We start from the raw sequence: 72,089 nt of genomic DNA on the forward strand, positions 1-72,089 counted from the left end.
CAAGCTTTCGCAACAAACTGTTGCCTCATCAGGAAAGAGGGAAGGAGAGGGAAAGACGAAAGGATGTGGGTTTTAAGGGAGAGGGTAAGGAGTCATTCCAATCCCGGGAGCGGAAAGACTTACCTTAGGGGGAAAAAAGGACAGGTATCACTCGCACACACACACATATCCATCCACACATACAGACACAAGCAGACATAATATGTCTGCTTGTGTCTGTATGTGTGGATGGATATGTGTGTGTGTGCGAGTGATACCTGTCCTTTTTTCCCCCTAAGGTAAGTCTTTCCGCTCCCGGGATTGGAATGACTCCTTACCCTCTCCCTTAAAACCCACATCCTTTCGTCTTTCCCTCTCCTTCCCTCTTTCCTGATGAGGCAACAGTTTGTTGCGAAAGCTTGAATTTTGTGTGTATATTTGTGTTTGTTTGTGTGTCTATCGACCTGCCAGCGCTTTTGTTTGGTAAGTCTCATCATCTTTCTTTTTAGATATATTTTTTCCACGTGGAATATTTCCCTCTGTTATATATATATATATATATATATATATATATATATATATATATATATATATATATATCTCACTGTGGTCAGATATTTATCGTCCCAAATATCTGCCTTGTCTGTGGTAATTTTGACTCTTGAAGCAACATTTCTTAATCTTCAGATACTTTTCCATTCACAATTTCCAGTTCCTGTAGTCCCCTCCATCAAACACTGGTATCTTAATGTCAGCCATATCCATTTTCACAAAGCACACATTTTGAGTAACAATCGTCTTTTCAGTTCACGTCTGATCACTACTTTTATGAATAACAATTTTCTTTGTTTTTGTTAACAACTGCAGACTGCTACCATTTTAAAAAATATTTATTAACAAGGAAAATTCAATGTACATCAATCTTTACTTTGTGAACACTCTAACAACATGGCGTGGAACTGACTGACTGTAGAGCTTTACACACATATACACTCATTGTTGACCACCCACTCAACACTGTCAGTACTATCGATAATGCACCACATTACAAAAGCTGTAATACTGTTTATTTCTGAAGGAGGATGAAATAATTTTAATTATGGAGAAGGGGTAATAATTTTAAAAGATTTTATAGGAAAGTTATTCATGTTACTTAAAACTTCTTCAATATCCATGTACACAGCACTTGTACTGGCATATTGTCAAAATGCATCAACTAATCATATAGTTTCACTAATTATATCATGATTTTCATAGAATCTAAAATGCCAGCTGGAGTGCCAACTAGATTTGTGCAGTGTTTGAAAGACTAATAACATTATGCCTACATCTGTGGCATTGAGACATAAGTTTGCTTTGGCATGCATTGTAGATGTTTATTAGAGCAGTGATACTACATGGTGGCAGAAGTTACAGGTGCAAAGCTTTGTTGTTGGCAACAATCTGCTGTTTGCATTAGAGTTTAATAATCATTATGGGCAGAGATCTTGCTATTAGTTCTGATTTCCGCCATCTGTGTCCTCACTTCCAGCTATGTTGCAGATGCCCTCTCCTTAACATTCCTCTACTTTGCTGGTGAAATTAGTAGGAAATTTGAAAAGAATCCTTATCTATGCCAACACCACTTAAGAACAGTTAGTATAGTGTGTTCTGCCATCACAAGCAGAGGGGAAAGAACCTATTTTCCTACACAACACATTGTGATCTCACTTAAGTTATCACACCAAGAAAACGAGGAAGTATTTCCCCTATAGTGCTGGTAGTAGACAAAGCTCCATCAATATAGTTATACCTTTTTGCAACACACACTAATTTCATTCCATGTATGGTATGCTCTGCCCTGTTTATTACATTAGTATTGCTGACATCATCTCCCTCATTGCTATGGTCTTCTAATATTACTCGCACCCACATTTTTAAGCACAAACAAAGGAAATGTAGGGCTATTCATTTTACACTTTTTTGGACAAAACATTTATTTCATTACAAGATTTGTCACATTTCTATTTGGCAATCTTCTCCCATTTCCTTGCAGTCTTATTTGCTTTTCAGCAGCCTTTACAGGATATTTCTTTCAGCAATCTTTACAGTGTATTTAACAACTGTTTGTTGTCCATCATTTTCTGTGCTTTCTTTTGGTGTCCAATTTGCCAGTACACAGAAACTTTTCACTCTGTTCTTCTTTCCTTCTTGTCAAGTGTTACCTACACCAGTCTACACCATCCCTTCTTTTTAACCTATCTCATCAAAATCCCTAGCCCTATACCTCAATAATTACATTCCTTCTGTAAACATGCTTTCACTGTAGCCAAACAACAGTCACACATGCTTTTCCTCTAGTCCTGCTTAAACTTTGGTATTGTTACTATAGGCCTCACACAGATCATTCCCTTCTCTGACTGCAACCCATGTTTCCACCAATCCCTCCTTAAATTCCAGACTGAGCAGTCTTTAGCCCTTCCACAGCACGTCCTTGATTAATAAATTACCTCTCCCAACAGTCAATCCCATCTGTTGTTGCCTCTGTTCAAAATCCTCCACCTTTCAGCTCAGGGATCTACTTGCAGACTCAGTGTAATCCTCCTTTATACCAAACTTCAACAAAATACCCTAGAGTAACTGAAGGAACTCTCCAGCCTGTTGTTCAAATACCTCAAAAGTGGCATCCCTCTCTCCCTCTCACACAATGAGTATCCACAACACACTCTCCGTGCCCACAAGCCCAGCCTAACATCTTACTTGATTTTCCAATCCCAACCCATCTCCCACCCAAGTTCAACCATAGCCAACACAATACCAACCTCCATTCAGTCCTAAGCCCTTCATCTTGATCCCTCTGTGATCCTGAGACACCTCCTTCCAAAGGCCTAGCCTAGCGTCCCATACACAAATTCAGTCGCACTGCCCTAGTCAAAAAGCTCCTCCCATTGAACCATAGCCTTAAATGTAACTATCACTTCACCAGTCAATCCCAACCCACAACCAAGTCATGTATTGATAACTTTCATCCTACTTCTCTTGTACCAATACTTTCAAAAATAGTTGAACATTGCATGTACCAACAAATTTAAAAATATTTCACCTGCAATGGAACGCTAACAAACACTCAGTATGGCTTCAGGGAAAATTCATCTTCACTGGAAGCTGCTGAAAGTGTTCTATCAACAATACTCAGTGCCTCTAAAGCAAAATCACCTGTTAATGCCCTACTGATTGACGTAAGCAAGGCATTTGACTCAGTGAGTCATTGCATAATAGACAAACTGGGTGCTATGGCATTCATGCTACAAAATTCACCCGTATAGAATCATATCTTGACAATAGGAAGCAGAAGCTACATTTTTATGGTACAGGTTCTGGATTCCTAGATTTTTCAAGAAACATGCCTCAGATTTCTGTACTGGGCTCTTATTGCTTATAATCTATATTAGTGACCTACCTAGTATCATGCCATCATCTGAATGCCGATTATACCACTTTCATTGGAAATGGAAATGACATAGAGGTTCTAAAGGAACAGAGCAAAGGCGAACCTGATAATTTCTGGTAACTAGTATAAAGACAATGAATTAACAGTAAAGCAACCAAATATGTAATTTTTAATTCATACAGTACCAACAATAATTGTATGTTGGTTTAACAGCTTGATGTACACTTGGATTCCAAATTAACATGGAACCTCCACATACAGTCTACATGCATTAAATTATTATCAAGAGTAATATAGGCCTACCTGTTACATAAACTTAGAGCATGTGTAAATGCAAACATGATGCAGTTTTTCATAGCCACATGACATACTGTATATTGTTGTGGGGCAGCTCCACTGGGGCAAAATGAGTCTTTATGTGGCAGAAAAAGGCTATGAGGCATGTAACAGGTACTTTAAAAAACAATGTATCTTTTAGGTCACTTTTCAAGAAACTGGGTGTCATGACAGTCCGCTCATTATTTATACTTAGTTGCCTAGTCTACACAAAAGAAAGCAAAGACAGCTAAAGATAAAGGTAATCACCTCATTGTCACAATAATCATCCAAAAACAAAACTGATCAACCCTTTACAAGACTAAGCAAGACTCACAGTAGCTATACATAGCTTGGAGTAAAACTGTTCAGTGAACTGACACCAGAAGCACACACTATCTCATTAAAAACCATCAGAAATGTTCTACAAAACTGGCTTAAAAAGAAGTCTTTCTATGCCACAAAGGGATTTTTTGATTGTGCAAAAGAAGATCTAAAATTTTAACTTACACTCATTTATGTTTGTATGCAAATCTAATGATTTAATTGTTTTCCTTATTATTATATGTAGTAGTGCCTCAAGAATTTTGGGGTAAATTCTAGAGGCACTCATATTTCTACTGACTGAGTGAAAGTGGAACTATGTCTACTGTGCCACGATTATGTGTGTGCAGGACTGGCATGTATCGGATGGTTGATCAGTGCGGGCAGGTATTCGCAATGCTCGCCTCAGTAGTTACACGCCCAGCACAAGGAGCAAATGTGCTGTACTCCATGACAGTGCTACATCAGTCATTATTGAGAACAGTTGAATGTTGTTAAAGAAAAGAAAAGACACTTACTTATTCACTTACTTTTGTGAGGTCCGGATGGTGGACTTGCTAGAGCTTTCTAGATTGCATTTGTTAAAAAGTATGTAAGAGTATCTGTCAGACCGGTAATTGTTGGACTTACAAAAATGAATCATTTATATGGTCTCTTTTTTGTGGAAGTGAAAATATATTGAGATTGATTTAAGAGTATCCTGAGTGTACAGAGTTATTTTAAGAGTATAAAAAATTCCTACGAAACAGCAACTTATCTTTGGAGAAGAAGTTGGGCAGACAATCGCAGCCGGCTAGCCTGAAAAGAAGATTGGTGAAACAACTCCATGTAATCTCAATAATAAAGTGGGAGTGCGAGTCTGGCACACCAGCACCACACTGCTCCCCCTAGTCACCGGAAACCGCCAGAACGTGCCCACCAAAGTGATCAGGACTTGAAAAGGAAGAATTTTTTTTTTCGAATAAATTGAGACATGAAGAAATTGAGAGTTGCCATAGCAACCCTTAATAACAAGATGGAGAAATTGGTTTGTTGGACCGACGCCGATGCCGCAACCAATGTTCGCCGCTACCGGCGCCCATGCTATTCACCAGTGCTGGTTCTACACCTCACCAACGCAGCTTAGAACTCTTTAATGGGTGAGCTAAAGACAATAACTATTTGAATGTAAAGTAGTGTGGTCATTATTCACAGACATGTTTTTGTTTAATGATCACAAGGTCAAAAAAGAATAAAAATATGGAGCAGGAACAACAATCTACAGAAACTTCCGAATCGGGCATGGCCATAAGAATTAGTAGAGAGATCCCAGATTGGACTAAATTATCAAATTTAATAACTGCTCAAATTTCCTCTTTAAGTGAAAAATTAGATGCAGATTTAGCTTCTTTAAGACAAGAACTAAATGCTCAAAATGCTTTGTTAAGGGAAAAAATAGAGGGACAAAGTGTAGTTGCAACTGCTCAAATTGATTCCTTGAGAAATGAAATAAGTACAACTTTAAGTGAAAAACTAGAAGCACAGGGTGAAGCTTTAAATTCTAAATATGAGGTGTTAAATGATAAAATGGAAAATTTATGAGCCGATTTAAAGAATGAATTAAGTAATTCTTTAACTGTACAAATAAATCAAACGTTAATGGACATTAGCCAAAAGCAGGATGATCAATTTCAACTGTTGACCCAGAAATTAGAATTTCATATTAAAGACAAGTGTAACAATATAGAGTCTGAATTTAATGAAAAATTAGGATCACTTCAAAATTTACGTAATGTTACATTCGAAGCAGTGAAACAAAGACGACATACCTTAAAAGATAGCATTGAAAGACAGGATAAACTGATCCCTACTGTCCAATCGCAAATTTCAGGAGTCAACACTTGAGTGGATGATGTGGAGAGAAATTTTAAGCAAAAGCTAGCGACATCAGACACCATAAATATAAGCGGTCTGGAGGAACAGGTAGAGGAGTTGATCGACCAAAAAGTTGCCGAGAGGGTAAGCCCAGACAATGTTCCATCACGTTTAGCTTCAGAACTTGATGATACTAAGAAAGGCATGGCCGATTTGTGGATAGAGTTTAAACTCGTCCAGAATAAGGTAGAGAAAGGGGTGGCTTCATAGAATGTAGTGTTGACTAGTGAAGAAGTGACAGATTTACAACGGGGAGCAAATTCTGGACTCACCAGACAATTTCCCAAATTTAAACCACATGGAGATGTACAACCAACCCATTTCTTGAAACTATTTAATCCAGCCTCACCGAAAAATTGGGAAGACACAAAAAAGATAGAATTCGCTGTAGGTTACCTTCTAGGAGAGACTTTAGAATGGGGCACAGTGAATATAGGGAATTTCTCGTCTTACGCAGACTTTCAGAAAAAGTTTAAGGAGAAATTTTGGTCAATAAGTGACCAAGAGTAGTTAATATCTGATTTATGGGACCCAAAGTATTACAACCATTCATGGGGTACGATGAGAAAATATTTTGACTGGCATTTAACAAGAGCAAAATACTAAGATAAACGAATGGAGGAAGAGGGATTGGTAAGGATTTTGATAAGGCGATTACCCACTTACACTAGAAAAGACATATTATGTAGCGGGTGGAAGACGGTAGAAGAGTTGTTATCTCTTGTAGACGCACTTGCAATAAATAAGGACTGAAATGAGAATGTGCATCAAAATGAGAATCAAAACTACAGAAGGAATAATAATAACAGTAATAATAGTAATTTCAAAAGACATGAGACGAATTTGGCTAGAGTACACCAGGGTAATCAGAATAGTGGTAATGGAAATTATCAAAATACGCATCCACCTTTGAATATAGGCCCAGTAACTACACAGGAGTTTGTACCTGGTAACAATACAGTACAAAATGGAAACATCATACCTAGGTTTGGTAACCAGCTGGTGATTACAAATAATGAGGAAAACATCAGGCGATCTGGATCCAGGGCCGGGGCCCAAGTCGTGGAAATACATTAGAAGGCCTACTTATAATAAGTATGCTTACTTTATACATAAGTACCAAGAAAAGAATAGTTGCTACAAGAAGAACCTGGTGTAGCTACAGTTAATCCACAACTGATTATAGTTGGAAAGATATAAGATTTCGAAGTCGACATATTTATTGATTCTGGTAGTGAAGGTTCACTTACTTCTAGTAAATTCTTTAATACATTAAGAACTAAACATAACTTACCACTATTACCAGTAACCAGAGTATACATAGTAGGTATAACTGGAACTAAAAGTAAGGTTGTAAAATACGAAATCTAAGTAAATTGTAACATCGGTGATATTATGTTCCAGCAAACATTGCTGGTAGTAGAAAATATTAACAGAGAGGTGTTATTTGGCTTAGATTGGCTGTCGCAGTTTAATGTCATATTGAATTTTGAAGAGAGCTGTCTTTATTTTGGATGAGGTGATGATAAATATTGTGTTAAGTTTCTATCAGACAATTATATTGATAAACAAATGACTGAACACCAGCGTTTACGATTAACTGCGACAGCACAATTGTCACCAGAGATGGAAAACGTAAGTCATGCTTCACAACGAGCTGACATACAAAACAAAGTAAATGAATCCCCAATGTTAAACAACGACCAAAAATCAGATTTAGCAGTAATTCTATTAGAATATGAAATGGTATTTTCGGATAGTCCATGTAGTATAAGTGACTATGTATGTAAATTTAAGATCGAAGATGATACTCCATTCTGAAGTGGTTAAGGAGGAGATAAATAAAATAGTAGATAATAAAATAATAGAACGCAGTACGAGCATTATAAATAATCCCTTGGTAGCGGTGAAAAAGGCTGCAGGAGGTGTGCATCTCGTACTGGATGTGTGCACCCTGAACAAATATATAGAAACCGAAAGAGACAGACCTATTAACATCAATGAATTATTAGCCAAATTCGAGAAAGCACAGTATTTTAGCTCAATGGACCTGATTGCTGGGTGTTAGCAGATCCGGTTACATCCAGATTCAAGGAAATATACAGCATTCCTATTTCATGGGAAATCCTATCATTTTAATGTCTTACCATTTGGGCTAAATATCTCGGTATCAGTATTTACACACGCACTGGACAAAGTGATAGGAAGAGAGTTATTAAAGGATTTAATTATATATGTTGATGATATTCTGATAATATCACCCACCTGGAACGAGCATTGCCTAACCTTGAAGAAAACCCTAAAAAGATTTAAAGAAAAGGGTATTACATTAAAGTTGTCTAAATCATGCTTTGCAAGGTAAGATTATGGTATCACTGCAGAACCTTTCTAAGGTGAAGGGGGTACAGAAAGTATAGACCATGTGCCAATAGCTTTTGCTAGCAGGAGTCTCAACAAACATGAATTGAATTATAAGGCAATGGAAAATGAATTATTGGCCACAATATGGGATATACAAAAATTCCAAGCACGTTCATTTTTAATGAACAGCCGATTACTGCATAGTAGATTGATGCGGTGGCTGTTATTTCTTCAAGAATATGACATTAAGATCCAGTATGTAAAGGGTTCAGAGAATATCGTACCTGACGCTTTGTCTCGGATACCAGTAGGCATGAAAGAACCAAAGAGTACAGAAGGGCCTGGCGTAATTTCTGCAATTAATTTTCCAACATTAGAATAAACACGTAACAAGGTACAAGAGATGGCTCAGAAAATAGCGGACAACATCCAATGGGATCCTTATTTTATAGCTATCTTTGCTATGTGTGTTAGGATGGTATTTGTCATAAAGTATGTAAGAGTATCTGTTGGACCAGTAGTTGTTGGGCTTACAAAAAATGACCCCCCCATGAACCATGGACCTTGCCGTTGGTGGGGAGGCTTGCGTGCCTCAGCGATACAGATAGCCGTACCGTAGGTACAACCACAACGGAGGCGTATCTGTTGAGAGGCCAGACAAACGTGTGGTTCCTGAAGAGGGGCAGCAGCCTTTTCAGTAGTTGCAAGGGCAACAGTCTGGATGATTGACTGATCTGGCCTTGTAACAATAACAAAAATGGCCTTGCTGTGCTGGTACTGCGAATGGCTGAAAGCAAGGGGAAACTACGGCCGTAATTTTTCCTGAGGGCATGCAGCTTTACTGTATGATTAAATGATGATGGCGTCCTCTTGGGTAAAATATTCCGGAGGTAAAATAGTCCCCCATTCGGATCTCCGGGCGGGGACTACTCAAGAGGATGTCATTATCAGGAGAAAGAAAACTGGCGTTCTATGGATCGGAGCGTGGAATGTCAGATCCCTTAATCAGGCGGGTAGGTTAGTAAATTTAAAAAGGGAAATGGATAGATTAAAGTTAGATATAGTGGGAATTAGTGAAGTTTGGTGGCAGGAGGAACAAGACTTCTGGTCAGGTGACTACAGGGTTATCAACACAAAGTCAAATAGGGGTAATGCAGAGTAGGCTTAATAATGAATAGGAAAATAGGAATGCGGGTAAGCTACTACAAACAGCATAGTGAATGCATTATTGTGGCCAAGATAGATACGAAACCCACGCCTACTACAGTAGTACAAGTTTATATGCCAACTAGCTCTGCAGATGACGAAGAAATTGAAGAAATGTATGATGAAATAAAAGAAATTATTCAGATAGTGAAGGGAGACGAAAATTTAATAGTCATGGGTGACTGGAATTCGAGTGTAGGAAAAGGGAGAGAAGGAAACGTAGTAGGTGAATATGGATTGGGGCTAAGAAATGAAAGAGGAAGCCGCCTGGTAGAATTTTGCACAGAGCACAACTTAATCATAGCTAACACTTGGTTTAAGAATCATGATAGAAGGTTGTATACATGGAAGAGCTCTGGAGATACTAAAAGGTATCAGATAGATTATATAATGGTAAGACAGAGATTTAGGAACCAGGTTTTAAATTGTAAGACATTTCCAGGGGCAGATGTGGACTCTGACCACAATCTATTGGTTGTGACCTGTAGATTAAAACTGAAGAAACTGCAAAAAGGTGGGAATTTAAGGAGATGGGACCTGGATAAACTGAAAGAACCAGAGGTTGTACAGAGTTTCAGGGAGAGCATAAGGGAACAATTGACAGCAATGGGGGAAAGAAATACAGTAGAAGAGGAATGGGTAGCTTTGAGGGATGAAGTAGTGAAGGCAGCAGAGGATCAAATAGGTAAAAAGACGAGGGCTAGTAGAAATCCTTTGGTAACAGAAGAAATATTGAATTTAATTGATGAAAGGAGAAAATATAAAAATGCAGTAAATGAAGCAGGCAAAAAGGAATACAAACGTCTCAAAAATCAGATCGACAGGAAGTGCAAAATGGCTAAGTAGTGATGGCTAGAGGACAAATGTAAGGATGTAGAGGCTTGTCTCACTAGGGGTAAGATAGATACTGCCTACAGGAAAATTAAAGAGGCCTTTGGAGAGAAGAGAACCACTTGTATGAACATCAAGTGCTCAGATGGAAACCCAGTTCTAAGCAAAGAAGGGAAAGCAGAAAGGTGGAAGGAGTATATAGAGGGTCTATACAAGGGCGATGTACTTCAGGGCAATATTATGGAAATGGAAGAGGATGTAGATGAAGATGAAATGGGAGATATGATACTGCGTAAAGAGTTTGACAGAGCACTGAAAGACCTGAGTCGGAACAAGGCCCCCGGAGTAGACAACATTCCATTGGAACTACTGACAGCCTTGGGAGAGCCAGTCCTGACAAAACTCTACCATCTAGTGAGCAAGATGTATGAAACAGGTGAAATACCCTCAGACTTCAAGAAGAATATAATAATTCCAATCCCAAAGAAAGCAGGTGTTGACAGATGTGAAAATTACCGGACAATCAGTTTAATAAGCCACAGCTGCAAAATACTAACACGAATTCTTTACAGACGAATGGAAAAACTAGTAGAAGCCGGCCTCGGGGAAGATCAGTTTGGATTCCGTAGAAATACTGGAACACGTGAGGCAATACTGACCTTACGACTTATCTTAGAAGAAAGATTAAGGAAAGGCAAACCTACGTTTCTAGCATTTGTAGACTTAGAGAAAGCTTTTGAAAATGTTGACTGGAATACTCTCTTTCAAATTCTAAACGTGGCAGGGGTAAAATACAGGGAGCAAAAGGCTATTTACAATTTGTACAGAAACCAGATGGCAGTTATAAGAGTCGAGGGACATGAAAGGGAAGCAGTGGTTGGGAAGGGAGTAAGACAGGGTTGTAGCCTCTCCCCGATGTTGTTCAATCTGTATATTGAGCAAGCAGTAAAGGAAACAAAAGAAAAATTCAGAGTAGGTATTAAAATCGATGGAGAAGAAATAAAAACTTTGAGGTTCGCCGATGACATTGTAATTCTGTCAGAGACAGCAAAGGACTTGGAAGAGCAGTTGAACGGAATGGATGGTGTCTTGAAGGGAGGATATAAGATGAACATCAACAAAAGCAAAATGAGGATAATGGAATGTAGTCGAATTAAGTTGGGTGATGTTGAGGGTATTAGATTAGGAAATGAGACACTTAAAGTAGTAAAGGAGTTTTGCTATTTGGGGAGCAAAATAACTGATGATGGTCAAAGTAGAGAGGATATAAAATGTAGACTGGCAATGGCAAGGAAAGCGTTTTTGAAGAAGAGAAATTTGTTAACATCGAGTATAGATTTAAGTGTCAGGAAGTCATTTCTGAAAGTATTTGTATGGAGTGTAGCCATGTATGGAAGTGAAACATGGACGGTAAATAGTTTGGACAAGAAGAGAATAGAAGCTTTCGAAATGTGGTGCTACAGAAGAATGCTGAAGATTAGATGGGTAGATCACATAACTAATGAGGAAGTATTGAATAGGATTGGGGAGAAGAGAAGTTTGTGGCAAAACTTGACCAGAAGAAGGGATCGGTTGGTAGGACATGTTCTGAGGCATCAAGGGATCACCAATTTAGTATTGTAGGGTAGCGTGGAGGGTAAAAATCATTGGGGGAGACCAAGAGATGAATACACTAAGCAGATTCAGAAGGATGTAGGTTTCAGTAGGTACTGGGAGATGAAGAAGCTTGCACAGGATAGAGTAGCATGGAGAGCTGCATCAAACCAGTCTCAGGACTGAAGACCACAACAACAACACAAAAAATGAATCATTTATATTGTGTCTTTTTTGTGGAAGTGAAAATATAGTGAGATTGGTTTAAGTGTATCCTGAGTGTACAGAGTTATTTTAAGAGTATAAAAAATTCCTCCTAAACAGCGTCTTATCTTCAGAGAAGAACTTGGGCAGACAATCACAGCCGGCTATCCTGCAAAGAAGATCGGTGAAACAACTCCATGTTAGCTCAATAATAAAGTGGGAGTGGGAGTCTGGCACACCATCACCACACTGCTCACTGGAATCCGCCAGAATGTCGCATTATGCGTTATTCATTTTGTACAAATTATTAACATCAATAGCATGCAAAATGCTTGAAGATGAAATAAATAAATAAAAAGAATAAAACAGTTTGGGCATACAACTCTTTCTAGAACACTTCCAACCCATATCACAGATGTGTCCTCCTCCTTCACCACCACCTCCAAGCATTCCGGGAATTCCTCATTTCCAGCATTGTCTCCCAACCCTTCCTGAAAACTTTATGCATGCTGAATCACAAGCTGGCTGTTAATTTTAGCAACTCCCTGTGGACAATAGCTCCTAAATTGTGGTACTTGACCATGAGGTGTACGCATCAGGCTGACTTCAGCAGTCCGTGCCGAGTGGTGTAGTCGTGCAGTCTGAGACATCTCGCCATGGTTCATGTGGCTCCCTCCGTTGGAGGTTCAAGTCCTCACTCAGGATTGAGTGTGTGTGTTGTCCTTTGCATAAGTTAGATTAAGTAGTGTGCAAGCCTAGGGACTGATGACCTCAGCAGTTTGGTCCCATAGGAACTTACTAAAAATTTCCAAGCAGTCCGTGAACACCTCAACATGTGAAATAACAAAAATGATCAATTTTTGACAATATGATGTAATTGTATAGATAAAAAAAAACCTCACCAAGTGGCAGCAGGAGAACACACATATAATAAAAAGGGCTTTACTTAAGCAAGCTTTCGGAGTCAGGGGCTCCTCCTTGTGACAGAAGAGTTGAGGGGGAAGGAAGAGGGTTAAGAAAAAGGACTAGAGAGGTTTAGGAAAAGGGGAAGAGTTCAGGAAAGCCACCCAGAACCTCAGGTCACGGGAGACTTACCAGAAGGGATGACAAGAAAGACTTCTCATCCTGTCCGGTAAGTCTCCCCTGAGCCAGGGTTCTGGATGACTTTTCTGAACTTTTCTCCTTTTCCTAAATCTCTTTAGTCCTTTTCCTTCATCCTCTTTCCTTTCCCTTCAACCCTTTTGCTAGGAGAAGGAGCCACTGGCTCCAAAAGCTAGCATACGTAAAGCCCTTTTTATTATATGTGTTTTCTCCTGCTGCTGCTTGGTGAGTAGATTCTTTTGTCTACCCAGTTACATTGTATCAACATACAAAAACGTTCATAATGACTCCATATCTTCCGTCCAGAAGAGCTGCAGAATATGATTAAAAACCTAGGCTTCTAATGATAACCCATAGTTATTCCCACAGAACTCCTTATCCTGACCTACACACATCTACCTACTCCTAAAATACACAAAAATAACCATGCTAGCCATTCTGTTCCAGCTGGCTTCATAGCCCCCATCAAATGCATCTCAGGGTTGCTAGATTAGAACTTCTGCTCCATCAACCATAGCCTCCAGCTCAACATCAAATACATTCAGCTGCTTTCTCAAATATCTTAAATCCATTCCGTCCCTCTCCCAGATGGAATCCAACTTTCTACTATCAATGCAACATCACTTTGTACAAACATCCCATATACATGTGATCTCTCAGCTGCATAACACTTCCCCTCCCAGTGCCCACATGAAAGTCTCCCTGAAAGCTCATTTATTGCCACTTAATCCTTAACAATAAGTGCTTTGAGGACAAAATGTACTATCAAATCATGAGGACTTCTTTTGGTGCCAGGCTGGTCCTATTCAATATTAACCTTTTCATAGGCCACACAAGAGAAGCAATCTTCAAGATCCAGAAGCTGGATTCTGTCTTCATGCAGTTTCATTGTCATCTTTGTGGTCTGAACACATGGTGAAGAACAGTTCCTACAGTTCTTGAAAAAGCTTAACTCCTTTTCCCTGACTCAAATTCACCCAGTCCTTTTCCAAATCCCAAGCAACATCCTTGATCTTGACCCTGTAAAAATTCTGTTAGATATTGAATTAATATTTTTTTTCCTCAAAGTTATCAAATATAGTGCAGCCTTTTAAGCCACAAATGAAGGCACAGAGGGATGGGCATCACTAAGGTCAGACAAGAAGTCTGCCATTGGTGGAAAATCAGAGAGACAAATTTAAACAGAGACCTTTTGCGTTATCTATAAACATACACTGTTATATTTATTACAGACTAAGGGTACAATGTTTAATTTTAGATGAAGAAAGTAAATACTAAGTTTTTGTAATATATAGAGCCACACAGGAATCTAAAATTTGAAAGTAAATAACTAGATTAAAAGATGGCCAATGTGAGCATTTCCTTGGACGAGCGGTAGTGATGGAAGAGAGACAAATTTGTCCTTCATGAGATGGATGACAGGAAGTTGTTATACACAGAAGTTTGACAGTGTGCAGGTGAGACATAAGGTGAACAGTGCAGATGCAGGAGTTCTACTATGCAGTGAATAAATATGAGACCCCAACTCCAACTGATGCTACAAATTGGAGGTAGTACTTCCACAGATCCAGAATTATGGATAAAATCAGCTCATAATGTCTAGGTTTCATGATTACTAGTCTCAAAATTAAGTATGGCTGCTCTCTGCTGCATTACATGAAGGAAGGAACAGCCACCATCTTGTGAAACAAGCCCTATAGATTCAAAGAATTGCCAAATAACATTTTATTAACTGACATTAACAAATGTTAACTTCCTTTCCCACTACGAATGTCTCCACCATATCTTAGCACCTAAAAAATTCTAGGATGTCTAACTTACTTTTTCCCCTATACCCAAGTGTTTAAATTTTAGTCCTAAATGCAACCTCCCCTAGACATACATGTCAACCCATCTGTATTTTTCATTTCCACTGTCTCCTCTCTCTTTTGCTCCCACTGATACTACCTCCATCCATTTCTCTTTCTCTTTTACTGCTACTACCTCTGATTAATCATCAATATCTGCTCTTTCCTTGGCTCCCACAGGTGTTGTCTTCATCCACCTCTCTTTCACTACCACTTTCTCTCTCCCACCATCATTGTCTCTCCCAGTGGCACTGTCTCTCTGTTACTCTCTTTCAGCACAAGAAAGCCTGAATATGTTTTCATGTCAAAATATTTGGTGAGGAAAGTGGTATGAGGATTGGAGGTAGTTGGTTCCCCACTTTCCTTTCAGAGTCTTTTGAAGAGGAACATGTTTGCCTTTCTTGTGCTCAAACAGAAGTGTTTTTCCATTGGTTCCCTTCTTTTCCCTGCTACAGCACACTGTGCTGTTTATATAAAACAAATCCTATAGGCCAGTAAAATTTTTACTCTTTATTTATACATTTCTTACATATTTATATACTTTGATGCACATAAACAACAGATAAGTATCCATTATGTAAAACTGACACAAAATCGTTTGCTTTATGTTTTTTCTGGATACTTTGTTTATCGATTGCAGTTCATTAAAAACACCTGGCTTATGATTTGTGTCTTAAAGGCGTAAAAATTTTATTAGAAACATTTTATTGAATTTGTGGTCTTCTCAGCTTTACACAATTTTTTGGCAGGAATTTTAAGACCTTTTAAGGCATGTTAATATCCTTTTTTGCCACTGCAGTACCACTTTGAGCATATTTGTATAGATGTGAAGAGCCCATTAAATGAGGTGCGTGAGAAAAGTAATGAGACTGATTTTTTATCTACCAATTCTTTTATTTTTTTCAAACAACAATATTGTCCCCTGAAAAGTAATTCCCTTTGGCAGCTATACATTGATGGAGTTGTTCTCAATCTTGGTAGCAGTGCTGAAAGGCTAGCACAGTGTGCTGTTTATATATGGTTGGGCCTCTAATGTGCCAGTCACATTCTTTGGAATATTCTCCAGAGTCCGAAAATGATGTCCTTTTAAGACATTTTTCAATTTTGGGAAAAGAAAAAATCTCAAGGACTCAGATCAGTTGAAGAGGGAAACTGTGGAACAACAGGAATGCCGTTTGAGGTCAAAACTTCTGTGATGGAAGTGGGCATGTGACATGGAGCATTGTTACAATACAGTATCCACATGTCTGCAATGTGAAGTCTCTCTTGATTCACCCTTTTCATGGATCTTTCAAGGTTATCTTTGTAAAACAGTTGGTTGACATTTTGTCATGGAGGAACAAATTCCTTATGCATTAAACCCCTACTGTCAAAATATCAAATCAGCATTGTTTTGATCTTTGATTTGTTCATTCAGTCTCTTTTTGTTTGAGGTGATGTCTCTGTGTACCACTCCTCACTTTGTCTCAGGATTGTATTAAAAAACTCGAGGTTCATCACCTATGATCACATGACTGTGTCATTCATGGTCATTGGCAGTCCTCTCTTCAATTGTCCTTCTGCTCGGTAAGGTTTTTTGGCACTATTTTGGCACAAACCTTTGCATGTGCCAATATTTGGTCAAAATTTGATGTACAGTGAAGATGTTGAAGTTTATTAACAGGTCAACCATCATCCTTATTGTTAAATGTCAGTCTGATCTCACAAGACCCTGCACACATCCATAATTTTCTTAGGTTTATGAAGTTGAAAGTCACCCTGAGTGAGGCTAATCTTCAATGTGTTCTTCACATTTCAAAAATGATTTGTGCCTATGGAAAAACTGTGCTCCTGATAAGCAATATTCCCCATAAGCCTTTTCAACTTTTTGAAGGTCACACTCATGGATTCCCCAAATTTAACACAAAACTTGAAGGGATAGCCTTGCTCTAAATTCCACTGTTCCATTTTTGTAACACACAATGAAAATGCAATGGCACTGATTGAGCTCTCTGGCTGTATGGAGTTGAAATTCAGAGTGAGCATCTGGAAATGATGAACACACCAGTCTACATAAGTAGAACAACACAGCATTGCCAGATCACTCACAGTGTTGTCAGACTCATTCCTTTACACAGACATGTCATACAGAGATAGCATGTAATAAAGTTTTACTGTCAAAAAAATTCTGACTAATTTCATGACCTCAGAACACTTATAATGATCCTAGAGCCCTTGCCATGTGTTTGCTACATCAGTTAAAACTACACTCCTGGAAATGGAAAAAAGAACACATTGACACCGGTGTGTCAGACCCACCATACTTGCTCCGGACACTGCGAGAGGGCTGTACAAGCAATGATCACACGCACGGCACAGCGGACACACCAGGAACCGCGGTGTTGGCTGTCGAATGGCGCTAGCTGCGCAGCATTTGTGCACCGCCGCCGTCAGTGTCAGCCAGTTTGCCGTGGCATACGGAGCTCCATCGCAGTCTTTAACACTGGTAGCATGCCGCGACAGCCTGGACGTGAACCGTATGTGCAGTTGACGGACTTTGAGCGAGGGTGTATAGTGGGCATGCGGGAGGCTGGGTGGATGTACCGCCGAATTGCTCAACACGTGGGGCATGAGGTCTCCACAGTACATCGATGTTGTCGCCAGTGGTCGGCGGAAGGTGCACGTGCCCGTCGACCTGGGACCGGACCGCAGCGACGCACGGATGCACGCCAAGACTGTAGGATCCTACGCAGTGCCGTAGGGGACCGCACCGCCACTTCCCAGCAAATTAAGGACACTGTTGCTCCTGGGGTATCGGCGAGGACCATTCGCAACCGTCTCCATGAAGCTGGGCTACGGTCCCGCACACCGTTAGGCCGTCTTCCGCTCACGCCCCAACATCGTGCAGCCCGCCTCCAGTGGTGTCGCGACAGGCGTGAATGGAGGGACGAATGGAGACGTGTCGTCTTCAGTGATGAGAGTCACTTCTGCCTTGGTGCCAATGATGGTCGTATGTGTGTTTGGCGCCGTGCAGGTGAGCGCCACAATCAGGACTGCATACGACCGAGGCACACAGGGCCAACACCCGGCATCATGGTGTGGGAAGCGATCTCCTACACTGGCCGTACACCACTGGTGATCATCGAGGGGACACTGAATAGTGCACGGTACATCCAAACCGTCATCGAACCCATCGTTCTACCATTCCTAGACCGGCAAGGGAACTTGCTGTTCCAACAGGACAATGCACATCCGCATGTACCCCGTGCCACCCAACGTGTTCTAGAAGGTGTAAGTCAACCACCCTGGCCAGCAAGATCTCCGGATCTGTCCCCCATTGAGCATGTTTGGGACTGGATGAAGCGTCGTCTCACGCGGTCTGCACGTCCAGCACGAACGCTGGTCCAACTGAGGCGCCAGGTGGAAATGGCATGGCAAGCCGTTCCACAGGACTACATCCAGCATCTCTACGATCGTCTCCATGGGAGAATAGCAGCCTGCATTGCTGCGAAAGGTGGATATACACTGTACTAGTGCCGACATTGTGCATGCTCTGTTGCCTGTGTCTATGTGCCTGTGGTTCTGTCAGTGTGATCATGTGATGTATCTGACCCCAGGAATGTGTCAATAAAGTTTCCCCTTCCTGGGACAATGAATTCACGGTGTTCTTATTTCAATTTCCAGGAGTGTACATTGAGACCTCAGACCACATATTACACGCAAATTTTTCATTCATAAGTATGGTAATTTTGAGCTTCTAGATCTCAGTAAAAGATAATATCAAAAAAAGTATCAGAATACCCTTCAAATATCATCTTAATAATATATGGTATTTCATTAATCTACCATGGATAGAAATTATATACAAGTGGCCATCCCCACAGTCAGTCCTTTTCATACTAAAAAATCATGGTTTTTTGGGGTTTTTTCAAGGACCACCAATGAACAAATGTTGCTTTTATAAGCCCCTAGAGCCCATCCTAGACCACATGTAACTTGAAAGAACCAATCCAGTACTTACATAGCTCTCTGTTCCACCACTATACCCAGTCGTTTTACTTCTCTCCTTTTCTGCTAAACCCTCCCCCCTCTGTCCCCCTCCCACCGTCTAACCTCCCGATTGCAGCTAGCTGCCCCACTCTCCACCTCATCACTGCATGCTCCCAGCAGCACTTTACCTATCCTGCTATCTGCCTCCCTCCCTGCCCCATCCTCCTCCTTACCCCCACCCTGTTGCCTCTCCCATAATGCCCTGCTGCTTGCAGTCTGGCTCCAGCTGCCAGAGACTGTCATGTACGTGTGAGTTGCATTTGTGTGTGTGTGTGTGTGTGTGTGTGTGTGTGTGTGTGTGTGTGTGTGTGTGTGTGTGTTGTCTAATTTTGACAAGAGCCTTGTTGGCCAATACCTAATTATGTGACAGTCTTTTAGTGGTGCCTTTCTGTGAGGACTCGCATCTCACTATATAGTGAGTAGTAACTATCCTTTTTGTTATATTGTTAAAGTTTGATGCTGTACTGTAAGGCTGGTGCAGTATGCCATTTCTTCTAATAGGTATACAAATGGTCACCAGGTCAAATGCTATCCAAAACACATGAGCCCTTACCTCTATGGCCGATAGAACCAGAGATATGAGCCCCTAAAAAATCCCATTTTCATGTGTGCCTTTTCAGACGATATTGGTACTATGCACTGTTGTGCATGGGCCAGTATTTGAACCAGTGATTTGTTTTTCCCCCTAAACCATTGTAGATTACTGGCTCTGTTCATTATAAGCTTTCTACCAAAATATTGTGGGGAATGATATCAGAGCAAGTAAGGAGCCATCTGATACTGACATACTGGAATTAGTTCTATGGAGATTTCAGAAGTAAGTAAACTTTCCAACAACCTAGAGGTGTGAACAGAACTTAATCACCTTAAACACCTTTTACTTGCTTAATTCTGTCACTGTTGTAGCTTGCTGATTGAGCCATAAAGGATAATTTCTTTCAGTAGTATTTCAGCAGTAAAAAGGAAAGTGGAGAAGCTTTTAGCCTGACCATCACCAGCGGCAGAGATTTTTTGCTACAAAGTTTACAACCCCCAGTGCAGTGGGGAAAGGGAGAGCCAAATAGCTACCTTTTTTGTCACCAATAATGTTTGCTTTGAACATGTTATAATATTGACTCTGACTATATACGGTACACTAAGTTGATTGAGATTGTAATTACTATATTGCTCATTTTATTGTATATACAGATGTGGGCATCAGATCTGTTTTATGTGAGTGACATGACTCCTAAAAACTTCTGACTCATGGGTTTCATTGGGCACCACCAAGCTGAACTGAAATTAGCTACATCGTCAAGGATATTGCAAATCCTAAAGCTCAACATGTTAGACTTTCTGCAAATATTTTTGTTATTTTTAAAATGAAGACTAACTATATGTTTAGTGCTATATACCTTTCCACCTAAATCTGCATGATCATGTGGCCATAGCTGTTTTCACACAGAACTGCATCTGTTGCCTTACTTCCCACCAATGTAAAATTGTGCAGTTTCTCGTAACATGTTTCTCTTGCTTATCTTATCATTCCGTGTCAATAGACCAAAATATTCAGGTAATTCCATTTCATTTACATTGTATAAAAGTGTTCAGAATGGAATGGGGTTGGGGTAAATCATGATAATAAATAAAAATTCTACAAAATGCACTTTTGTATAAATCCTAAAACAAAATTAGTATCTCAATAAATTTCTGAATGCTATGGTCAGTTTAGCTAGTCAGCTTATGTTCAACATCAATTGAGTTTGCCAAGTTAGTGCTTGCATCTCAGTGATGGATAGGCTAGTACTGTCTCTGTCAATATCAGACATATCTCCTCCATCATCAAAACCCTCAATACCTTATGATTTTATATCAGTGAGGCAAAAGGTAAAATCTCGATTTTTTCCTCCCTTAACATATAATTGCTCTTCCTCTGTTTCTCTCTCACTCAATTTCTCTTTCTTCCACTTATTGTTTCTTTCCTGAACAGTATAACACTGGAATACACTAAAACAGTTGCAATTTTATGTTAGTATGTTACACTTTAGATGTGAATATACAACTTTATATGCACATATGTACACCAGCTACATCTCCCTGGCTTTTCTCTCCTGACACCCTACAGATTTTATCCACCAATAAATGTTCTGGGCTGTGTATTCTCCTCATTCTCTGACTAATACAGCTTCCACCACTGAGAAATTTAGAAGCCCCTCCCACTTGTCATTCAGGTCTCAAATGCCTCAAAATGGAAAGCCAAAATATGACTTCTCCAGTCACCTCTGAAATGAGATGGTTCCTCCCTGATATGCTCCCCAAACCACCTACTGTAACCTTCTGTTGTCCTCTTGACCCCCATAATGTCTTTCTCAAAGCATATGACATTTCTTGATGGTCATTATGAATTAGGGTTAGCATCTTTGACTAGTAATCAAAAGTCATGGAGCCCAGGTGTCATCCCAGCCACAGTGTAAATTTAGAGTAAAGGTTATCAGAAACAGTGATCGAAGGCTTATTATAAGGAGCTACTCTCATTATGCCAACGGCCTTGTCAAAGAAAAAGGAGGAGTGGATAGAGGCTTGGAGCACCCTCTTGCCCTTGGAATGGAGAAACTGACTGTAAAAGGCAAAGGACTCAGCAATGAGAATTGGCATGAGGCTGCATAAGTCTATAAAAATTTCTACATTTAAGAGATATATTTAGTATCCAAGGGACATGTGGCCTGTAGTTGAAAGTGTCATGATGATCTCTCCATTGGCAAATGTTTCCAGCTTAGTCCACCTTCCAGATCTCTGAGAGAGGACTGCCAAGGGGGAAGTGATCATGAGAAAAAGATTGAATAACCAATGAAAGGGTAACATTCTAAGAGTTGCAGAATGGAATGACAGAAGTCTGAATGTGGTAGGGAAGCTAGAAAATCTGTAAATGGAAATGCTAAGGCTCAATCTAAATATAGCCTAGATATAATGTGTCAGTGAAATGAATTAGAAAGAAGATAATGATTTCTGGCCAGGCAAATGTAGGGCAATATCAACAGCAGCAGAAAATGTTATAACCAGAATACTATTCATCAGAGAGTGACTATTAAGGGGAGTTGGAATGCCCTATCTCGCCAATGTTAAATTTGCTAACTTTGTGTACCTTTTTCTTTGGAACTATTATCTTCAGAACTTTGAAATTCTGGCAGAGGTTTTCAGCATATATTGTGAGCCCACTGAACTAGAACCAATGTTTTCTTTTTGTTGGTATAGTATTTATGAATTTTTTACCATTAAGCCATTTTTTATTGGAAAAAGTATAACATAAACTTCCCTAGTTCAGAGAATAAGCCAGTTCTTGTCATGATTCTAGTTCAGTGGCCTCTTTGAACTGTTTTGCAGCATTTCTGAAAATTTGAATGTTGTTGGTTGAGTGGTTTATGAGATAAAGGTACATGTAACACTAAAAATGTCAAATGCCAGAAAATGCGATTAAAGTAATTTATTATGAAAATTCACAAATACCTTTTATTCTATTATCAAAAGTGTCCAGCAGAGTAATCAGGGTCATCTTCTAGTTCTTCTTCTTCACCTAGAAGCTTTCTTCTCCTTGCTGCCCTTGCTTTTTTTGTATTAAATTCAGCTGCATACTGAGCCTTCCTTACTCGCACGCTGTCCAGAAGCTGAAGACCTCTGATGGTGTTGATACCAGGAGCAATGCCGAGCCTTGCCATGACCTTTAGCCTACCCATATGACCATCATTGAATGAAATAACAGCATCACTGACTCCCCATTTCAATGTTTTTATCCCAACAAATACATTCTTAGGTACACGAGTCCAAATGAGGTTGTTGAACGACTCGTTTTGATTCTGGGTACAACCATGAAGACATTTTCGCAGAAGATCAGGATGCCCCAAGTCTCTATATATTGGTTTAATTACTTCCATAACAGCCAATGGAATATAATTTTTATGGTGATAAGGATCCCCAGTAGCTTGAGATTTTCTATAATTGCACCATGACTGAGGACCATCTGGACAAGCAAAATGTTGAGGATTATCATCAGTTGATGATCGATGTAAATATGTGGCCCATACAGCTTGTCTCATTTCCTGCAAATTATTTGCATTATTTCTTATTGCCATACCATAGTATTGTTGTAATTCATTTATAATTTTATCTGACAGGCGACCTCTAATGGTTTTACCATCTGACAAAATTTTGTCCTTCAGATTCTGTTTCAGTTTCCTTAGACGAGTGCCCATTCGTTTCTGAACATGACCGACACATTCTAGTTTAGTTATTGTCTTATTGACATATGGCATGGATTCTGTAACACTTTTGTATGCCTTGGAGTCCCCATCTCCAAGGAATTTTGTGTAAAATACTCCCCGTTCTTTTTCTGATCTGCTAAACATTTTCACAGCAGCGGCAGCCTCCATGCCTCCACTCGTACCTTCATAATTCTTGCTACATATGTGAGCTGCTTCTATCTTACCAGATGCACAATGGTAACAATGTTTAGTGAGCACTTCATAGTCCAAAACTTTACCGCTGTCCACACTAGTAACAGTAGCAACAGCATTTTTGGATGTGTGACCCCTTTTCTGCCAGGTTCCATCAAAAGCAACAGGGATATCTGGGTTTCCTTCATTTATATATTTTGCTTCACTGGCAGCAGCTTTCATTGATAAATCTGCTACAGACTGAACAGCATCTCCTATCACTTCAGTGTAATTGTCAATTTTAGCAGGTGGAGGTGGAAGATTCATTATGGCACAAAATGTTTGAGCAGCAGTATGTCCTTTACCAATTGCTCTCATTGCATACATTAGCCTGATATTACTCTCAAACAAATTGCTACTGCATGTTTTAGAGCTCCAAAAACAGGTCTCATTTTCACAACTGGCACAAACTATAGCAATTTTGCAGGAAAGTCCTATAGATTTTGTTATGTTCATATCAAAAGAACCTCCACAAAGATTACAACACAAACATTTCTTCATAAACTCAGTAAAAACAGGAAAGTCGACTAAAACATATTGTTCATTAGAAGCTTCATCTGTAATTTCACTTGCACAGTTTGATAACTTCTTTTTTGATGCACTGGTGGGCGTGTCTCCTTCACACATCTCAGCTGTACAAACGTCAGAACTTTCACCAGCATCAACAGGTGCTGAAGCAGAATCACTTGAACAAACGTTATTTGTAAATCTATTACCGCGAAACTTTCGCTTTTTAAATAATGATGCACTCCTAGGCATCGTAGAAACTACGCACTCACCACTGAAAGTCAAAACAAGACAGATAACAAACTCCAAATGAGCGACAAACTAAACTCGAGGCTCAAAACAAACACTCACAGATCAAAAACTGAACAATAAACACAGCTAGTCGTAAAAACAATGGTACCTATGGAAGGATCAAAGATTCTACAACTGAAGAGTGAAATCCACAGCCTTCTATATGTAATGTTTTCGGAAATGCGAAGATTTAAATGTGTACAAATCACAAGATGGGTAACTTTGCTGGGCGCACATGTAATTTTGAAAAATTAAATAAAAATACTTCCAATTGGAATTTCTTAACAAATTTTGCACCATTTTAAGCAGAAAATTTCAAATTAAGTTATAAGGTTAAAAACTGAAAATGTGAATTTTTTCCATTTTCCGGCATTCCAACTCCCCTTAACAGCCCACCAACAGGATACTCTCATCAGAAGCAGCAGCAAACCAGTGTCAACAACAATAGTTTAGGTACACATGCCATCAATAGAAGTGTAAGATAGAGACAGAGAGAAAATGTATGAGGATATGGAATATGTATTGCAGTATATACAGGAGAATGAAAATTTAATAATAATGGGAGACGAAAACTGTAGCAAGGGAAGGGACAGACGACATAGTTATAGGAGAATATGAGCTCAGTGGTAGGAATGAGACAGAGAAACCCTAATTGGGTTCTGCAATAAATTTCAGCTTGTAATAATGAATACACTTCAAAAATCACAAGAGGAGTGTAATAACTTCAAGTTGAACAAATATATTTCGAGGAAGACGCAATACATGAAAGTCACAGATACAGTAAACAGAGTAAGACGTGTGTACACTTTAACAGTCAAATCATAACTGAGTCCAAGTCTAGCGGCCGCTGGCTGGCTGGCCACTTAGGTGGCGCTGCTGCTGCATGGCTGGCAGACAGCGCCGCATGTAGAGAATGCACGTAACTGCACGGCGGCACTTTGAAAGATTGGCGAGTCACAACACTTTTCCCCCCTTTGAATTTTTTGTACAGGTCTTGATGGAGGTGGCCTGTAGATTGATAACGTCCATGGGTGTTATTTGACTGGCCATAAAGTCTTGAGGAGGAGCCTTCCCGTACGGACTGAAGAGTCCCCGATGATAATGGGTCGAGATGACAGGAGACATGGGGGTCAAATCTGCTGGGGCCCCAAGCACCAATCTGCCCATTGCGGCAAGTCTGGTTGTTATAACAGGAGACATGGGTGATGTGTCCATGTCCGTAGCAGGAGGAGGCGAGTAGAGTTGCTCTGACAGATAAAGGTCATCTGGTTCCTGCATGGGCACGTCTCCTGGTGGGGTCAGTTCTTGTGCTGGCACTGATATGATGGTGAGAGGACTGCGTTGTGAGTAATGAGAGATTCCAGTATCCCGAGTGTCAGGTAGAGCCAAAGGTGGTGTAGCGGCATCCGGAACAGGTGTTGCTGGCACACGAGGCCGAAGCTGGTCCGAATGACGCACTGCAACACCCGTGTCCATCTGGATTTCATACAGGCATTGGCCACGGTGTCGTAAGATGCAGCCAGAACTCCATTTTGGTCGCCTGCCATATCCCCGTACCCATACAAGGTCGTCGGCGGTGAACCGGCCAAGCGAAGGCATCCGCGGCCGTGTGGTGGAAGGCCGCAGAAGATGAAGTAGCATGCGGGGCTGTTGACCATGTAAGAGCTCAGCCGGGCTGTGGTCGCCCATGGGGGTGAAACGGTAAAAAGCCAGAAACTGGAGAAGCGCATCATCAGCAGAAGAAGTCAGGAGTTTCCTCATCTGAGCCTTAAATGTGCGGACCAGTCGTTCAGCCTCACCACTTGTCTGTGGATGGAACGGAGGGGCCGTGACATGCATGATGCCATGATGGGCACAAAAATCCACAAAATTGGAAGAGGCAAATTGCAGACCATTATCAGTAACAAGAGTAGAGGGAAGGCCTTCCAAAGAGAAAATGCGAGCTATAGCATTGGTGGTTGTCGCGGTTGGTAGGCGACGTGCAACGGACAATGAAAGGAAAGCTAGAGTAGGCGTCAGTAACGAGAAGCCAATAAGTACCTAAAGAAGGTCCCGCAAAGTCAGCATGAATACGCTCCCAGGGCTTCTCAGGCGAAGGCCAATGTGACAAAGATGACTTCGGGGCAGCGGCCTGTGACGCACAAGGGCCACAGGCAGTGACCATATGTGCGATTTCAGAGCTGATGCTGGGCCAGTACACATGACAGCGCACCAGAGATTTTGTGCGAGAGACACCAGTGCCCTTGTTGAAGGAGGTGCAAGACTGAAGCACGCAAAGACGCAGGTACCACAACACGCGGCGAAGCATTTTTGGTGGAAAGGAGGATAACACTATCCCTAGCCGAGAGGCAGTAATGCAAAGCGTAGTAGTCCCGCAACAGCCCAGAAGTCTTAGTGGATGGACGATCTGGCCAACCCTTCTGAATACAACGTAAAACCCGGGAGAGGGTAGGGTCAGAACCACGTAGCAGCCGCCAGCTGGTCCCCGGTGATGGGGAACCCATCCACAACCCGCTGCTTGGCAACATCCAGGTGGAAACACAAAAGTTCGTCCCTATCGAATGCCAGATCAGGACCCATGGGAAGGCGAGACAGTGTATCAGCATTCACATGTTGAGCCATCGGCCAGAAATGAATCTCATAATTGAAATGAGACAAGTAAAGAGCCTAATGCTGGAGGTGGTGTGCAGCCTTGTGGGGAAGTGACGTTGATGGATGAAACAAGGAAACAAGTGGTTTGTGATCCATAACAAGATGAAATTTGGATCCATAGAGAAAAACACCAAACTTATGAAGAGCATAAATCATGGCCAAAGCTTCTTTTTCAATTTGAGAATACTTTTGTTGGGCATCCATGAGCGTTTTGGAGGCATAAACAATGGGTTGTTCAGAACTGTCAGAAAAACGGTGCGCAAGGACTGCACCGACCCCGTATTGAGAGGCATCTGTGGCAAGAACAAGATGTTGGCCAGGTCAATAAGTAGCCAGGCACAGGGCCTGTTTCAGCATAGTCTTCAATTTCTGGAAAGCCGCATCGCATGACACGGACCAGTGAAAAGGCACGTTTTTATGCAATAGGCAATGCAACAGCTGAGCCACCGAAGCAGCAGACAGTAAAAACTTGTGATAGTATGCTATTTCCCCCAAGAAGGCCTGCTGTTCCTTAACAGATGTAGGGCGAGGAAGGGCATCGATCGCAGTGACAGTTTGCTGAAGCGGACGAATACCATCCCAAGAGAGTTGAAACCCCAAGTACGTGATAGATGCCTGAAAAAATTTTGATTTCTGAAGATTACACTTAAGACCGGCAGTCTCTAAGACATGAAAAAGTGTGCAGAGATTTTGAAGATGTTCGTCAGTGAGAGAGCCAGTGACAACAATGTCATCCTGGTAATGTATACACGCAGGGACAGTGGGCAATAATTGTTCCAAGAATCGTTGAAAGAGAGCAGGTGTGCTGGCAACCCCAAATGGAAATCGTTGGTATTGATAGAGGCCGAAAGGCGATAAGGACCAGAAACTGCCGGGAAGCAGCATCGAGAGGAAGTTGATGATAAGCTTCTGACAGGTCAAGTTTAGAAAAATACTGACCTCCAGCAAGTTTATTGAACAATTCTTCAGGTCGAGGCATAGGTTAAGTGTCGATAAGGGATGAAAATGTCATCGACAAGGAATCCAATTGAGCATAAGGAATAGCATCAGAGACAATACTGACAGAGTCATCTATGGAGAACCCAAAAACGTAAAAGGCATCGAAACCAAAAAGATTCTCTGCGTTGCTATGGTCAACCACAAATGACAGATTTGTAAGATACCTCAGCACCAAATTGTCTCAAGAGAGAAATCTTCTGTTTATTGTAAGTCCATAATTGCCTAGTGACAGGTGACAGGACTGGAGAACCCAACTGAAGATACGTCTGAGAATTGATGATAGTGGCAGCAGAACCAGTATCCACCTGCATGCGAACATCTCGACCAAGTATTTGGACACTGAGGAATAACTTCCCTGAAAGGGAAGAAGTATAATTGACAGACAACACAGAATTAGAATCAGTGTCATGTTCATGAACATAATGTATGTGGTCGGATTTGAAAACGGACGACACATGACCGTTTTTTTTTGCATTTGTGGCAACAGGTCCAACATTGTGGACAATCTTCTCGTGAATGTTTCGTAAAACACCACGGACATGAAGGAAGTTGCCATGGGTTTTGCTGCAGTTTCTTAGAGATTTGTTTAAGGTTAGGCCGAGGCTGCGCTTGGGAGCATACTGCGGCCACGTCGGCCGGCGGGGACATGCCACACACTTCGTCAACATCGCACAGAGGTTGTATTTCCCCGATGTCACCCCACGCCTCTATTTGCACTCCAGTGGCACGAGAAATTTCAAAAGACTGAGCAATGCATAGGACTTCATCTAGAGTCGGATTTGCCAACTGAAGGGCATGTTGCGTTAACTTATTTGTCGGGTGCCGATCGGATAATAGCATCCCGTACCATGGAATTGGCGTAGGATTCTTTGTGAACTTCAGTAACAAATTGACACTTTCTACTGAGGCTGTGAAGTTCAGCAGCCCAAGTGCGATAGGATTGATACGGTTGTTCTTGACAACGATAAAAGGCAACACGAGAGGCTACCACATGCGTCTGCTTTTGAAAATAGACGGACAGAAGTGAGCACATTTCAGCAAAGGACAAAGACGCAGGATCTTTCAAAGGAGCCAATTGTGACAACAACCGATACATTTGAGGTGAAATCCATGAAAGGAACAGAGACTTACATGTTTGTTCGTCCGCGATGTGGAATGCCAAGAAGTGCTGTCAAAGACGTTTTTCGTAATAAGACCACTCTTCCGCCGTCTCATCGTAAGGAGGAAAAGTACATAGAGACAACGACGAGAGATGCCCCGCATTTGATGCCGCGCTGAAATCACAAATCGCATTTGTGAGAAGCGTTTGCTGTTCTATGAGACCTTGCAATAGTTGCTCTAAAGTAGCCATGGAAACATGTGGGTCAACGATGGAAAAGAAAAATCACTACCTCATCGCTAATTGTAATAACTTCAAATTGAACAAATATATTTCAAGGAAGACGCAATACATGAAAGTCACAGATCAAGTAAACAGAGTAAGACGTGTGTACACTTTAACAGTCAAATCATAACTCAGTCCAAGTCTAGCGGCCGCTGGCAGGCTGGCCGCTTAGGTGGTGCTGCTGCTGCATGGCTGGCAGACAGCGCCGCATGTTGAGGATGTGCGTAACTGCGCAGCGGCACTTTGAAAGATCAGCGAGTCACAACAAGGAGGAGGTATACTTGGAAAAGGCCCAAAGAGACAGGAAGATTCCAGCTGGGTTACAACACTGTCAGACAGAGATTTTGAAATCGGATATTGAGTTGTAAGGTATACTCAGGAGCAGTTATAAGACTGAGATAACAATTTAGTAACAATCAAGAAAAGAAGAGAAAAGAATCATCCTGAAGAATAAATGTGGAAATAAGTGGGAGACTGAGGTACTGAGAAATGATTAAATGCATTTGAAGTGCCTTAAGGCTGTAAATATTGTGATAACGAATACCAGAATAGGCAGTTCTGTTGGAGAGGAATGGACATCTTGAATAAGTGCAATCATAGATGTTGGACAGACAAATATAAGTGCAAGGGAAGTAGCTATGAAGAAACCTTGGGTAAAAGAAGAAATTCTTCAACAAAGTGATGAAAGTAGGAAATATACAAATGTTCGAGACCAAATTATGGCAAATAAGGCATTTAGAAATGACATAAACAGGAAATGCAGGGAAGCCAAAGTGAAGTGTCTACAGGAAAATTGCAAAGAATTTAAAAAAGAAACAGTCATTGTAAAGTCTGTTTCAGTGTTTTAGCATATATAAAAGTGAAAACAAAGAGCATTGATGATCTCGTTGCTATGTGCCCTGTATATATTGGTACTACTACTACATTACTTTAATATTTCTTCCATAGAGCATGAATATGACATTTTGTAATGTCGTAATGATGTGGAATTTGTTAGTTTAATAAGTTTTCTTCATATGACCTTTTTTCAGTTACAGCTTCATATCTAGAAATTCATCTATTGAGCAGAAGGTGCTGTCATCCAGAAATTCCTTTAATTTGCTTTCAAATGTTGGTTGGCTATCTGTCAGACTTTTAATGCTATTTGGTAAATGGCCAAAGATTTTTGTGGGTGCATAATTCACCCCTTTCTGTGCCAAAGTCAGATTTGACCCAGAATAGTAAAGATCATCTTTTCTTCTAGTGTTGTAGTTATGCACTTTGTTATCATTTTTGAATTGGGATGGATTATTAATTAAAAAATTTCGGTGAATATATGTATTGTAAAGGAACTGTGAATATCCCAAGTTCCTTAAATAAATGTCTGCAAGGTGATCTTGGGTGGGCTCCACCTATTATTGTGATTACACACTTCTGTGCAATGAATACTTTTCCTCTTAATGATTAATTACCCCAAAATATGATGCCTTATGAAAGCAATGAATAAGTACATCCATAATATACTAATTTACTGATATGTTTATTACAGAAATTTGCAATAAACCTAATAGCATAAGTAGCTGAACCAAAACGTTTCAGCAGACCATCAATGTGTTTCTTCCAATTCAATTACTCATCTGTGTACACACCCACAATTTTGAATATTCTGTCTTAGCAACAGACTTCTGTTCAATGTCTATATTTATCAATGGGGTTATGATATTCGCTGTACAGAACTGTATATACTGCATTTTCTTAAAATGTAGTGAATGTCCATTTGCAGAGAACCACTTAATAATTTTCCAAAAGACATTATTTACAATTTCCTTAGCTAATTCTTCTATGTAGGGTGGGATTACTATACTTGCATCATCAGCAAAAAGAACTATCTTTGCAAGTTCATGAATATAGAATTGAAAGTCATTAATATATATTAAGAACAATAAGACACCCAAGACTGAACTCTGTGGGACACCACTATTTATACCTCCCTCGGTAGAGAACTCCTCTGTTTTTGTAGTCTATCTGTTTTGTTACTTTCAACCTCCTTCATTCTTCCAGTTAAATATGAATTAAAACATTTGTGTACTGTCCCAGTCATGCCACAATACTTAGGCTTATGCAGAAGAATTTCATGATTCACACCATCAACAGCCTTTAAGAGATCACAAAAAATCCCAGTAGATGATGTTCAGTTATTCAGAGCATTTAATATTTGGTCAGTAAAAGGATATATAGCATTTTCTGTTGAAAAGCCTTTCTGGAAACCAACTGACATTTTGTTAGTTCTTCATTTTTACAAATATGTGAAGATACTCCTGAATACATTACTTTTTCAAGAATAGCGGCTAAAGCTGTCACAAGTGAGACTGGGTGCTAGTTGATAGCATCAGACCTATCCCCTTTTTTATGCAATGGTTTAACAATAGCATATTTCAGTCTACCCAGAGAAATGCCCTGTTTCATTGAGCTACAACATAAGTGGCTGAGAATCCTACTTATCTGTTAGGAACAAGCTTTTAGAGCTCTGCTGGAAATCTCATCAATTCCATGTGAGCTTTTACTTTTTTCCTCCTGCTGTCTGCTTTCTACATTTTTTGAAACAGTTAGTTTCATGGTGAAAGTCTGCTGAGTATTGTAATGTACAGAAAATTCTGGTTGAAAATTAGAAATTATTTAGGAATAAAGGAAATGACTCACCGAAAGGCAGAAGCACTGCATCTTTGATAGGTACACGGACAAAAGGTATGTGGTTTGGCTGGCTTTGATAATGCAATTCCTTTTTCTGGCTGAGGGAAAAACATGCACAGAAACAAACCCACACTCATTCACATGCACACATCTATCTCCCTACATTGTGCTCAGTCAACTGCCAGCTCTTTACTGGCCCACAGGAAATGTACTAGGGTGAGATGGGGGTGTGGGATGGGGTGGGGTGGGGGTGGTGGAAAGGGATGTAGAGAGGCAGGAGGCATGGAGGTGGTTAGGGGGTGCATCCAGCGGCTTATGGGAGAGGAGGAACTGTCTGTGGACTATCTAGCAGACACTCTCTCTCTCTCTCTTTCTGTATTGGTTGGGGGTGTGGGGGCAGCGAGTTAACTTAGGTTGCTTAGGCCAGGAAGGTTTCAGCGGTGAAGGATGTGCTGTAAGGATAGCTCCCATCTGTGCAGCTCAAAAAAGCTGCTGGTGGTGGGGAGGATCCAGACAGCACAGACTGTGAAGCAGCCATTGAAATCTCGCATTTTGTGGTATTGGGTGGTCACCTTGTTTTTGGCAACAGTTTGGTGGTGGACATTCATTCTAGTTGACAGATGGTTGTTTGTCATACCACTGTAAAATGCTGTGCTGTGGTTGCAGCTGAACTGATATATAACATGGCTGCTTTCACAGGTGGCCTGGCCTCTAATGGGGTATGACAAGTTTGTGACAGGACTGGAGTAGGTGTCTTTTATTTATTTATTTTTTTTTTTTACACGTGAAGTTCCGTAGGACCAAATTGAGGAGCAAATTTCCAAGGTCGTGGAACGTGTCAGTACATGAAATTACAACATAAAAGTAATAACAGCTAAAAATAAAATGTTCATGAAACCAAAAAAAAGTCAGTCCATAAACACAATCAACAATACAACAACAACCAACTTAATTTTTCAAGGAACTCCTCAACAGAACAGAAAGAGTGACCCATGAGGAAACTCTTGCATTTTGATTTGAAAGCACGCGGATTACCGCTTAGATTTTTGAATTTGAGTGGTAGCTTATTGAAAATGGATGCTGCAGTATACTGCACACCTTTCTGCACAAGAATTAAGGAAGTCCAATCCAAATGCAGGTTTGATTTCTACCGAGTATTAACTGAGTGAAAGCTGCTTATTCTTGGGAATAAGCTAATATTGTTAACAAGAAATGACAGTAAGGAATATATATATATTGAGAGGCCAGTGTCAAAATACCCAGACTCACCAACAGGGGTCGACAAGAGGTTCGCAAACTTACACCACTTATTGCATGAACCACCCGTTTCTGAGCCAAAAATCTCCTTTTAGAATGGGAGTTACTCCAAAATATAATATCATATGACATAAGTGAATGAAAATAAGCAAAGTAGACTAATTTTCATGTTGAATGATCACTCACTTCAGATACCATTCGAATAGTAAAAATGGCAGCATTAAGTCTTTGAACAAGATCCTGAATGTGGGCTTTCCATGACAGTTTACTATCTATCTGAACACCTAAAAATTTGAACTGTTCACTTTCACTAATCATGTGCCCATTCTGTGAAATTACAACATCAGTTTTTGTTGAATTGCGTGTTAGAAACTGTAAAAACTGAGTCTTACTGTGATGTAGCATTAGTTTATTTTCTACAAGCCATGAACTTAGGTCATGAACTGCACTATTTGAAACCAAGCCAATGGTGCACACAGCATCCTTTACTACCAAGCTAGTGTGATCAGCAAACAGAAATATTTTAGAGTTACCCATAATACTAGAGGGCTTATCATTTATATAAATAAGGAACAGGAGTGGCCCCAACACTAATCCCGGGGGCACTCCGAACTTGACCATACCCCACTCAGACCCATCATCACAGCCATTCTCAACATTGTGAATAATGACCTTTTTCTGTCTGTTGCTAAAGTAAGAGGTGAACCAGTTGTGAGCTGCTCCCCATATTCCGTAATGGTGCAACTTCTGGAGCAATATTTTGTGATCAACACAATCAAATGCCTTTGTTAAATCAAAAAATATACCAAGCATTCAAAACCTTTTGTTTAACTCATCCAGTACCTCATAGAGAAAAGAGAATATAGCATTTTCAGTTGTTAAGTGACTTCTAAAGCAGAACTTTGTATTTGATAGCAAATCATATGATATAAAATGATCAATTATCCTTACATACACAGCCTTTTCAATTACTTTAGCAAACACTGATGGTATAGAAACAGGTCTAAAATTGTCTACATTATCCCTTTCTCCCCTTTTATAAAATGGCTTTACTGCTACTTTAATCATTCAGGAAACTGACCATTCCTAAAATAAAAATTACAAATATGGCTAAATACAGGGCTAACATGTGCAGCACAGTACTTTAATATTCTGCTAGGCACTCCATCATAACCATGAGAGTCCTTAGACTTCAATGTTTTCATTATTGGTTCAATCTCCCTCTTGTCTGTATCACAGAGGAGTATTTCAGACATCAATCACAGTAAGGCATTTGCCAAGAAAGTTATATGATTCCCTGTAGAGACTAACTTTTTATTTACTTCACCAGAAATGTTCAGAAAATGATTGTTAACTACTGTACATATATCTGATTTATCAGTAACAGAAATATTTTTACTAAAAACTGACTTTATATCATTGACCTTGTGTTGCTGACCAGACACTTCCTTCACAACTGAACATATGTTTTTAATTTTATCCTGTGAATTAGCTATTCTATTTACATACCACATACTCTTTGCTTTCCAAATAACATTTTAAGCACCTTACAATATTGTTTGTAATGGGCTACTGCAGCTTGATTGTGACTGCTTCTAACATTTTGATATAATTCCCTCCTTGTTCTACATGATATCCTTATTCCACTAGTCAGCCACCCGGGCTACCTACTACTGCTAGTACCCCATTTAGAATGTTATAATGGAAAGCAGCTCTCAAAGAACATGAGAAATGTATTAAGGAAAGCATTATATTTATCATCTATGTTATCGGCACTATAAACATCCTGCCACTCTTGCTCCTTGACAGGATTTAAAAAACTCTATATTGCTGTTGGATTAACTTTCCTACATAGTTTGTAATTACATGTGACATTTGTTTTAGTTCAAAAGCCTTTTAGTGTTAAAATTTGTGCATCATGGTCTGAAAGGCCATTCACCCTTTTACTAACAGAATGCCCATCCAGTAATGAAGAATGAATAAAAATATTGTCTATGGCTTTGCTACTGCTCCCCTACACCCTAGTTGGAAAAAACACAATCTGCATCAGATCATGTGAATTTAGGTCTTTCAACATCCTCTTTCTTGCACCATCACACACAAAATTTATACTGAAGACACCATATATAACCAATTTCTGGTACTTCCTAAAAAGTGAATCAGGAGCCCTCTCTAGCTTGAGCAGAAATGTTCTGAAGTCTGAGTTAGAGCACCTATAAAAAAAAAACAAAAATTAGAAGTTTAGTTTTACTAAATTCAGCTGCCCCTGCACAACATTCAAATATTTGTTCAGTGCAGTGCCATCATACACCTGTGGACTCGGAGTACTGTTTTTTATGTACAAAGCCACTCCCCCACCCCACAGGGAACTCCTTGAAAAACAGGCAGCTAATCTGTATCCTGGTAAGGAAGCCTCCAAATTGTCAAATTATTTAAGTGGTGTTCCAATATACCAATAATTTCAGAGTCAACATCTATAAGCAGTTCACTATTTTTATCTCTAATACCTCTTATATTTTGATGAAATATGCTAATTCCTTCTCTGCTTGGAAACATGACATCCTCTGAAGGTGAGCCCTTAGTTAGAGGGACTTCCTTTAAGCAGGTATGCCTATCAGCTGACTTCAATCTAAAAATTTTTCCATTATAGTGATCCCATCACCACCCATTACACCATCATCTATAAGCTTTGCCAGCCTCCCATTCCCATACCTACTGAGGTGTAGGCCATGCCTAGTGAAACCTGATCTACTGATAGACCCAACTGGCACCACTGAAATATGACCCATGCCCTCTACCATCAGCACCCTCTCCAGCCCCATGTTAACACACCTAGCAGCCACATTAAGATAAGGCCGATCCTCTCCACTCAACTCTTACAGTTGGTCAAATCTATTGCATATATGCAAAGTATAACTGTCTGAATACCTCCTCCTCCTAGCTTTCTTCTTGCCAACTGCCATTTCCCATTCCCCACCACCCTTCACCCTCCTCAACCGATCTAGGTCCTCCTTTGTGCATTGTAATTGCACCTGAAGGGCACAGATCTTACACTCCTGCTCCTCTATCAACTTATTTCTGCTACAGATTCTGCATTCTCAGGAGAGGATCTTGCTAGAATGCCCACTGGCTTCCCCACTGCATCCCCCCCCCTTCCCCAGCCAATGAAAATACTTTGAACAAATCTCACACCATAATTCAACACTCACAAAGCTATGGCAGAGCCCACACTTTTCACCCATGGTAAAATTTTACAGTTACTGAAAAACAAACTATACGTCTACGTTACCTAAGTTCAGTTACACCAGAAGAAATATTTATAGAATTAACAATGGTGGTCTCAAAATTCTCTGTCTACTAAGAAATCAACTACTTGTATTAATACTACTACACCACAGCTAATACCAATACCAACAAAACTTCACAAAATTATTAGCTAGAATCAAACATTCAAGCAGCTGCTGGAACACTAGACAAAGTTAAAACACTGAATGAAAATTTTACTAAAATATTTCACTATAAACAATAAGAAATGTCAGCTGAAATTCATGAAATTTACTAAATGACTGCAACACACAGAAAACTCTAAAAAACACAGTGAGTGGACATTTCCAAAAGCTTATTAAAGCATTATTTTGTCACAAAAAGCACAAAACACTGCTGGTCAGTGGGTGGATTCGGCAGGTCTTGCATCTGGGTCTTCTGCAGTGTGGCAGGGAAGTGGATGTTAGAGTGGCATAGGGATGGACTAGAATATTGCCAGGTAGTCTCTCCAATTCATCATAACAGTGGTGGGTGGTGGAACACCACTTTAGGAGGGGTTGGAAGTATCTTCAGTAAGATGTTCCTCATTTCAGGGTGTGATGACAGATAATCAAAACCCTGTCCGGGTTGGTATTGGACACGGAGGGGGATGGGGAAGAGGCTCTTCTTTATGGGGGTTCTCGGGATGGATGTGAGGATCAGGTGTGCGTGAGGATATGGCACGGGAAATCGGTTCGTGAATTAGGTCTGCAGGGTATTTTCTGTCTGTGAAGGCCTTTGTGAGGTCTTTAGCTACTGGGTGAGGGAGTTCTCATCACTGCAGATGCATCTACCACAGGTGGCCAAGCTGTATGGGTGGGATTTTTTGGAAGTGGAAGAGGCGGTAGCTGTCAAAGTCTTGGTACTGTTGCTGATTGGTGGGTTTTATGTGGGCAGAGATGTGGGTGGAGCCATCTGAGAGGAGGAGGTGGACATCTAGAAAGGTTGCATTATGGGTGGAGGAGGACCAAGTGAAGTGGATGGGAGAGAAGGTGTTGAGGTTGTGTAGGAATGAGGATAAGGTGTCCTAGCCTTGGGTCCAGATTATAAAGATGTCCTCAATAAACCTGAACCAGACCAGGGGTTTTGTGTTTGAGAAGCTAGGTATGTTTCCTTCAGCTGGTCCATGAAGAGGTTGGCATAGGAGGGTGCCATGCAGGTGCCCATGTCAGTGTCATGAATTTGTTTGTATACCTTCCCTCCACAGGTGAAGTAGTTGCTTAGGTTGTACGAGGAATGAAGTGGTGGGTTTGGAATCTGCAGGGCATTGGGAGAGGTAGGTTCAATCTTCAATCGTGGCAAGGCCATGGGTGTGAGGGATGTTGGTTTATAGGGAAGTTGCATCAACAGTATGAGTAGGGATCTGGGAGGTAAGGGTCTGGGAATTGTGGAGAGCCAGTGTAGGAGGTGGTTGGGGACAGGGTCACTCTGACAGAGCTTGTAGGTAGAGATGTAGGACAACTGGCAGAGGTCCTCTGCCAGGTAGTCTCTCCAATTCATCATAACAGTGGTGGAACCTTGGTCTCCCGGGAGGATGATCAGGTCAGGATCCATTTTTAGGTCGTGTATGGCAGTCCTTTCAGGAATGATGGTGATGCCAGGTTGAAAGTCAGTGATTCCCAGAAGATGACCAGAGGAGGTTAGGTGGGAGTGTGGTAGGGTTATGGTTGGATGTGGTATGAATTGGGACACGCAGGGTTTGATGTTGGGATTGGATAGGCTTTGGTTGGAGGACTTGGTTGCAAAGAAGTGTTTCCACTATAGGGAACAGGAGAGTGAGAGTAGGTCTTTGACAAGTCTAACATGGTTAAACCTGGGAGTAGGTCTGAATGCGAGGCCTTTTGATAGGACTGAAACTTCTGTGGGTCTGAGGATTTTGGTGGAGGAGTTAGCAACAGTGTTTTGGGATTGTTTGGGCTCTGCATTTCAAGGAGTGTTGGTAGAGGGTTTGGAGGATTTAATAGATCATAAACATCAGTTACACCAACTTCTTCATGGGCCATCTAGAGGAAACATTCCTACCATCCCAAAATCCCAAACCCTTGGTCTGGTTCATGTTTATTGATGACATCTTCATAATCTTGACCCAAGGCTAGGACACCTTATCCTCATTCCTACACAACCTCGACATCTCTCCCATCCACTTCACCTGGTCCTCCTCCATACAATGTGCCATCTTCCTAGATGTCGATCTCCTCTTCTCAGATGGCTCCATCTGCACCTTGGTCCATAGCAAACCCACCAATCAGCAACAGCACCTGTATCTTGACAGCTGCCACGCCTTTCCCACCAAAAAACTCCCTCACCCAGTGTACTGAAGACCTCACAAAGGCCTATTCAGACAGTCAATATTCTCCATACCTAATTATAAACTGATTTTCTGTGTCATAGCCTCACACACACCAGATCCTCACATCCATCCCAAGAACCACAAAGTAGCACCCCCTTGTCACCCAATACCACCCTGGACTGGAATGACTGAACCACGTCCTACATCATGACTTTGATTATCTATAATCATGCCCTGAAATGAGGGACATCCTAGCCAACATACTTCCAAAGTGGTGTTCCACCACCCACCCAACCTCTGCAACATCCTAGTCCATCCCTCTGCCTCTCTCACCCCAATTCACTGCCACAGGTATCATACCCCTGTGGAAAACCTAGATACAAGACCTACTCAGTCCTCCCACCCAGCACCACCTTTTCCAGTCCCATCACAGGGTTATCCTATCCCATCAGGGTCGGGGACACCAGTGAAAGTGGCCATGTTATGTACCAGCTCTGCTGCAACCACTGCACGGTGTTTTACATTGGTATGACAACTAACCAACTGTCAGTTGGAATGAATGTCCACTGCCAAACTGTTGCTAAAAATGAGATGGACCACCTAGTGGCACAACATGCGAGATTTCTATCACTGCTTCACAGTCCATGCCATCTGGATGCTCTCCACCACTACCAGTTTTTGTGATCTGCACAGATAAAGCTATCCTTACGCCCATAACCTTCATGGCCAAAATGTAGTTAACTTGCTGCCCCCCACTACCATCCAATAGAGTGAGAGAGAGAGAAAAAGAGAGAGTGTTTACACAATCCCCTGCCGCAGCACCCTGCCCAGTTTGTGTCCAAAAATAAGCTAATCCTGTGCTGTTATCTCACACCCTGGTCAACAAAATCGGGTGCCCAGCCATTTGCCACCTTCCCCCTCTACCTGTACCCCTAGCTGGGCCACAGAGAGCTCCCCATTCTCCCATGAGCCACAAGACCTTTCTTTCCAGTGCCCTCCCGGACCCTTCTGTCCCTCCCCCCACCACACCCTGCACCACCACCTCGCCTCAGTACATTCACCATGGGCCAGTAAAGAGTTGGCAGTCAATTGAGCACAATGTAGGGAGACAGGTATGTACATGTGAGTGAGTATGTGTGAGTTTGTGTGTGTGTTTTTCGTACAGGTTGAAAAAGGAAATGCATTCTGAAAGCTAACCTAGCTCTGTACCTTTTATTTGTGTGCCCATTGATGATGCAGCACTTCTGACTTCCAGTGAGTTGTCCCCTTTATTCCTAAATAATTCTGTTGAGTGTTAACTATACTTACATCCACCTTAGCCTCTTCCTTATTTATATGAGGTAGCAAGGCAAATCTGTTGTTTGTGCAAATGATGAAACTCTCCAATACTATTCTCTTCCTGTGGCCCCTGTTCCTTGCTACCACTTCCCACTCATATTCACCCTTCTGCCCCCTTAACTTCATCAGTTCCTCCCTAGCACTATCCAGTTCAGCCTTAACAGCTGTAGTCTTTCCTTCCAGTTCATCTATTTTCCTATACTCTGAACATACTTTGCAATACCATGGAAGATATCCATCTACTTCCACAACTCCCATGCCACTACATCCCCCCCCCCCCAAATGCAACCATCTGTCACAACAGCTGCATAGAATCCAAGAAGTAACTTTCCTACGGCCGCTTAAACACATTTTGCTCTTAGTTGTTTACAGCCTTTTTACAAAATATGTCTAGACAATAACAATAAAATTCTATGAAGATCATAAGAGTTATGGGAATGGGATCAGTAATCAGGATATAGAAAACTTAATTCCCATATATGTAATAGCTTGTATATATTTACACTTGACACTGTGTCCATACAGAATGAAGTATAACAAAGAACTGACTAAAGTAAAATTAAGATGGAGGCTCGACAGAGCACTTACTATCGACGTCACTGCCCCCCCCCCCCCCCCCCACACACACACACAGTACGGAGTACTACAGATGTCCAAGGATGAGGGCATGCAGGCATCAACGACAGTGGAAATCGTGCGCATAGGCAGGCGCACCACAGGTACTTCCATCTTGAACAAGGTGGGTTGTGCAGGCAGAGCAGCGAGAGGCAGGTCCACTACATAGTCAGTCAGCCACTGTGGACAGATGAGAGGGCGGCCGGCCCGGGAGTAAGTGGGCGGGGCGGTTGACGGCGTGGTGGAGGCATGTGTGGCTCTTAAGTGAATCGAGCCGTCCATAGAAATGAAAGCATGTAGAGATGCTCGGTCACACTCGCTTGGGAGTGTGAGGTTGCGTGAAATGTTGACGTGTAAAGGACCTTCCGATGGCGGGATGGCGGTATCTGTCAAAAGAAATAGCACTCGGTCGTCGAACGTCCCTATAGAAATGTCGCTCACTCAGTGCAGTGGCACGCTACAGGACAAACTGATAGTAGGTTTGTGTGTCTCCGACTTTGGAGGTGAGGGCAAGAAACCTGCGCAGGGTGGAACAGGGGGCGAGGTTGGGAAACCAGCAAACGGTGGTGAACAGTCTTCGGCGGAAGAGGTGTGCGGTGAGATTGATGGGAGCACATCTTCATTCTCAATCAAGGATGGATTGTCTGCAGAGTCCGACTGCGGCAGTGTGAGACCATCAGGGTCGACGAAAGCCAGTTTCAGGCAATGCAGAGAAACTGTCTGTGTGCGGTTTGTAATCATGATATCAAAACTCGTGTCCTCCCACCACAGGACCTTGTAGGGGCCAAGATAAGGAGGTTGAAGAGGCTGCCTAACTGCATCATCACACAGCATGAGATGGGAGCAGTCGGGGAGTGTGGTGGGAACATAAGTCTCGGGCGGTGAGTGACTGATGGGCGGGTGTAAACGCGTTTGTTGAAAATTGAAAATGTGTGCGCATCTGGCAAATGAAATCTGGTAAGTGGGGAAGATCCTCGCTAACCTGGGGAAGAATAAGTTCCCCTGGTAGGACCGGATTCTCAGCAAAAACAAGTTCCGATATAGTCCCCTGTAGATCAGGTTTATAGGTTGAGCATAGACCAAGTAGAACCCACAGGAGAGTTTCTGACCAGAGACAATCATGGCATCGAAGGGCCATCTTGAGGGTGCGGTGCCATCTCTCCACCAGCCCATTGCTTTGTGGGTGATAGGCGGTAGTGTGTATTTTTTTTAATATGCAGATATTACAGAGGATGTTGAACTGTCGATCCTGATCAGTTGTGATAGTGGTCGGGCACCCGAAACGAGTGATCCATGAGCCAATGAAAGCTTTGGCTATTGCCTTGGCAGTAATGTTAGGGAGAGGGACAGCCTCCACCCAGCGAGACAAATGGTCGATAGTTGATAAGATATACCTATGGCCCTCCCAAGGAGGAAGAGGCCCAATCAGATCAATATGTACGTGACAGAATCATTCTGCAGGAATGTCAAACTTGCCCAAAGGTGGGAAGGAATGGCGGCTGATCTTGTTGCACTGGCAAGCGACGCAGCTGTGTGCCCAGATTTGACAGTCGCATTTGATATTCTTCCAAACAAAACATTCTGATATGAGATGTGTGTGGCTCGAACGCCCAGGTGGGCTAGGTTATGCAGGGCGTCGAAAACCTGTCGGCACAGCCCGGGTGGAAGCAAAGGGTGTAGGGTGCCTGTCAAAGAATCACAGCACACCTCGTTGGAAATGCCACGAAATTTAGCCTTTGTTAAAACAAGTGATGTTTGTGGGTCTCATAGGAGAGCCTGAGAATCTTTGTCAGAAGCTTGGAGGGAGGCCAGATGGGGAAGATCAACGATGCGGGAAACAGCACTGATCCATGAGAAGAAATCTGCAGTGACACTATCTGCACCCTTGATGTAACGGACGTCCGTTGTGAACTCAGAAACCAGGTCAAAGTGGTGGTAACGTTGAGAGAGTGGGTCCTCAGGTGGGTTGCAGAATGCTTCTGCCAGTGGTTTGTGATCGGTGAGGACGAAAAACGAACGTCCCTCAACGTCAGGGTGGAAATGTTTGATTGCCTCCAAAACATCAAGGAGCTCTCTATCAAATGCCGAATATTTTCTCTGAGCCGTAGATAGTTTCTTGGAGAAGAAATGAAAGGGAGAAACTGTGTCACCCTTGCATTGTTGCAACACTGTCCCCACCATAATGTCGCTGGCGTCTGTACTGTCTGCCATTGGGTTCCCCTAAATGGCAGGCAGCACCACATAACAGCCACGTTATGAGGGAAATAAACCAACAGCCAAACAGGCAAAGACATCAGGTAAACCTGCCGAAGATTCCAGTCGATTAATAGGAACCTTTCCTTGCAGAGGTTGCCGCAACATATCCGTCCACGGATTCCTACACCGGGTTTCTAATGGTTCCAGCTCACTATATAGGCCCAGCCGGTTGAAGGCAGACCAGTCTTCATCTGCTGCTAATGGTAATGGCTATAGCAGAGTCTCCAAAAAGATATCACCAAAGCCACTGTACTGCACTGCCGATTGAAGTACCAGCCGACCGAGAGGAACATCTCCGGCTAGATTGATGCACGTCTACATCTATTGTACAGCCAGCTATTGTATTGTAGGAGAAGTTATGTTCAATAAACTGTTGGAGAATACAACAGTGGCGACGAGGATGGGATTCGACAACCCAAAGAAGATGGAACCACAACAACAACAAGCACAACCACAACTGCAACAGCAGAATCTATCAGTGCAGCAGGTACTGAATCAACTTTTTCAACAGTTCGCGATACAGCAGCAGCAACTGATTGCCGAAATTCAAAGTCTTCACCGTCCACCGACACCACCAGCCTTCCCGGCATTCGATGAAAATGCTGAAGATTGGGAAACATACGAAAAGAGGATTCGTCAACATTTCCGGATTCATTAGGTATCCCAGGAAAATGATCAGAGAGCCTATTTTCTTTCTTGGAATGTCTCCCGTATGAACGTGCTACTGATGAAACTCCAGCCATGTGATCTTGACAGTCTTACCTTCACCGCCCTATGTGAGTATCTCACCTCCTACTATCCCCGCAGATATCACGTCATGGCAGCAAGAGTGGAATTTCACCAGAGTCGAAAGAAGCCCAATCAGATGTACTGACAATGGGCTGCTGAACTCCAAGGTCTCGCTCGGAAGTGCAACTTTGTCACCCGCATATCCCGGGAACCTTACGCAGATGACATGGTCCGGGATCACCTGATCCAAGCAGCCCCAGACGCAGCTTTCCGCCATGATGCCTTAAAGTTGGAGGACCCATCGCTAGATCAAATCATAGAACTTACATTCAAGTTTGAAGTTTCCACTGCAGCAGATTGGAAACGTGGGCCGACGTTGCAGCCATCCGAGAAGAGACTTCCGACGTCCAGGAGGACGTCGCGGCCATATACGCACCTTCATGCCGCACTCCCCAGCGCAACACCCTGGCATCTTCTCGGCATACAGAAAAGAAAAAAAGACTGTCGTTCCAGGAAGACAACCAGCAGCCGCCACCGGGACAGCAACACCGCCACAGGGAACCCCTGCGCCTTCCATCTTGTCCAGGATGCTACTCCCAGCATGAACGGGAGGATTGTCCTGACCGCTGGGCGACGTGTCGCCATTGCGGTCGGGACGGGCACCTTGCAACTGTCTGTCGCTCTGCCACGGCGCCGATCTCCAGGTGCTCCAACACCGAGGCATCCAAGGACATCAACCAAGTTGTGTCTTCGGCATCCCTCAAACTGTATATTGATGTCACCATATTGGATAAGCCAATTTGAATGCAGGTCGATACAGGGGCTGCCGTGATGACTGGGTGTTGTGTAATGTCCTTAGGTTAGTTAGGTTTAAGCAGTTCTAAGTTCTAGGGGACTGATGACCATAGATGTTAAGTCCCATAGTGCTCAGAGCCATTTGAACCACAGGGGCTGTGGTATCCCTGCTCAATTACACTACCTACACCGTTTTAGGAGCATCAAGCCTTCAACTGGCTCCTCGACACCTCCTTACTTACAACAGACAGGAAATCGCTTTGTTGGGGCAGTTCACGACGGTGGTTTCTTACAAATCTGTCAGTCATACGATTTCTTTTCTGGTAGTCAACAGTTCCGATGCTACCGATCTGTTTGGGTTGGATGCTTTCCAAATGTTCGGGTTCACAATCGACGATCATGTGCATCTGGTTTCTCCACAGGTATCATTTCATGAAGTTGACTCTCTCTGCACCGAATTCCAGGATCTCTTCTCCCCCAGCATTGGGTGCGCCAAGGGGTTTGCAGCAACCCTCCACATCTGGCCGTCAGCCCGCCCTCAATACTTCTGGGCGAGGCAGGTCCCCGTCGCTCTCCAGCAGCCACTGTGCGACGAATTGGACCATCTGCAACAGGAAGGGGTGCTATGGCCTGTTCAGTTCAGCCCCTGGGCCACACCTCTTGTCATCATCCAGAAGCCCGGCAGGCGTCTCCGTCTCTGTGGGGACTTTTCGGCGACCCTCAACCCCCAGCTCCAGGAGGATGACTTTTCGCTCCCTCGGCCTGATGATCTCTTCCGTAAATTGGCTGGTGATCGTTACTTAACCAAAATTGATCTCACTGAGGAGTACCTCCAGGTTCCTTTGGATGAAGCTTCTCAAGCCCTCACCATTCTGAATACGCCCGCCAGCCTGTTCCAAGTCATGTGCCTCATGTTTGGCCTGGCTAGCGCCCCGGCCATTTTCCAACGCTTCTTGGAACTACTTCTGCAGGACATTACTGGTTGCATTAATTACCTCGACAACATTGTTGTTACGGGCCCTACTGCTGCACCCCATCTTACCAACTTGCGTCAGCTGTTTCCTCGCCTCCGCCAGGCTGGGCTAAAATGCAATAAGAAGAAGTGTTCCTTCTTTCAACCTTCTATTTCCTCTTTAGGACATGTTATTTCACATAAAGGTGTCTCTCCATCACTTTCCTATGTGGACACCATACACTGCCTGCCTCCCCCACGGGACATCCATCAGCTGAAATCCTTCCTTGGAAAAATATCATATTACCGGAAGTTCCTTCCATCGGCCATTCAGGTGGCGGCCCCCTTATATCACTTATGCCGCAAAAATGTCCCCTTCAGTTGGTCCCCGGCCTGTCAGACAGCCTTTTCCACCCTCAAACGCCAGTTGCAATTGGCCTCCTGCCTGATGCCATATAATCCATCTCTGCCGTTGCTCCTGGCCATGGACGCCTCTGATTACGGGGTCGGGGCTGTCCTCTCCCACAAGCTTCCAGATGGGACAGAACGTCTGGTGGCTTTTCTATCCAAGGCCCTAACTGCCACCCAGCTGAAGTACTCTCAGATCGAAAAGGAGGCATTGGCTATTGTATTTGCCTGTTACAAACTCATGCCTTTTTTATATGGACGGTCCTTTCATATCGTCACTGACCACAAACCCCTCCTCTCCCTCTTTTCCCCAGAGGCCCGGCTTCCTATGAAGACGTCTCAGAGGCTTCAACAATGGGCCCTGTTCCTCTCGGAACTCCGTTACATGTTGCATTTTAAGTCCACCTCCCAGCATGCCAACGCGAATACTCTTTCAAGCCTTCCTCTTGGTCCCAACCCTGCGTTTGACTCTTCGGACTTCCTCGTGTTCCAAGTTGATGAAGCGATGCACGACACCCTGCCTGGGTTTCCCATCACAGCCTCCACGGTGGCAATTGCGACCGCGCGTGACCCATTGTTGCGCCATGTCCGCTCCTATGTTCAGCGCGGTGGCCCAGTTGTGCCCCCACCTGCAACCAGCAGCACCTTCGGTTCTTTTTTTCTATCTGCCATCAGCTGTCGGCGGTGGGTGGTGTCCTATTGGGGGTCAACCTACGTCCACTCCACATGTGGTCGTTCCCCAGCATCTATGGACCAAACTCTTGCATCTCTTACATCAAGGCCATTGGGGAATCACTCGCACCAAGGCGTTGGCCCGGCATCACGTCTTTTGGTTCGGGCTTACCAGCGACGTCACTCACATGAATGAGATTTTCACTCTGCAGCGGAGTGTGCGCTGATATGAAACTTCCTGGCAGATTAAAACTGCGTGCCCGACCGAGACTCGAACTCGGGACCTTTGCCTTTCACGGGCAAGTGCTCTACCAACTGAGCTACTGAAGCACAACTCACGCCCGGTTCTCACAGCTTTACTTCTGCCAGTACCTCGTCTCCTACCTTCCAAGGTCCCGAGTTCGAGTCTTGGTCGGGCACACAGTTTTAATCTGCCAGGAAGTTTCGTCACTCACATGGTTCAGAATTGCTCCACGTGTGCCCAACAGCTGTCCCGGCCCCCTCAAACCTTCCTCTCTTGGCCTAAGCCGGCAGGTCCCTGGGATCGCATTCATTTGGACTTCGCCGGCCCCTTCCTCGGCTACCAATGGCTTCTTGTCATCGATGCCTTTTCACATTTTCCGTTTGTTATCCGTTGTACCAGCACCACTTCGGAAATGACCCTTGCTGCTCTCCAGAAAGTTTTTTCCTTGGAAGGGTTGGCGTTAACAATTGTTACCGATAATGGCCCTCAATTCTGGAGCCAGGAATTCGTGACGTTTTGTTCTGCCAACAGCATCCAACACGTCCTCACTCTGCCCTTTCACCCACAATCGAACGGCGAGGCCAAACACCTCATCCGGACATTTAAGTCCCAAATGACAAAATATGCCTCTGCCCACACTTTGGACGAGTTGCTGACATTGTTCCTCAGTTCCCATCGGTTGACGCCCATCAGCTCCCGTAGCCCAGTGGAACTTTTGCATGGCTGGCAATCTCGTACCCTTTTGCACCTTCGGCCCGGACCCAGACAACGGGTTCCGACTGCACAGGCTCTCTTTGTTTCGGGATCCCTTATCTGGGTGGGAAGTTTCGTCCCGAGAGCCGGATGGATTCAGGGGCCATCAGCTCTTTGACGTCCACATCACTGACACAGTGGCCTGCCGGCACCGCAACCAACTCCAGTGCCAGTATCAGGGTTTTCTGACCGCCTCTTCTTTCCAGCAAGCTGCTCCGCCTCCTTCTTCCGGCCACCCAGATGTGCTCCCTTCCACCCATGGTCGGCGTGCAGGGGCGCCAGACCCTGTCCAGCAGCAACAGCCGTCGTCTCCACAGTAGCTGCAGGCTCCACCGACCTGACCGGCTGCACCATCCACCATCGTTGACGATGCCCCCATGCCCTTGGCACCGCCACCACCGGTGTCGCAGCCTAGCCAGCGATGCCACGGTCCACTTTCCAGGCAGCATCCCGTGGACGTTGATGAACCTATGCCCCTGGTGCCATCACGGCCGGCTTCCCCGCCTCTTCTGCGATGCAGCTCTGCCTGTCTGGCTCGCCACGCCACACCCTACTCTGCAGGGGTGAGTTTTCACCGGCTCCTCCACGAGGCCGCCAAGGCCGAGCAGGACGACTCCGCCCTCCCGCCCTCCTCTCCCCCCCCCCCCCCCCAGGAAGGAAGGTACTGTCTGCCATCAAGTTCCCCTAAATGACAGGCAGCACCGCATAACAGCCACGCTATGAGGGAAACAAACCAACAGCCAAACAGGCAAAGACATCAGGTAAACACGCCAAAGATTCCAGTCAATTAATAGGAGCCTTTCCTTGCAGAGGTCGCCGCAACATATCCAGCCACAGATTCCTACACCGGGTTTCTATTGGCTCCAGCTCACTATATAGGCCTGGCCGGTCGGATGCAGACCAGTCTTTGTCTGCTGCTAATGGCAACCACTATAGCAGAGTCTCCGAGAAGATATCATCGAAGCCGCTGTACTGCACCGCCGATCGAAGTACCAGCCGACCGAGAGGAACCACATCTCCGGCTAGATCGACGGACATCTGCATCTATTGTACAGCCAGCTATTGTATTGTAGAAGAAGTTATGTTCAATAAACTGTTGGAGAATACAACAGCATCCATAGTGATGAATAACTCGACCGAGGGGGCAGGGTGGGCGAGTGTCATAGCGTGAGCTAAAGAAGTCTTCAGAGCCTTGAAGGCCTCTAGCATTGGAGCAGTCCAAGAGACGGGTTTGATACCGGAAGTTTGTTTGCCTGATAGCACGTCCATCAGGGGCACCTGAACAGCAGCGGCAGAAGGCAGATGGTGACGATAGTAATTGATGGTGCTGAGGAAACGGCGTAGCTCTTTGTAAGTAGCCAGGGGCGGCAAAGACGTGATAGCCTGCACACGATATTTGGGAGGCTGTATTCCATCAGCAGAGATGGTGTAATCTAGGCAGGAGACTGACTCCTGGCGCAACTGAAACTTGTCTTTGTTGACCTCGACACCGTTGGTTCAAGGTCTGGAGGACCGTAGACAGATGATTTTCATGTTCCACTGCTGAGCTGCTGAAAATGAGAATGTCGTCTAGATAAGCAAATCAAAACTCGAACTGTCGCAAGATAGAGTCAATGAAACATTGCCACATTTGTGCCGCGTTCTTTAGGCCGAATGGCATGAAGTGCTATGGGAATAAACCGAGCAGCGTCGTAATAGCCGTCTTAGGAATGTCTTCTGGCGCCACGGGAATCTGGTGGTAGGTGCGTTTACAGTCAATAAGACTGAAAATTGTAGCGCCCAATAACATGAGTGAAGACATTGATGTTCAGCACCGGGTAATTGTCCATGACGGTACGAGCATTTACGCGTATGTGATCACTGCACATTCGAAAAGATCTGTCGTGTTTGGGGACGAGGTGGATTGGTGAAGACCAGTTGCTGTCTAAAAGTTGCAGAACACCTGCCACCAAAAGTTCATTAATCTGCTGCCGGGCCATGTGCAACTTAATAGGGTTCAGGCGTCGGACCTTATGCCTAATAGGAGGGCCGACAGTGGTAACTATATTTTGTGTCATTCCAACAGTGATGGAAGAAACTGAGATTGGTTAACATCCTGGCGCCGAGTCTTCGGATGAGTAGGGAGCGACAAGGCATAGCCATTAGTGCGAGTTGGGAAAGGTAGCACGAAAGTCACATATCTCTTATGGGAGCACAGCGTGCACTTGTGTGGAGCGGGTGGGTGCACGTGCAGCGCAGAGCGAAGGGGAACGGGTGGCAACTGTCTGCTGTTAACCTAGCACTGGACGACCGCACGGGTGAGAGCAGCGCTGGCGTCGCACACAGGGCCACAATGGCCACTGGGTCATGTGACCGGTGAGTGAGTGAGGGGGAACGTTTATTAACATGCGTGGTAACTATCCGAGAAGTGGGTGTGGTCGCAACGCGCGCATGACTGTCATTAGCAGCACTGTTTGAAACACACAACACTGGATGAGGCGAGTGCAATGGAAGGAATGGAATGTCACATGCAAGTAAAGTTTGTGGACTAACCTGGTGAGAGTTCGAGCTAGGCTCGGCTGAGCAATCTTGTATAGGTGGCAGTGCCGTGGGCTGCAGTTGCAGAAGCGAGGTACGAGCTGCGACGAGCTTGCTGTAAGTGGATGCGATACGTTGTTTCAGCTTCTTGTTGTCCTGGCGGAGTTGAGTCATATTCAGACAGTAGGTCAATAACGTAGGTCGCAATGTTGCCCATGAGGGCGGACCACTCGTGTATGATATTGTATGTTGTGGTGGAAACAGAGCGTTGGACATAGGTGCAGGTGCCCGGTATGTGAGTGTTCGTAGGATGGTGGAGCACTGAACCCTGTACGACATTCGGAGATAGTTCGTAATGAGACAAAAAGTCCATACCGAGGATTGGTTCATCAATGTCAGCAATGTAGAACGTCCACAGAAAATTTAGAGAAGGAGATGGGGTCACCGTAACCTTTACTGAGCCTGACGTAGGTAACGTCGATGCATTGACAGTTCATAGAAGTGACTTTGTCTGTGAAGAAGTGGGTGGAGCCATTGAAGTAGGTATAATCGACACGTTAGCAACAGTGTCGAGCAGAAAAGCTAGACCTGACGCAATGTCAGTCACATAGAGAGGACCACTCGGCCAGGCAGACGAGTGAACGGAGTGTAATGTAAGAGGACGCCTGTTAGGTTCCCCGCAGGACTCGGTGTCTCTTAGTTCCTGCGGTCGGCGTTTGGGTGTTGGCATGGCAACCTGCACTTCTTGGCATCATCACCAAACACTTTGTTGTACCAGCAGAAAGGGTGAGCAGGGTGAGGAGGAGGTGGCGACTGTGACAGCAGGAGCGGCTTGTCCCCAATAGACCGGTCGTAAGGTGCATGGGCGATCGTGGAGTGCTCAGACGGCAGGGAGAGTGAGCTGACGCTGCCAGGAGAAGTAGATAAGGTGACGGCAGAGCGAGCCCTGCCTCTGCCGACCATAGGTCGGTATGCAGAGGCGGCTGTGCCGACGAATGGTGTGGAATGAACTGGCTGATGTTGCCGCAGCAGCAAATACAACTGGTCAGCAATGCGTCGGCGGGAGCCTATGGAATCAAACAAGTGTGGTAACAGATGGATTTGTAGATTGGTAGGTAGTCTAGCAGACCACACAGCCCATAGTGTGGTGTCAGCCATGGTATGCTCATCCACGAGCAATTGAAGACGGCGCCAGAGCTGTGAGGGGGTGTGTTCCCCCAGGTGCTCCTCGTAAGGAATCTTGATTATTAACTCTTGTGGTGAGCAGGCAAGTCATTCCATTACACTCTTCTTTGCAGACTCTTATTTTGGTGCAGGTGGCGGCGAAAGGAGTAGGTCACAAATCAAATCCGAGTGGTCGTGGAGGTATGCGACGAGGGAGAGAAACTTTGAGTTGTTGTCAGACGCATGATGTAACTCAAACAGATGCTCGATGAGTGCGAACCACTATGGTGGGTTGTCCTCGTGTAAGGGTGGTAACTTTGGCAGGCAGCCAGGAGGGGGTAACGACGGTGACTTCGGTGTCTCCTGGGGTAGTGGTTGAACTGAGGTTAAGTCGGAGGCCGGCGCAGTAGGCCCGTATTTAAACCAGGCAAGTGAATCCATAGTAGCGGCAGCTGGCACAGTTGGCTGTGTGACACAAAAACATGGCGAGGCAGGCACAGATGGTACCATGGAAATTGGTGGATGGACAGCACACGAGGGGGCCCCAGAAACTGGACCATGAGTGATGAGTGCTGGATGGAAACGACCCACTTCCAGAACAGGGCAAGAGACCGGGACAGCAGACACAGGCGGTGCTGTGGGAGCGGCAGGCAGATGAGCGACCAGAAATGGAGATCCCTGCAAGTGAGTGGAGGGGGTGGGGGGTTGAGAATGCCACCCACGTGGATACTATCTGATGCATAACATGCATGTAGTGCATGTGGCGGGCCACTGAGGCAAGGTAAGGGGTCCATGTTACGCGCAACACTGAATTTTGCACGTAAATTGGACACAACTGGAACACCATGAGCATGGAATGGATCCGGTGCAGTTTGCAGTAATGGCAGTGTTGCACACAGCCCAACAGTAACTGATGTAGCAAGCCGGTGGGTGGCTAAACACGTGTTCGAATAGAGATCACTTTGGGCATAATCCGGTGATGTGAAGCCTGAGTCTATTTTTTGCTCTAACGGCATAGTTGTTGACCATTGAAAACTAAAGAGGTTAGCACACGGCGATGGTTGAGAATGCGAATCACTGTGCGTAAATGATGAATACACCATTGCCAAAGAAACGATGAAACTCGGTGAGCGTAGTTGTGCTTCCACATTTTCAAACATTTGACATGGTCGTTGCATAGTGCTTATAACCTGTTGCATAAACACCGTCGTGGGAGACGCGAAACACGAACGAACTGCAGGGTCACTACTATGGGAATGGGATCAGTAATCAGGATATAGAAAACTTAATTCCCATACATGTCATAGCTCATATATATTTACACTTGACACTGCGTCCATACAGAATGAAGTACAAGAAAGAACTGACTAAACTAAAGATGGAGGCTCGACAGAGCACTTAGAGTTCACAGATATTAAGTTTCCTGGTTGATACGAACTATCGACGCCACAGAGTCACTAAAGTTATGTGGAACACTAATATATGTGTGTACTATTAACATACGCTGTAACATAATGCACTTAAAATAGCATTAAAGCTCAAAACTTGTATACCTGAAAAATTAAGCTTCAGTTCATGTAAGCGCAATATGGACGTTACGAATTTTAAAAAAGATATACAAGACAGAAGTTAAACCTTTAATTCCCCGAGTATACAGGGCATTACTAAATATATTTGTATCAGAAACGACCTGAATTCTTCACTTACTACTAATGCAAATATCTTAAATTTGTATAAAAACCTACATCTAAAGCGAAACCTTCAATAGATGAAATGAAATACACTGTAATTAACTTCCTTACAGTGCAATATTAATGTAACTGATGGTTCTTACAGAATTAACTACTTATCTTCATGAGCTCAATATTCAAGTGTTTGTGGTCTGTGCCAGGGATGTCCAATCTGTCACCTTGTCAAATATATTACCACTAACTACTACCACTACCACTTCTACAAAATTAAAAGCAAAGGCATCATCACTATGAGAGCAAGATAACTTCACTATTAAACGTAGAAGAGAAGGCAGAGAAGTGGAAAGAATACCCTTAAGGCCTCTATGAAGGAGAGAAAATGTCAGATGATATAGAGGAACAAATGGCAGGGGATATGGAAGGCACATAGGCTCCAGTATTAGAGTTTAATGGAGCTTTGGAAGACTTGTGATAAAATAAGGTGGCAGGCAGATAAAATTCCTTTGGGATATCTCAAATCATTGAGAGAAGTAGCAACCAAATTACCATTCAAGTCAGTTTATAGAATCTATAACTGTAGAGACATACTATCAGAGTCTGCTGCCGGGCCATGTGCAACTTAATAGGGTTCAGGCGTCGGACCTTATGCCTAATAGGAGGGCCGACAGTGGTAACTATATTTTGTGTCATTCCAACAGTGATGGAAGAAACTGAGATTGGTTAACATCCTGGCGCCGAGTATTCGGATGAGTAGGGAGCGACGAGGCATAGCCATTAGTGCGAGTTGGGAAAGGTAGCACGAAAGTCACATATCTCTTATGGGAGCACAGCGTGCACTTGTGTGGAGCGGGTGGGTGCACGTGCAGCGCAGAGCGAAGGGGAACGGGTGGCAACTGTCTGCTGTTAACCTAGCACTGGACGACCGCACGGGTGAGAGCAGCGCTGGCGTCGCACACAGGGCCACAATGGCCACTGGGTCATGTGACCGGTGAGTGAGTGAGGGGGAACGTTTATTAACATGCGTGGTAACTATCCGAGAAGTGGGTGTGGTCGCAACGCGCGCATGACTGTCATTAGCAGCACTGTTTGAAACACACAACACTGGATGAGGCGAGTGCAATGGAAGGAATGGAATGTCACATGCAAGTAAAGTTTGTGGACTAACCTGGTGAGAGTTCGAGCTAGGCTCGGCTGAGCAATCTTGTATAGGTGGCAGTGCCGTGGGCTGCAGTTGCAGAAGCGAGGTACGAGCTGCGACGAGCTTGCTGTAAGTGGATGCGATACGTTGTTTCAGCTTCTTGTTGTCCTGGCGGAGTTGAGTCATATTCAGACAGTAGGTCAATAACGTAGGTCGCAATGTTGCCCATGAGGGCGGACCACTCGTGTATGATATTGTATGTTGTGGTGGAAACAGAGCGTTGGACATAGGTGCAGGTGCCCGGTATGTGAGTGTTCGTAGGATGGTGGAGCACTGAACCCTGTACGACATTCGGAGATAGTTCGTAATGAGACAAAAAGTCCATACCGAGGATTGGTTCATCAATGTCAGCAATGTAGAACGTCCACAGAAAATTTAGAGAAGGAGATGGGGTCACCGTAACCTTTACTGAGCCTGACGTAGGTAACGTCGATGCATTGACAGTTCATAGAAGTGACTTTGTCTGTGAAGAAGTGGGTGGAGCCATTGAAGTAGGTATAATCGACACGTTAGCAACAGTGTCGAGCAGAAAAGCTAGACCTGACGCAATGTCAGTCACATAGAGAGGACCACTCGGCCAGGCAGACGAGTGAACGGAGTGTAATGTAAGAGGACGCCTGTTAGGTTCCCCGCAGGACTCGGTGTCTCTTAGTTCCTGCGGTCGGCGTTTGGGTGTTGGCATGGCAACCTGCACTTCTTGGCATCATCACCAAACACTTTGTTGTACCAGCAGAAAGGGTGAGCAGGGTGAGGAGGAGGTGGCGACTGTGACAGCAGGAGCGGCTTGTCCCCAATAGACCGGTCGTAAGGTGCATGGGCGATCGTGGAGTGCTCAGACGGCAGGGAGAGTGAGCTGACGCTGCCAGGAGAAGTAGATAAGGTGACGGCAGAGCGAGCCCTGCCTCTGCCGACCATAGGTCGGTATGCAGAGGCGGCTGTGCCGACGAATGGTGTGGAATGAACTGGCTGATGTTGCCGCAGCAGCAAATACAACTGGTCAGCAATGCGTAGGCGGGAGCCTATGGAATCAAACAAGTGTGGTAACAGATGGATTTGTAGATTGGTAGGTAGTCTAGCAGACCACACAGCCCATAGTGTGGTGTCAGCCATGGTATGCTCATCCACGAGCAATTGAAGACGGCGCCAGAGCTGTGAGGGGGTGTGTTCCCCCAGGTGCTCCTCGTAAGGAATCTTGATTATTAACTCTTGTGGTGAGCAGGCAAGTCGTTCCATTACACTCTTCTTTGCAGACTCTTATTTTGGTGCAGGTGGCGGCGAAAGGAGTAGGTCACAAATCAAATCCGAGTGGTCGTGGAGGTATGCGACGAGGGAGAGAAACTTTGAGTTGTTGTCAGACGCATGATGTAACTCAAACAGATGCTCGATGAGTGCGAACCACTATGGTGGGTTGTCCTCGTGTAAGGGTGGTAACTTTGGCAGGCAGCCAGGAGGGGGTAACGACGGTGACTTCGGTGTCTCCTGGGGTAGTGGTTGAACTGAGGTTAAGTCGGAGGCCGGCGCAGTAGGCCCGTATTTAAACCAGGCAAGTGAATCCATAGTAGCGGCAGCTGGCACAGTTGGCTGTGTGACACAAAAACATGGCGAGGCAGGCACAGATGGTACCATGGAAATTGGTGGATGGACAGCACACGAGGGGGCCCCAGAAACTGGACCATGAGTGATGAGTGCTGGATGGAAACGACCCGCTTCCAGAACAGGGCAAGAGACCGGGACAGCAGACACAGGCGGTGCTGTGGGAGCGGCAGGCAGATGAGCGACCAGAAATGGAGATCCCTGCAAGTGAGTGGAGGGGGTGGGGGGTTGAGAATGCCACCCACGTGGATACTATCTGATGCATAACATGCATGTAGTGCATGTGGCGGGCCACTGAGGCAAGGTAAGGGGTCCATGTTACGCGCAACACTGAATTTTGCACGTAAATTGGACACAACTGGAACACCATGAGCATGGAATGGATCCGGTGCAGTTTGCAGTAATGGCAGTGTTGCACACAGCCCAACAGTAACTGATGTAGCAAGCCGGTGGGTGGCTAAACACGTGTTCGAATAGAGATCACTTTGGGCATAATCCGGTGATGTGAAGCCTGAGTCTATTTTTTGCTCTAACGGCATAGTTGTTGACCATTGAAAACTAAAGAGGTTAGCACACGGCGATGGTTGAGAATGCGAATCACTGTGCGTAAATGATGAATACACCATTGCCAAAGAAACGATGAAACTCGGTGAGCGTAGTTGTGCTTCCACATTTTCAAACATTTGACATGGTCGTTGCATAGTGCTTATAACCTGTTGCATAAACACCGTCGTGGGAGACGCGAAACACGAACGAACTGCAGGGTCACTACTATGGGAATGGGATCAGTAATCAGGATATAGAAAACTTAATTCCCATACATGTCATAGCTCATATATATTTACACTTGACACTGCGTCCATACAGAATGAAGTACAAGAAAGAACTGACTAAACTAAAGATGGAGGCTCGACAGAGCACTTAGAGTTCACAGATATTAAGTTTCCTGGTTGATACGAACTATCGACGCCACAGAGTCACTAAAGTTATGTGGAACACTAATATATGTGTGTACTATTAACATACGCTGTAACATAATGCACTTAAAATAGCATTAAAGCTCAAAACTTGTATACCTGAAAAATTAAGCTTCAGTTCATGTAAGCGCAATATGGACGTTACGAATTTTAAAAAAGATATACAAGACAGAAGTTAAACCTTTAATTCCCCGAGTATACAGGGCATTACTAAATATATTTGTATCAGAAACGACCTGAATTCTTCACTTACTACTAATGCAAATATCTTAAATTTGTATAAAAACCTACATCTAAAGCGAAACCTTCAATAGATGAAATGAAATACACTGTAATTAACTTCCTTACAGTGCAATATTAATGTAACTGATGGTTCTTACAGAATTAACTACTTATCTTCATGAGCTCAATATTCAAGTGTTTGTGGTCTGTGCCAGGGATGTCCAATCTGTCACCTTGTCAAATATATTACCACTAACTACTACCACTACCACTTCTACAAAATTAAAAGCAAAGGCATCATCACTATGAGAGCAAGATAACTTCACTATTAAACGTAGAAGAGAAGGCAGAGAAGTGGAAAGAATACCCTTAAGGCCTCTATGAAGGAGAGAAAATGTCAGATGATATAGAGGAACAAATGGCAGGGGATATGGAAGGCACATAGGCTCCAGTATTAGAGTTTAATGGAGCTTTGGAAGACTTGTGATAAAATAAGGTGGCAGGCAGATAAAATTCCTTTGGGATATCTCAAATCATTGAGAGAAGTAGCAACCAAATTACCATTCAAGTCAGTTTATAGAATCTATAACTGTAGAGACATACTATCAGAGTTTTGGAAAAATATCAACCACACAGTCCTGAAAGCAGCAGGGATAGGTAAGTGTGAGAACTATCTCTCAGTCCACTTAACATTTCATGCATCCAAGTTGCTGATAAGAATAACATACACAAAACTGGAAACAAAACTGAGAATCTGTCAGATGATGATCAGTTTGCCTTTATGAAAGGTAAAGGCAGAGTGGCAGATCTGACATTATGCTTGATAAAGTAAGCAAGATTTAAGAAAAATCAAGTCACATTTGCAGGAGTTGTCAGTGCACAAAAAGCATTTGACAATGTAGCACAGTGCAAGATGTTTAAAATTCTCGGGAAAGGGAAACATGAAAAATACACAAAATATACAAGAACCAAGAAAGAAAAATAAGAATGTAAGACAAACAATGAAGTGCTTGAATTATGAAGGGTATAAGCCATGAATGTAGTACTTCAATACTACTGTTCAGTCTATACAGCTAAGAACCAATAAAGAAATCAAATGAAAGATCCAGGAATGGGATTAAAATTCAGGGTGAAAGGATATCAGTGACAAGATTTGCTATGATACAGCTATCAGTGAAAGTGAGGAAGAATTGCAGGATCTGTTAAGCAGGATGAACAGTCTAATGAACATGCACTATGAACTGTGAGTTACCAAAAGGAACATGGAAGAAATGAGGAGTAGCATAAATGAGATTAGTGATACACTCAAATCAAAATTTGGACCATGAAGTAAAGAAATTCTGGTACCTTCAAAGCAAAACAACGAATAAGCAAGGACATAATAAGCAGAATAGTACAGGCAAAGATGGCATTCCTGACCAAAAGAGGAAGAAATTTCTGAGTATTGCCTTTGGAACACTGCGTTGTATAAAAGAGAATCATGGTCTGTGAAAAAACCAGAACAAAAGAGAACAGAAGCATGTGAGTGGTGCTACAAAAGAACGTTGAAACTTAGGCAGACAGACAAAAATGATGAGGTTCTCTGCAGAATTTGCAAAGAAAGGAATATAAGAAAGACACTGATAAGAAGGATGTGTTAGAGACATCAAGGAATAACTTCAGTGGTACTTCAATGGGTTATAAAGAGTAAAAACTGTAGGTAGGAGACAGAGATTGAAAAATATCCAACAAGTAATTGAGCACGATGGGCACAAGTGCTGCTCTGGGATGAACAGGTTGCTGCATGAGAGGAATGTAGGTGAACTGCTTCACACCAGTCAAAATACTGATGACCCTAATCAAAAGTCATTTCCATATAATAATCTCCACCAAAAACATTGTTACTCCTCCAATCATACCTGCTGTACAACTGTTCCATGCATCCACAAACCTTCAATTACTGCAGCCCAACCAACGGTAAGTCTTACAACATAAAACACAGAGTAACATGAGAAACCACACCAATTTATATGTATTCACTGCATGGCATTTAAAATAGGAGAGTGTATTGGCTCCTTATTTACCATGCCCTTATCATGAATCTCTCACCCAGTGCAAAGTCTAGAACCACCGGAAAAAAGTGTAGGTAACTCCTGTATATAAGAAGAATAAAAGAATGGGCCCATAAAATTACAGGCCAATATCCTTACCATCAGTTTACTGCAGAACTCCTGAAAATATTCTCAGTCTGAATATAATTAAGTTCTTAAAGAGGGAAAAGCTTTTGTACATAAATCAGCACAGATCCAGTCAGGCAGCAGCAGCTGGCTGAGACACTAGCAACAACAGGGAAGTAACCAATTTTGTGACATTTTATGAGTTCCTAACCAGGAGCAAATTGTATAGTTTCATCTGTGTTCTTAGATAGTTTTGTTTCTTGAGTTTCTGTATATTAATTTAATAGGCAGAGTTCTCGCATTTTCATTTTCATGAGAAATTGAACCAATTTTGTGACGTATTACAAGTTCATAATTAGGAGTAAATTATTTGGTCTCACCTGAGTGCTTTAGCAGTTCAGTTTCTGAATCTCTGCATGTTAATCTAATTTATTACACACAGTTCTTGCAGTTTCCTCCGTACCTACAGAAGAGTCCCATAGCGTGTGTCAAAAGTCATTCCTTCATTCATTTTGAAAGCTTGTGACCACTTGTTGGAATTAGGTGGCTAGTCAGAAAGCAGCAGCTGGCCGAGACGCCAGCAGCAACAGGCAAGTAACCGATTTTGTGACATTTTACAAGTTCCTAACCAGGAGCGAATTGTATAGTTTCATCTGTGTGCTTTGGTAATTTAGTTTCTTGAGTTTCTGTGTGTTAACTTAATAGACAGAGTTCTTGTATTTTCATTTGTATAGAAAGTAAACAGATTTCATGACGTATTACAAGTTCCTAATAAGGAGCAAATTATTTAGTCTCACCTGAGTGCTTTGGTAGTTCAGTTTTTGAATATCTGCATGTTAATCTAATGCAGTGCTGTTTTTCTGCGGGAACACTGGGGGATGCGTACCCCTAAGCTTTTTCGTCAACAAAGTAATTTTTTTATGATGTTGAGAACTTGAAAGAGTGCCAAAGATTTATTTTGTGGACATAAATTTTTTATTTCATTTTTTTGTGTTGGTAATTGCAATATGAATGACACCAGTGCAGTTTTTGGTGGCAAAAGTGATGTCATTGACATGTTATTAATGTAAGTTACACTGTAGTTTTATAGTTAAATAAATTTTCAGCTGTATTAAAAATTGGGTCAGGTGAAGCACGGGATACCACCCATCATCTATGCCATTTCAGGAGCCAAACAAAGTTACAAAAGATTTTTGTAGTGTAGTTTTTATTGTTGTTGATGACATGTGTGAATGATTTTTGTTGTATTGTGTCTTTTAGTGGTGTTTTATAGTTTAAAATATGTTTTGGAAATATTTCCTTGTATTGTTTTGTATGTTGGAGAATTGATTGGACTCACTTGTTTCATTTGAGGTGTATTATAGATTCAACTGAAGTGTACGATACCATTTTCTTTTATTGTTCAGGGATTGGTGGGGAAGGTTTCAGATAGATTATATAATGGTAAGACAGAGATTTAGGAACCAGATTTTAAATTGTAAGACATTTCCAGGGGCAGATGTTGACTCTGACCACAATCTATTGGTTATGAACTGTAGATTAAAACTGAAGAAACTGCACAAATGTGGTAATTTAAGGAGATGGGACCTGGATAAACTGAAAGAACCAGAGGTTGTACAGAGTTTCAGGGAGAGCATAAGGGAACAATTGACAGGAATGGCGGAAAGAAATACAGTAGAAGAAGAATGGGTAGCTTTGAGGAATGAAATAGTGCAGGCAGCAGAGGATCAAGTAGGTAAAAAGACGAGGGCTAGTAGAAATCCTTGGGTAACAGAAGAGATACTGAATTTAATTGATGAAAGGAGAAAATACAAAAAAGCAGTAAGTGAAGCAGGCAAAAAGGAATACAAACGTCTCAAAAATGAGATCGACAGGAAGTGCAAAATGGCTAAGTAGGGATGGCTAGAGGACAAATGTAAGGATGTAGAGGCTTATCTCACTAGGGGTAAGATAGATAGTGCCTAAAGGAAAATTAAAGAGACCTTTGGAGAAAAGAGAACCACTTGCATGAATATCAAGAGCTCAGATCGAAACCCAGTTCTAAGCAAAGAAGGGAAAGCAGAAAGGTGGAAGGAGTATATAGAGGGTCTATACAAGGGCGATGTTCTTGAGGCCAATACTATGGAAATGGAAGAAGATTTAGATGAAGATGAAATGGGAGATATGATACTGCGTTAAGAGTTTGACAGAGCACTGAAAGACCTAAGTCGAAACAAGGCACCGGGAGTAGACAACATTCCATTGGAACTACTGACAGCCTTGGGAGAGCCAGTCCTGACAAAACACTACCATCTGGTGAGCAAAATGTATGACACAGGCGAAATTCCCTCAGACTTCAAGAAGAATATAATAATTCCAATCCCAAAGAAAGCAGGTGTTGACAGATGTAAAAATTACTGAACTATCAGTTTAATAAGTCACAGCTGCAAAATACTAACACGAATTCTTTACAGACGAATGGAAAAACTGGTAGAAGCCAACCTCGGGAAATATCAGTTTGAATTCCGTAGAAATGTTGGAACACGTGAGGCAATAGTGACCCTATGACTCACCTTAGAAGAAAGATTAAGGAAAGGCAAACATACGTTTCTAGCATTTGTAGACTTAGAGAAAGCTTTTAACAATGTTGACTGGAATACTCTCTCTCAAATTCTGAAGGTGGCAGGGGTAAAATACAGGGAGCGAAAGGCTATTTACAATTTGTACAGAAAGCAGATGGCAGTCATAAGAGTCGAGGGACATGAAAAGGAAGCTGTGGTTGGGAAGGGAGTGAGACAGGGTTGTAGCCTCTCCCCGATGCTATTCTATCTGTATATTGAGCAAGGAGTAAAGGAGACAAAAGAAATGTTCGGAGTAGGTATTAAAATCCATGGAGAAGAAATAAAAACTTTGAGGTTCGCCGATGACATTGTAATTCTGTCAGAGACAGCAAAGGACTTGGATGAGCAGTTGAACAGAATGGACAGTGTCTTGAAAGGAGGGTATAAGATGAACATCAACAGAAGCAAAACAAGGATAATGGAATGTAGTTGAATTAAGTCGGGTGATGCTGAGGGAATTAGATTAGGAAATGAGACACTTAAAGTAGTAAAGGAGTTTTGCTATTTGGGAAGCAAAATAACTGATGATGGTCGAAGTAGAGTGGATATAAAATGTAGACTGGCAATGGCGAGGAAAGCATTTCTGAAGAAGAGAAATTAACATCGAGTATAGATTTAAGTGTCAGGAAGTCGTTTCTGAAAGTATTTGTATGGAGTGTAGCCATGTATGGAAGTGAACATGGACGATAAATAGTTTGGACAGGAAGAGAATAGAAGCTTTCGAAATGTGGTGCTACAGAAGAATGCTGAAGATTAGATGGGTAGATCACATAATTAATGAGGAGGTATTGAATAGAATTGGGGAGAAGAGGAGTTTGTGGCACAACTTGACCAGAAGAAGGGATTGGTTGGTAAGACATGTTCTGAGGCATCAAGGGATCACCAATTTAGTACTGGAGGGCAGCATGGAGAGTAAAAATCGTAAAGGGAGACCAAGAGATAAATACACTAAGCAGATTCAGAAGGATGTAGGCTGCAGTAGGTACTGGGAGATGAAGAAGCTTGCACAGGATAGAGTAGCATGGAGAGCTGCATCAAATCAGTCTCAGGACTGAAGACCACAACAACAACAACAACGGGTTGTTGGGAATCATATGCTTCATTTGAGGTGATATAAACTGAAGTGTTTGATACCACATTCTCTTGTACGGTTGGGTATTTCTCGGTATCGCCTGCTTTCAGCTTCCTTTGAGCTGAAAGTCAACTGAAGAGTCCGATACCACTTTTTTTTTTTTTTTTTTTTTTTTTTCCCCCCATGTTGATCATGTTATGGCTAAAAGCAGATGGGTGGTATCCCATGCTTCAGTTATAAGGAATTTTCGCTGCATTATATCCAGTGTCAGAGTACCCTCAAACTTTTTTTAGATAAAAAGGCACTGATCTAATGTATTAGGCACAGTCCTTGAGTTTTCCTCCCTGTCTATGATAAGAGTTCTGTAGCATGTCTTGATAGTCTTTGTTCATCTGTGTAGTGTAGTTTTCCATGGTCTTCATTCTGGGTATGGACTGTGATAGCTGAGTGCAGATGCAAGACGAGTTGGTGACACTTCACTCTCAGCTCCAGGCTGTGATGGCTTCAGTTACACAGTTTTAAGCTGTAGTGGTTGGGCATCACTGTTGTGGGTCGCCCATGGAGATCCAAGTGATGTCCAGCACATCTGCATCCACCAGTCGGTCCACACCAATGACCAGCTCAGTTACTGCGCACACTGAGGTTGATTCCTCACCTGTAGTCGAGTAGGAGACTGCCTCAGGGTGTGGCAGACAATGAAAGACTTACCAGGGGGCCGCACATTAGGCCTCCCCAGTTTGTCTGACAAACAGGTTACAGGTGCTGTCTGTGGCTGACACTGTCCATCAGCCAAATGCAGTTGCTTGTCCTGTTTCCGAGGAAACCTCTCAGCCTGCAAGATTCAGGCAATAACAGAGGGTGGGATTATTGGTAAATGGGAGCTCCAATGTTATGTGTATTATGGAGCCCCTTAGGAACATGGCTGCCAAGGAGAGAAAGAAAGCCAACATGCATTTCATGTGCATATCAGTTGGAGTCATTCCAGATGTGAAGCAGTTCCTTCCAGATGCCATGAAGAGCACAGGGTGCAGCCAACTGCAGATGGTGACTCACATCATTATCAATTATGTGTGTCACTTTGGATCGGAAGAGATTCTTTCTGATTTCGAGCAGCTAACAGAAGTGGTAAAGGCTGCCAGTCTTGCTTGCAAGTCTCGAAAGGACCAATTGCAGACCTCTGGTAAATGGCTGAGTGGAGGGTCTGAATCAGAGGTTGAGACAGTCTGCAACTGTGTAGGCTGCAGATTCCTCAGACTAGTGCCATGGGGTGGTTGGGTTACAATTGCTGAAGGGTTCAAATAAAATTTGAGTTTACCTGACTCATACAATTATAGTTGGTTGTGACTTTAATTTACCCGCAATATGTTGGCAAAAATAATGTTTAAATCCAGAGACAAGCATAAAACATCATTAGAAATTGTGCTAAATGCAGTCTCTGAATATTATTTCGAGCAGTTAGTTCACGAGCCCATATGAATAGTATACAGTTGTGAAAACACACTTTGACCTCTTAGCAACAAATAAGCCTGAGCTAATAACGAGCATCAAAACATATACATGGATAAGTGAACACAGGGTTGTCATAGTGACACCCCAAACCCTCCAAAAATAAATGATAAATATACCTAATAAAAAAAAAAAACAGATAAAAATTCACTTGACGCCTTCCTGAGAGACCTTCCAAATTAACAATGTAAGTTCAGATCAGATGTGGCTTGAATTTAAAGAAATAGTATCAGCAGCATTTGGGATATTTAGGCACCAAATAAATTAACAAACGTTGGAACTGACCCTCCATGGTACACAAAATGGATCAGAACACTGTTGCAGAAAGCATGGCAAATTTAAACTAATGCAAAATCTCCAAGATTGATGATCTTTTACAGAAGCTCGAAATTTAGCATGGACTTCGATGCGAGATGCTTATAATAGTATCCACAACCAAACTTTGTCTAGAACCCTGGCAGAAAATTCAAAAAGATTCTGGTCGTATGTAAAGTATGCTAGTGGCAAGACACAGTCAATGCCTTCTCTGCGCGATATCAATGGAAATATTATCAATGACAGTGCTGCCAAAGCAGAATTACTACTGGCTTTGTTCTCCTGAAGGAAGTTTCATGTGGTCACTGCGGTTTCCTGAGCATGTGCGTCTTCTCTAACTCTGGCTTCACAATTCACCAAAATTCTCTGCACTGCATCTTGATTGAGTCCACGGGTTAACAAAAGCACCACGGGTGCTTCTGAGCTCATGAAATGGCTAAAACTGCAGTTGAACTACAGTTCTCTCCCACACAACGGTCTCCAAGTAGTTTGGCTTACAGGAGCATGCCAACACTCCCGGCCAGTAGAATTACTAAATACTGTACAGCCTTCCAAAATTCCATCACCAAAGAAGATGAAGTAAATATTCCAGCACCCAACACATATAACTTAGTGGTAGATATCCTCATAGTAATCAAGGAACTTAGATAACTTAATAAAAGCAAGTCTTCCGGTCCACACTGTAAATCAATAAGGTTCCTTTCAGAGTATGCTGATGCAATAGCTCCATACTTAACAATCACATACAATAGCTTGCTCAATGAAAGATCCATACCCAAAGATTGGAAAGTTGCACAAGTCACACCAATATTCAAGGAAGGTAGTACGAGTAATCCACTAAATTATCCGCATATCATTACCATCGATATGCTGCAGGATTTTGAATCATATATTGTGTTCGAACATCATGAATTACCTTGAAGACAACACTCTATTGACACACAGTCAACACGGATTTAGAAAACATTGCTCTTGTGAAACACAACTAGCTCTTTACACACAGGACGTGTTGAGTGCTATTGACAAGGGATTTCAAACTTATTCCGTATTTCTGGATTTTCAGAAGGCTTTTGACATGGTATCACACAAGCAGCTTGTAGTGAAACTGTGCACTTATGAATTATCATCTCAGTTATGTGGCTGTATTTGTGATTTCCTGATGGAGAGACCACAGTTTGTGGTAACTGGCAGAAAGTCGTCGAGTAAAACAGAAGTTATTTCTGGCATTGACCAAGGTAGTGTTATAGGAGCTCTGCTGTTCCTTATCTATAAAACAAATTAGGAGACAATTTGGGCAACCATTTTAGTGTGTTTGCAGATGCATCATCTGCATTTATTGTCTAGCAAAGTCATCAGAAGATCAAAACAAATTGCAAAACGATTTAGAAAAGATATCTGTATGGTGCAGAAATTGGCTATTGGCCCTGAATAATGAAAAGTGTGAGGTCATCCACACGTGTGCTAAAAGGAATCCACTAAACTTCAATTACACTATAAATCAGTCAAATCTAAAGGCCATAAATTCAACTAAATACCTAAGAATTACAATTAAAAACAACTTAAATGGGAACAAACACATAGAATATGTTGTGGGGAAGGCAAGGCAAAGACTGCATTCTATCAGCAGAACACTTAGAAAATGTAACAGATCTACTAAAGAGACTGCCTACACTATGCTTTTCCGTCGTCTTTTGCAGTACTGCAGCATTGTCTGGGATCCTTACCAGATAGGATTAACGGAGTACATCGAGAAAGTTCAAAGAAGAGCAGCACATTTTGTATTATTGCAAAACAGTGCCACTAACATGCAACAGGATTTGGGGTGGACATCAGCAAAACAAAGGCACTTTCGTTGTGTTGGAATCTTCTCACAAAATTTCGGTTACCAACTTTCTCCTCTGAATACAAAAATATTTTGTTGACACTGACCTACATAGGAAGAAGTGATCATCATAATAAAATATGCGAAATCAGAGCTCACACAGAAAGATATGGGTGTTTGTTTTTTTGCACGCCGTTCAAGATTGGAATAACAGAGAATTATTGTGAAAGTGGTTCAATGAACCCTCTGCCAGGCATGTAAGTGTGATTTGCAGAGTATCCATCCAGATGTAGATGTAGGTGTAGAAAGCACTGCTCATGCAAAACTCAGCTTGTTCTTTCCTCTTGTGATATCCTACAAACTATGGATGAAGGACAATTGGCAGATTCCATATTCCCAGATTTCTGGAAAGCATTTGACACAGTGCCCCACCGCAAACTGTTAACAAACACTGTAGACTGGTAATGAAGGTCCAAGCATACTTCTTCAGTAATAGAACCCAGTATGTTGTCCTCCTGGCAAGTGTTCATCAGGGACTAGGGTATCATCAGGAGTGGCAAAGGGTAGTGTGATAGAACCACTTTTATTCTCTATCATAAATGATCCGATAGAGAGGGTGAGCAGCAATCTGTGGCTGTTTGCTGATATGCTGTGGTATAGGGGAAGATTCATCATTGCGTAACTAAGAGGATATGAGATGACAGGAAAAATATATACCCTTGCTTCTTAAACTGAAGCATTTAATTCTACATTGACAGAAGAAAAATCATAACACTGAAAAATCATTAATGTGACGTAATGAAATTTTGGGAATACATTTGTCTAGGTGACATATATAGGTAATTAACTTTGCAAGATCACAGGGTAATGTGGGTGTGAGATAAGCCACTGCAAATGTGAAATGCTTGTTCATTAATAACCCTTGTAACTCCCATAATGTTGAATGCACGCATGCAAATGTGCATGCATTATGTTGTACAGATGCTGGATGTCAGTTGTGGATGGAGTTCCATGCCTGTTGCACTTGGTCAGTCAATACAGGGATGGTTAATGCTGGTTGTGGATGACACTTTAGTTGTCATCCAATGGTGTCCCATATGTGCTCAATTGGAGATAGATCTGGTGATTGAGCAGGTCAAGCCAACATGTCGACATTCTGTAAAGCATATTGGGTTACAACAGTGGGATGTGGGCAAGTGTTACACTGTTGGAAAAAAGCCCCTGGAATGCTGTTCATGAATAGCAGCACAACAGGCCACATCACCAGACTGATGCACAGTTTCACAGTAAGGGTGCATGAAATAACCAAGAGAGTGCTCCCACTATCATACAAAATCGCAACCCAGACCGTATCTTCAGGTGTAGGACCACTGTGTCTAGCATGCAGACAGATTGGTTGTAGGCTCTCAACACACCAACCCACAGCCAGTACTGACACCAAGACAGAACCAGCTTTCATCAGAAAACACTACAGATCTCCACCCAGCCCTCCAGTGAGTTCTCATTGTGCACCAACTGAAGTCGCAAACAGCAATGGTGTAGTGATTTGAGAATTTCTGTGTAAATTCTGGAACCACTCAGCCTTCTACCGTCTCGAACACACAATATTCTACATATGAGTGTGGGATGGTAGAATCCTTCCTACTGTGCATCACATGTCTGTGTGTGCAGGTTTAAAATCAGTCGCAGGAAGAAGGTAGACGCGGCAGTCGAACGGCACCAAGTACCTGTCGGGCAATCCATAGATGCATTAATGAGTGTGTATCGAAGAACCATGGAATCTATATGCAGCTTTGTGCTTATTGTGTCACTGACTATCGTTATGTGAAACAAGAACAGCTGAAAAAGTACTCTCATAGACTCTTGACTCAGCCTTGGTAGAGGCAAGATGTATTTTCCGATTCATTTTAAGAAAGTCATGGTAGTCAAGCCAACTTTCTTTTAACTGTAACTCATTTTGTTTCTAATGTTTGACAGTATGAGGTACTTACAGAGAGTTACATATGTATGTTGAAAGCGTGAATTATATTGTGCATGAAAGTCAAATACATTGTTAACTGATGAAAAGGAAAGTTTGTATGTCTACTTTCACTCTTTATGTCAGCAGAATGTTAGAACATGGCGACCTGTGTGAAAGGACCAAAAAACAGGAATTTTCAGTCAAAAATGAGAAAAGAAGCTGTTGTGTTTCCCTAGCAACCAAACATAATACGACAAGGGATTTATTCTGAGACATTGGAATATGCTCAAGTATCTAATGGAGCAAAATTTGAATGAAAAATGGTGACAACATGAAAAATTCACAACAATAAAACAGCAAAGATCTCGATGTTTTTGTCTAAGAAGAAATACGCATAGAACGCTTCAACCGAGAAGATCCAGCGGGGGAGTATAAAGCTCTCACACACCTCGTGGGGACACAGACACGGAAACCAACATACATCTGACACCACCTGCACCAGCTGCTTTCACCAGTGCTGACCTGCCTCCACATCCGCTCACCTATGCTACAAGAATTCTAAGCTGGATGAGCATGAAACAAAACTTCATTACTTTAGCACAAAGTGGTACAAGATACTGTTGAGTGAACTTTATTTGTGTAGTTATCATATTTAAAGTTAGTTTTAAATGCTTACAAGAGCTAAAGCATACAAGAGTATGGAAAAGATACAACTGGTTGGGGACACTCAAGAACCAGCTATGGCCATGAAAGTTAGCAAAAAAGTGCCTGACTGGGCTGAGTTGATAAATTTAATTAAAGCTCAGAGTCTGCAATTAAATGCTCAGAGTGAGACTCTAAGGAAAGAATTAAGCTTGGTAAATTCTCAATTAAATGCTCAGAGACTTAAGTTAAACTCATTAGATTTGTAATTGAGTGCCCAGAGTGAGGCTTTAAATGCTCAGAAGGAAACTCTCAATATTCAAACATCAAATTTAGGTTTGTTGAGCACCAAAGTAGATTCTCAAAGTAAAGAATTTAGTAATCTATGTGAAGGCATGGTGCTTTGAAGACTGAATCTGACGCTATAAGTATTAAAGTAGAGAATTTAAAAATATATTTAAAGAACGAGTTGACAAATTCTTTAACAACTCATATAAATCATATGTTTGCTGACCTTAGTCATAAACAGAATGACAATTTGCAAGATTTATCAAAAAGGTTAGAACTGGACATTGAGAACAAATGTACCAATGTAGAATCAGAACTTATTGAAAAGTTAGGATCTTTTGAAAATGGTACAATATTAAATACAACGATGTAAGGGATGGGTTGTACACTTTGAAAGAGAGTGTAGAGAAGAATAATGAATTAATGCTGATCATTCAACCACAAATTGCAGGTGTCAGTAAATGAGTAGATAATGTAGATTGGAATTTCAAAGAGAAAATAGCCAACTCTGATATTATAAATGTAATTAGTTTGGAAGAACAATTTGGAGAAATTATAGAGAGAATAACATTTGGGAACATCACCAATTCCTTCTTCACAAATTAATGATACCAGGAAGGGTATGGACAACCTGTGGAAAGAGATTAAGCTTATCCAGGACAAAGTAGAAAAACGGGTATCTTCACCTAACGTCGTATTAACTAGTGAAGCTGTGACCGATTTACAATGGGGAGCTAATTCAGGGTTATCTAGACAATTCCCTAAATTTAAGCTGGACAGAGATGTACATCCGACCCATTTCTCAAAAAGGTTTAACCAAGCATTACCAAAAAATTGGGAAGGTCCTACGAAGATCGAATTTGTTGTGGGGTACCTTCTAGGGGAAGACTCAGAATGGGGTACAGTAAATACTGAGAATTTTTCCTCTTGGGAAGACTTTCAAAGGAAATTTAAAGAAAATTACTGGTCTGCCAGTGCACAAGAAAAGTTAATATCAGATCCATGGGACCCGGGTGGAGTCATCTATACCCCAGGGACGTTAACATTCTGAGTTAATGGGCGGAGTGACGACTGTCGGATCCCGAGTTGTTTTTGGTGTTTCTTCCAAAATAGTTTCCCTGCATTGCATTCCTTTAAAATCTTTAACTATTCTGTCATCTATTCCCCAGGGACGTTAACATTCCAAGTTAACAGGTGGAGTGACGACCGTCATATCCTGAGTTGTTTTCGATGTTTTTTCCAAATAGTTTCCTGCACCAAATTCCTTTAAGGTCTAGAACTATCCTAAAATCTTATTGCTTAGAAAACTGGATATGACCATAAAATAGAAAACAACTTAAAAGAATCACAAGAAAGTGATATCTAGATTAAATAAACTGAATAAAGTAGTGTATTTGTGGAAAATTTAATACAATGTGACTAACTGAACAATTGTTATACTGAAGTGTATAGCTTTTCTATTTTGTATAGAGTATTTTATATCTTTTATGAGATGTGATATACACTCCTGGAAATTGAAATAAGAACACCGTGAATTCATTGTCCCGGGAAGGGGAAACTTTATTGACACATTCCTGGGGTCAGATACATCACATGATCACACTGACAGAACCACAGGCACATAGACACAGGCAACAGAGCATGCACAATGTCGGCACTAGTACAGTGTATATCCACCTTTCGCAGCAATGCAGGCTGCTATTCTCCCATGGAGACGATCGTAGAGATGCTGGATGTAGTCCTCTGGAATGGCTTGCCATGCCATTTCCACCTGGCGCCTCAGTTGGACCAGCATTCCTGCTGGACGTGCAGACCGCGTGAGACGACACTTCATCCAGTCCCAAACATGCTCAATGGGGGACAGATCCGGAGATCTTGCTGGCCAGGGTAGTTGACTTACACCTTCTAGAGCACGTTGGGTGGCACGGGATACATGCGGACGTGCATTGTCCTGTTGGAACAGCAAGTTCCCTTGCCAGTCTAGGAATGGTAGAACGATGGGTTCGATGACGGTTTGGATGTACCGTGCACTATTCAGTGTCCCCTCGACGATCACCAGTGGTGTACGGCCAGTGTAGGAGATCGCTCCCCACACCATGATGCCGGGTGTTGGCCCTGTGTGCCTCGGTCGTATGCAGTCCTGATTGTGCCGCTCACCTGCACGGCGCCAAACACGCATACGACCATCATTGGCACCAAGGCAGAAGCGACTCTCATCGCTGAAGACGACACGTCTCCATTCGTCCCTCCATTCACGTCTGTCACGACACCACTGGAGGCGGGCTGCACGATGTTGGGGCGTGAGCGGAAGACGGCCTAACGGTGTGCGGGACCGTAGCCCAGCTTCATGGAGACGGTTGCAAATGGTCCTCGCCGATACCCCAGGAGCAACAGTGTCGCTAATTTGCTGGGAAGTGGCGGTGCGGTCCCCTACGGCACTGCGTAGGATCCTACGGTCTTGGCGTGCATCCGTGCGTCGCTGCGGTCCGGTCCCAGGTCGACGGGCACGTGCACCTTCCGCCGACCACTGGCGACAACATCGATGTACTGTGGAGACCTCACGCCCCACGTGTTGAGCAATTCGGCGGTACGTCCACCCGGCCTCCCGCATGCCCACTATACGCCCTCGCTCAAAGTCCGTCAACTGCACA

The sequence above is a fragment of the Schistocerca nitens genome, chromosome 2 (assembly GCF_023898315.1).
Source record: "Schistocerca nitens isolate TAMUIC-IGC-003100 chromosome 2, iqSchNite1.1, whole genome shotgun sequence".
NCBI lineage: Eukaryota > Metazoa > Arthropoda > Insecta > Orthoptera > Acrididae > Schistocerca > Schistocerca nitens.